Source organism: Pygocentrus nattereri, chromosome 2 (assembly GCF_015220715.1).
Source record: "Pygocentrus nattereri isolate fPygNat1 chromosome 2, fPygNat1.pri, whole genome shotgun sequence".
Lineage (NCBI taxonomy): Eukaryota > Metazoa > Chordata > Actinopteri > Characiformes > Serrasalmidae > Pygocentrus > Pygocentrus nattereri.
In genome coordinates, this window is record NC_051212.1 from 3,495,906 (window position 1) to 3,567,375 (window position 71,470).

Genomic DNA, 71,470 nt, shown 5'->3' on the forward strand with positions numbered 1-71,470 from the left:
GGGCTGGCCAAGTATGTCTCCAGATCTAAACCCAGTTGAGCACCTGTGGGGCATCCTCAAGCGGAAGGAGTGGAAGAGGACTCCAGTAGCAACCTCTACAGCTCTGGTGAATTCTAGGCCCAAGAGGGTTCAGGCAGTGCTAGATAATAATGGTGGTCACACAAAATACTGACACCTGAGTACAAATTGGACATGTTCACTGTGAGGTGGACTCAGTTGTGTTGCCAGCTATTTAGACATTAATGGCTGAGTTCTTTTCAGGGAACAGTAAATCTGCACTGCTCTACAAGCTGCACACTGACTACTTTAAATTATATCCAAGTTTCATGTTTGTATACAACTGTATAAATTCACACATACGTGTGTGTGTGTGTAGGACATTGTTTCTTTTTTTTTGCTAGGATAGGATGAGAATTGTCTGTCATGCAGTTTTTTTCGTTGCTGGCAACCAAATCCTCCTCTTTGGATAACTGTGGAAAAACCTGTGGTAAATGGTTGAACTTGGTTTGGATGATTTTTCTTTGCTTGACATTTACTTTCACAAAGATTAGGCTTCAGTGAATCACATGCTGTCACATTATTTGCTTTGTAGGTGGCCATCTGCTGATGTTTTTAAGAACATTGCAGATGATATGCCCAAAAGCATTAGCAGATGTAATTACAGAGATGATAATAGGGATAATTATATCAACACTGGTATCGTGAATTTTCCCTAACTCTGAAGCAGGAGTATTGAGGTTTAATCTTTGCCAAATAAAAGAGCATAATATCACAGTCTAGTACAAGTTGTAGTTTATTGTCATCTTTGTTTTGGCCACAATCATGTATAGGCATGATATCTGCCTGAAGCACTTCGCCATGCTCAGCTCATTAATGTTAGGTACAACACAAATGCTATTTAATGTGGGAAATCACATCTCCCAACAGTTGAAACAGTTCATCTATTTTCATATGTTGAAACATGTGCTCTATGATGCTGTGGTGGACAGGACCTAAATCCACAAATGGTGGTTCTGGGTGATGTTACCACAGTAACTGTCGCATAGTGCAGGACTACTTGCAAGACAATAAGACAATGATTACAATAATATATGCATAATTACAACAGCAAAGACACACAAACCACAGAATAAGTCAGGATATTTTCTGACAGTATTAGGGTCATTCTACAGAAACGTCCATTTTTGTGTCCCTAGCTCCCCATTTTGCGTCATTTTAACAATTACACCCTCTTGAGCCTTAATTTAGCAACATTGTTTTTTTAAATCAATTTTCTACAATTCCAAGCACCACAGAAGAGCTCGTCCCCACAGTCATGGGTAAAGGCTGAAGCCTTATTTTGAAGAAAAAAAAAATTCTGCAGTTTTAACTGCAATAATCTATACATGACTATGTGATATATGATTTAAATGACATAAAAAAAACAAATGGCAAATATTACAAAATATATAATGAAAGTTTTGGTCCGCAGGAGTTGTGTCACTGGTGTTACCGCATAACAAAAAATCTCTTATTTTGAAATAAAAATCACACTGATGATATCTTTTTACCTGTTTTCTGAGGATCTATGAAGAAGAAGCATAATGTAAGTCCACTGTGTCTTTCAGTTCTCAGAGATTTTCTCATTTAGGTCATGATTTTATATAATGCTTTCAGCTGAAGTCACTGGTGTGACTGACTTTATTCTGAGCTAATTGTGAAAAAATAGAATACAAATGGATTTAATTACATATTTTTGTGGATATTCCATTATTGACAGCATGTGGTTTCATGTTCTGTAGCAGCCGTTTAATAAAATGCATTTTTCATTAAAAATGTCTCTGGTGTTTCCTTTATTATGTGTAAAACCAATGAGGATCAGTAACACAAGTGACTCCTATGGAGAGCTAGAAAAGTGGACGTTTCTGTAGAATGACCCATTAATTGCTGATGTTATTAAAACAGAAATATAAAAAACACAAATAACAGCTCATTTTAACCTAAATAAACTGAACAAAAACCATACTTATTAAATTGACATGTGTCATAAGTTTCCGCCTCCTTTTTAATGCATTTGTGTCTCTGTAAAGTACTTGAATGCCTGAAGCTCTTCTCACACTCTGAGCAGTAGTATGGCTTCTCTCCTGTGTGAATTCGCTGATGTTTTTGGAGATTGCTCTGTTCAGTGAAGTTCCTCCCACACTCTGAGCAGTGATACGGTTTCTCGCCCGTGTGAATCCGTTGGTGTTTTTGGAGATGACCATGTCGATTAAACTTCTTTCCACACTCTGAGCAGCGGTATGGCTTCTCTCCCGTGTGAATGCGCTGGTGTGTCTGTAGATTACACTGTCTAGTAAAGTTCTTTCCACATTCTGAGCAGTGATATGGTTTCTCTCCTGTGTGAATGCGTTGGTGTTTTTTTAGAGTGCACTTTTCTCTAAAACTCGTCCCACACTCTGAGCAGCGGTGTGGCTTCTCTCCTGTGTGAATGCGCTGGTGTCGCTGGAGATGTCTCTGTAGTTTAAAACTCCTTCCACACTCAGAGCAGTGGTGAATTCTCTCACTGCTTTTATTTTTCTGTTTCGGTCTGTGAGACAGGTGAGTGCCAGAGGATGTTTGCTGAGAACCTGAGCGTCTTCGGGATGCCATAGTTTCATAACCAACTCACATCTCCTGATTTCAGCAGAGTTGTCATTTATTCTTGGTAGTGTCTCATATTTGTCAAGACAAACTTAAATCAGGCAAGAAGGTAGACACGTACAGCAGAGATCTTCTTGAACCAGGACACCTCTCATTTCTGGAAAAGAGAATTAAAAACTGCAAATGTTAAAGAAAGGAAATAAATGATAACATTTTATCCAATTCTCACGATTTTATATCCTTAAATCAGTCTTGGTGAACAGTTCCAAAATATAATCGATCTATGAACAGTACCAACTTTTAATTACTGTCTAACAGTTAGCAGAAACTTTGTCTTACACAACTGGTTTCTGTTGTAACGTAAGTCCTGGTAGGGCTGGGTGATATATTGTGTATTTATATTATGATACACTAGAATTTTTTTGCTTTTGAATAGACAAAATTAGATTACATCATGAACACTGTGGTAATCTTAATGTGGCTCATTATCTGCATTTTAGGTGTGCAATTTCTTGAAGATGCTGTCAGTAACGCACAGTAAATAACATTGTCGCTCTACAGGACAATAGCAAGGTTCGTTTCTCTGTTCAGGCAGGAACACAGAGACCCAATTTTCCATCATACCAGATTTCCATCATACCAGATGCATACCAGATGATAAGTATTTGTTAAAAATGTATGGAAATTGAGAAGGTACAGATTTTGTCAGCACTCCAAAAAAGCCTTGTTTACCTGTGTAGAGTCTTACCTGACTTACTGAAAAGAATCGTTCATTAATCAGAATTCGCTAGTCAGAGTCCTACTTCTCAAACCTGCTGCATAAAAAACTATCCATGACCGAAATACCACTGTCACCCTCAATTCCTCTCATAACTCTAAGTACTCTATTTAAACTTTGTCATGATAAGTGAGAAGTGACTGGTGATAGACTAATGACAAATTTCTATCAGTATGTGCACAAATCAGAAAATCTGAGGAACTGGTCTCCTGCAGAATTTCTAACAATAGCCTATAGTATTTTGTATAGGTGAAACCCAGTGTACACCTGCATTTTTCAAATCCCTGGCAACAGGATTATGTAACCAATGTATTCAAATGCACTGTGAGACCTGGATCTCCTTTCACTTGAACATACACACCAAGATCTGTAGGAAGATTAAACTTTTCACAAAGGACCCCACTCACCCCATCATCTTCTTACACTAATGCCATCTGGAGAGTGAATGAGTGATCAAGGACAATCTTCCAGGGTAGACTCAAACAACTGAGCCACCAGGCCATCCTGCACACCTCTCTCTACTCATTTGGGCAAACTCATTGAGTACATTTACATGCACTCAATAATCTAATCATTATAATATTTCTACAGTTACCTGATCATTCAAATGGTCATTTAAACACCATACTCCAATCTAGAATTCTGATAAAGAGGCTTGATTTTAGCCCAGTAATCAGATTTCTCAGTGCATGTACATTCTTACTCTGATTTCTTTCGGATTTCTCAGTCTGAGCATGTATGAAAAACAGACTGCGGGACCGTAAAGAAGCGAGCAGTGTTGCAGCGAGACACAGCAAAACACTTTTCGAGCAACCCTGAACATTCTTGATGAATTGAAAGAGTTAAATATTCATCTTCTAGATATTTTCAAGTGATGCAATGTTTGAAAAAAGCTGCAGCATGTAATTTGAGTTTTATATTATGTGTACATCACGTCTTCCTCTACGAGTTTTTTGGCTGGTTGTAAAGCAGAAATCTGATTACTGTCTGACTCGCGTAGACCTGGAGTTTCCCCATTATCTCATTACTCAAGTGTACATAAACACATTGATCAGATTACTGACAAAATCTGATTTTCTGCAGTTACCAGATTATTAAATGCATGTAAACACACTCAGTATTTATTTTCTCAGAAGCAATCCAGCACTTTAAATCTACATTTACATTTTACATTTAAATCTCCACTTGAATGTATTCAAAAATGTATTACTAGGTTCCCCAAAAATATTTCTACCAAACATATAAAGAAGACAGGCGCCAAAGCCAATATTATCCTTCTAAGCCAAGCTCAGACTACATAGAACAATGAACACTCAAAGAACCATTTGCATGATTAAATGGTTCTCTGCACGTTTTATTTGGTTTTATAAAGAGCTTTTTTTTCCTATATAGCACCAAAAAGGGTTCTTCTATTGTTATAAGCTAGACTTTGTAAAAAAACAGAAGAATCCTTTTTGGTTCTCTATAGAACAGTATACAACATATTCTCCACCAATCCTAAGAACCATTTTACCATACAAAGAACCATTTAGGCATGCAAACTGTTCTGTGGGAGTTCATGGTTCTATATAGAATCACTGTCTTTACTAAAGAACCCTTGTCATTTGGAGAATGAATGAGTGATCTAGGGGCACCATCTTCCTGGGTTTTTTTAAGAGTACACCTCTATGTAGACTCACTCGTTCTCCAACAATTAACATTTTCAACGTTCTGCTTTCCAACCACTTCTCTAAATATCAACGAAAAACACAATTTAAGTGGAGAACATCTTACTTTCAGCAGGTCAGCCCTCTGGTTATCTCTCTCCAACAACACTGTGTGACCAGATCTTCTTCTCTATTTCACTGGTGTTATAGGACCACAGTTACAGCATGAGTGCCACCTCTTGGTCTGCAGTGGCTTTGCACTGCAGGAAGCCTTGATGAGATGGGAATCAGGATTACAGGATTATTATTGAATATTCCTCTAACTTTTTGAGGTTTAGAAAAAGACACATGTATCCATTTGTTCTATCAGCGTATGCATAAGTCAATGTGGAGACATTTGTAAGAAGACTGGACTTTGCCATTGTATTGGCTGTTTCAAATGATTAAAGGGGAATTCCACAGATTTCCCAGATCAACAAATGGTTGATTGTAGAGACTGATTTCTTTACAATGGTGGTGATGGGAACCAGGGGTTGCCATGACTAAAACACAAATATCAACATTTTATTTACTATAGAAAAACCACCAGTGAACCATCACGAGTCTTCTGAGTTTTATATGGAATGTTGATCATCAGTGTTACTTTAGTGCTGAGCATGATCCACCACCCAAAGAGTACCTGCTCTGTGAGGGTCCATGGGGGTCCTGACCACTGAAGAACAGGGTAAAAGGGGGCTCACAAAGTATCAGAGAAACAAATGGACTACAGTCTGTAACTGTAGAACTACAAAGTGCACCTATATAGTAAGTGGAGCTGATAAAATATACAATGAGCGTAGAAACAAGGAGGTCAGAATGTTATGCCTGATCGGTGTATATGCCACCTTATTTTCAAATATGGGACATACATCTCAGCAATATATTAGCTTTTACAAACATACATGTGTAACATATCTTTACATGTGGATGAGACATTCATATATACCAGCTTTATGCAATAAAAATTCTATCTCATTGAGCTTCTGGTGCATTTCATTTAGATGTTTTGCTTTTACAAAGTCTTTTAATGTTTGTATCAGAGATATATGTATAATCAATGCATCAGACACAGTCTATGTATGATCCATAGATTATGTGCATGTTCACTCATATATCACACATGCATGTACAATCCATATATTGTGCATAAACAGCATCTCAAATATAACACTATAGAATGAAACTTGTATATAACTTAAAGCAGTCAGTGTGCAGCTTGTATAGCATTGCAGATTTACTGTCACCTGAAAAGAACAACACACAGCCATTAATGTCTAAACAGCTGGCAGCACAAGTGACTCCACCTCACAGTGAACATGTCCACATTGTGCTCAGTGTCAATATTTTGTGTGACCACCATTATTGTCTAGCACTGCCTGAACACTCTTGGGCATGGAATTCACCAGAGCTGTACAGGTTGCTCCTGGAATCCTCTTCCACTCCACCATGATGACATCACTGAGCTGGTGGATGTAAGACACCTTGCGCTCCTCCTCCTTCCGCTTGAGGATGCCCCACAGGTGACCAATTGGGTTTAGGTCTGGAGACATACTTGGCCAGCCCATCACCTTTACCTTTAGCAAGGCAGGTGTCATCTTGGAGGTGTGTTTGGGGTCATTATTGAGTTGGAAAACTGCCATGTGGCGCAGTTTCCGAAGGGAGGGGATCATGCTCTGCTTCAGAATATCACAGTACAGGAATACATGTTTTCCTCAATGAACCGCAGCTCCATAGTGCCGGCAGCACTCATGCTGCTCCAGACCAAGATGCTACCACCACCATGCTTGACTGTTAGGCAAGAGACAGTTGTCTTGGTACTCCTCACCAGGGTGTCACCACACATGCTGGACACCACCAAACAAGTTTATCTTGGTCTCAGTACAGTAAATCTATACTGCAATACAAGCTGTACACTGACTATGCAGGTTTCATTTGGATAGTGTCACCCCATGAAAAGATATATTTGAGAAATGTGAGGGGTGTACTCACTTTGGTGAGATGCTGTATGTCCAGTATTTGATACTTACATATATGTATATATTTTGAAATATATGCAAGTTTCAGGCATCCATGGCCATATATCAAAGTGCTTTCATGATACAGACACCTTTAACATTTCTTTTGTTTGCTTTCTCAGAATTTCCACTCTAGCATAAAATTTTTGCCATTTCTGCCAAGATTTTATGAAGTACAGTGTACGGTGTCGTTCAGTAATATTGCTGTCAGGATTTTGGCCGTGAAACCGCTAAGTAGATGCTAGTGCTGCAAATTGCTAATCTGAATTTATTCAATGTATTCTTTATCCTTTGAACTATTAATAAAGAAGATAATCACAGATCATGAAATATGCATGATTTTTTTATTTTTATTTTTTGAAAATGTCATAAATCCAATTCCAGTCCAGGCTGTAACAATGGGAAAAAAACAATAGCTTTCTTTTTCTCTAAGAAGCTTCTGCTGTAGCATGAGAATGAATCCACTGGTCAGAGCATGCAGTTTTCTCTCTGCTATTAAGCAGCATCTAGAAAATATGATTAATGGGTTAATACATTTAAACATCTGTTAAGTTTATAGATTGACTTCATGAAACTATACAAATATTTGAAAATGTCAGAACAGAACACATGAAAAAATATGCAAAAAAGAGACAGAAAAAAGTGTGCCAAATAAAACTGTAATAAATATTGGTACGTTTATATATCTGATTACAAAAACACAGCAATAACCAATGCAAGATATCAACCAAATGTACCAAGTACAAATTTGCTCATGTTAGCAAAACAGGTCGTTTTTCAAACCGAAGTTTAAGATGAAATTTACATGAAAACATGATTTACAGATACAATTTAATTTTCATTGTTTTCTTGAAGTCATACCATTACATCCATTTGTGTCAATTACTAAACAGTATATGAACTATACATGCAAAATCACTCCATATTTGAGAAACAGTGCACTATATAGTCTGTCAGCCTTTCGTAGCGTTGGTCAAAATCAGCTGTCGTTCTCCAGTCAGTCAGTCAGTCAGTCTGCTATGTAGTGAATAATGAATGAGTTAATGATCGAGTCATTCCAAACACAAGCCTGGATGTTTCCAGGAGTGCTTAGGCTGACATCATGCATGATCAATTTCAATCTAAAATCTCAAAATGAAGGAATACATTTTTTCTTAACGGTCACGAAAGGTACTTTTATTAGTATATTATTACAGAACAGTGTTACTCAGTAGTGGAGAAGTAAAATTGCAAAAGTCCACAGAGTTGGACAGTATTCATACATGATATACTGACTAATGACTCAAGCATAAAAATCTTCGAAAAGTTCACAATACACAACAGCTACTACATATCGCTGCTCTCTGAAAAATCCTATATCTCCATTTTGGTCATTTTTCAGGTTTTGACAATCTGAAAATGCCTGTTGCCCTTTATATTGTGTGTAAATTTCATGATGAATGGACTAACAGAAATGACCCAAAATGACTTGGAAAAAGGTCTAGTTCCACTGACTTACATTAAAAGTAGGTTTTTTCCTTCTCCTGTAAAGTTACCATTTTGGAGATACGAGGTTTTCTTCCAACAACAGCGACATATTTGATACATATTAATTTGTTAAAAGGCAAAATAAAAATAACTCTAAAATATCTGACCATAAAAATCATGCTTATAAAACTGACACACAAATGTCATAGATTTCAGGCTCCCTCTTAATGCATTTGTGTCTCTTTAAAGTACTTGAATGCCTGAAGCTTTTTCCGCACTCCGAGCAGTAGTACGGCTTCTCTCCGGTGTGAATGCGCTGGTGTAGCTGGAGGTTACCCTGTTGGTTAAAACTCATCCCACACTCTGAGCACTGAAACGGTTTCTCTCCAGTGTGAATGCGCTGGTGTGTTTGGAGACTAATCTTCTGATTAAAACTCTTTCCGCACTCTGAGCACTGATACGGCTTCTCTCCTGTGTGTATGCGCTGGTGGGTTTGAAGGTTACTCAGGAGAGTAAAACTCGTCCCGCATTCCGAACAATAGTATGGCTTCTCTCCTGTGTGAATGCGCTGGTGTGCTTTGAGGTTACTGTGCTGATTAAAACTCTTTCCACACTCTGAGCAGTGATACGGTTTCTCTCCCGTATGGATGCGCAGGTGCAGCTGGAGATTACTCATCTGATTAAAACTCTTCCCGCACTCTGAGCAGTGGTGAACTCTCTCGCCGCTTTCATTTTTCTGCGCTTGTCTGTGAGATGTGTTAGCGTGAGAAATATCAGAGGATGTTTCCAGGGTACATGAGCTTCTTATGGACTCTGTATTCTCGTATTTAATCTCTCCTGATGTCATCATTGTGCTGCCCGCCTCTTGCTGGTTCCTAATATGTTTGTGGGGATAAATAAAGGTACACACAGGAGGCAGAGGTCGCCCTGCACCAGGACGTCATTCAGTTCTGAAGGAGAAAAAGAAATACAATAAGCAAAACTCAATGAAATGCAACAAAATGAGCATGCTCAATTAGATTTAAATTACGTTAAAATAAAAAGACAAATATATTACGGTTCAAAAGAAAATAAGAAATTGAAAAAATGATCAAAACTATGAATTTTATTCAGTACCTACTGTCATGATCTCTGCACTACAGTTTATTAAGAGACCAAAGTACTTTAAAAGAAAAGGGGTGACGTTTCTGAGCTTTACAAAGTGGTTTTATAGGCAATGAATAAACCACAGCAAGTTTTATCCAATAGACTTTTAAAAACACAAACTTAACTCTCTGAATCTGTGACCATGTTTACACCTGGTCACTCTGTGTGTCTAGTATCTGGATTGTATCCCGATAAGATTTTAGCCACATGCATTACACTTGTTTGTTAGCATACTCTGGTTAGTTAGACTGCAATTTGATTGCCGTGTGGGAGGGACTGTGCAAATGTGGTAACCAACTGTTTATCTGTTTGGCCACTTTGTCTCCAGTTTGTTTTGCACAGTAGTGTCTTGTCCATATTGCTATTAAGAATTTTGTGTTGTCTGGCTCATAACCATGTAATCTCCATGATTATCAAGCAAACATGAATCACGAGCCCGGTGATGTACTGCATGGGGAGGCGTTTTGGTGTCTAGGAGAGACAGATGTGTTTACGCTGCTATAACATGTGGCTTAAATGCATCCTAGTCCACCTCCTGAAGTGGTTTGAGTGATCGGATTTGTGTCTGTTTTAAATGTGTCTTGAGTGTGCTTACACTCGCATTTTACAAAACATCCTAACTCTGAAATCTGATATGTTTAGTCCCCATGATGACTTCAATCTGGCCTGAATTTCAGACAGAATTTATTCCAGAATAAGAGCTCCTAACTTCATAAGCTCATCATTAACTCCAGATAAGAAAATAGTATCACACAACCATCCTAACTAGACTGAACCGCCTAAATCCTGTCCTAACTTTAGGATGAACCCCAACAGGGTTCTAACTTCTCTTTAAAGTCTGTTTCTATGGTTTTTAGGCGGCTGAGTCAGGCAGCGTAGTTCACTACCAACATAATGAGCTCAATATATTTCTACTGTAAAGAGCGGCTTTCACTGGGAGATGTTTTTCTTTTCTAACTCTGCGTTTTAAAAAATCTCAAATGCTGCAGATTCAAACTCCACTGCCCTTCTGATTACCTTCCTGTGTTAATGTTGATGATGAAATATTACACTGACAGTGATGAATAATGAGGAAACTGAGCTGAATTTGTGTCTGTTTATTATGAAGAATAACGTTAGTGTGCTTGGCTAAAGCGTTTGGGAAATGGAGACTGAAACTGGGGAGTAATGCTCTGATATACAGCAGAGGGTGCACTTACAAAATTCTTAATCTCCAGTTTATTAAACTTTAGTTTTGTTTCCAAGATTCAAGAGTTTTATTGTCATATGCACAGCAGAACAGGCAGTTACACTGTACAATGAAAATCTTACTTTGCTGTTCCTCCATTCACCAAATATAATCTTAATATAATCTTAGAAGAAAATAGAAAAAAGGACAATTTAAAAATAACACTAAAAACAATAGTAAAAAATATTTTTATGTGCAAAGTTGAGAGAAAAGTAGAGGTGGCAATGGATAGGGCAAGATGGATGCAGATGATCCGCTGACCCCTAAAGGGAGCAGCCGAAAGAAGAAGAAGTGCAAGTATGTAGAGAAGCTGTTCACAAAGTGCATGTTGCAAGTAACATGTAAACAAAAAAAATTTTTTGTTACAATTTTTGACAATATTTTGATGACATGTTTACATTTCATCTGTGTGTGTGTGTATGGTTGGTTGCTAGGAAACAGACATGACAGTTGATCGTCAACTTCGATCAAGTAGTTTAAGTAGTATCAAGATTTCTGAACTGGAGATAAGATGCTGTAAGATGAGATAACATTTCTAAGGAAAGATTTGTTTCTGTAACACAAACTTGTGAAAAATTGTACCTTAACCCATCAGATCTTAAGACAAAAGATAGGACGTTTCTGGAATACGGGTCCTGATACTTAAGAAACAAGGGTGAATTTAAGCGACCCGGTGTAAATGGGATCTCGATCTCCCAAACAAACCAAAATCTATTATTAATACTATCTTAACTAAATATTAATGCAATACAATCACAATGTCATCAATAAAACAGTATTTGGAACGCCCTTCTCAAATATTACATTATGTTCCATGGTAATTCATGGCTAGTGTTAAAATGACAGACTGATGTCATACATATAGTTTCTTTACATCGGAGTTATATATAATATATATTATAAATGCCAGTAAAATTGATAACAAATCAGAAAAAGACTAGAAAGTCTTGACAGGGTAGTCTAACTAGCCTACACACCTAGAAAATATGGTTCTTCAAGATTTCTTTCTTTAGTAAAGGCAATGGTTCTATTTAGAGTGTGCTGAAAATGGTTCTGTATAGCACCAAAAATGGTTCTGCTTTTGTTACAATGTCAAGCTTCCAACAATAAAAGAACCCTTTTTGTGCTATGCGGAGCCATTTTCAAAAAAAGGTTCTATGTAGATCGTATACAACACATTCTCCATCCACATTTCACCATGTGAAGAGGTTCTTAAGATTGATGGAGAATGCGTGGCACAAAAAGGGTTCTTTTACTGTTACAAGCTTGACATCGAAACAATAGCAGAACCCCTTTTTTGTTGGTGCTTTACATAAAAAAAAATCAACCTGCTCTCCATCAATGTCAAGAACGGTTTCACCATGAAAAGAACCATTCAAGCGTGCAAACGGTTCTTTGAGTGTTCATGATTCTAAATAGAACCTAAATAGCCCTTGAAGAACCTAAAGAACCCTTGAAGAACCATTTTTCTGAAGTGTCTATATGGAGCCAACTTGGCAAACAAACATAAACACTGGGAGAGCTAGGCTAAGCTAAGCTAGCATTAGCCTCAGCCAAGTTTGGACGACGGGGTCTTCTGTTTTTGGACCACAAGGTTTTTTTGACACTTCCAGAAATGCGGACCGCTTCCCAAACGCTTCTCCACGGGTCAACAACAACAACACGCTGTGAACAACATAAACAGATGAAAACCGTCTTACTGTAACCAGCGAAGCTGTGTCTCACCCCAACAAGGCGGAAGAGGCCCGACGGCTGAGCTTCCTCTCGGCCCGCAGGGGCATCACACCGCGACCACGTCATTCCAGAACGCCTCCTGTGCGACAATTGGCTGGTGGGTCACAAGTGCAGGCCTCTGATTGGCCAGTTGAGAAGCCGTTCACATCACCGTAGCAACCACAGGCTGCAGTGGAATCCGCAGCCTCGGAGACTCCGCGGCGGTTATAAACAGAGAAGAAAACACTAAAAAAAAGAAAATAATATATTTATATTCATATATGTATCCATTAGCCCGTTACCATAGCGACCACAGTTCACAGTGGAACTACGAAGGACGTTTTTTTATGTCTCCCTGCGATACGATTGGCTAGGAGGATCACCCAGCGGTCCGTGATTGGACGTTCGCGTCGCCACAGCAACCGCCGGAGCGAAACAGTCTAAGGCTAACGGTCTTCGACTGTAAATGAAGACGAATATACAGAAGACAACAGGTCGTATCTTGTGAACTGTTTAATGTAAGTTCAATAAGGTAGGTTTTAGGTCGGATTTAGGTTTAAAACATGAAAACAAAACCGGCTCCGTAACTCTCTAACCAGATAGCAGACAGTTTTGGGCCGATTTTGGCTCTCCTGTGATGGGTTGACTACCAGGTACATCTCAGACATGAGGGCCAGAATAGGGCCACATCCTGGAGAACTTCACACTGTTTTGCCTCATTTGTCTACATTTGTGGGACAATTCTGGCGTGGATTATGGTGGACCAACAATGTGGTTGGGCCAGACTGGCACCAGATTTGGGCCATGTGCTTTAGATCTTCTCACTTTACAGTGTGTGGGCCAGATCAAAGCAAGTGTGTAGCCTGCTAACTGGGTATCTTGCTGATATAGTAGTCTCCTCTTCCCTTTAGGTCAGAAAACTATCCGTAAGTTCTAGCTACGCCCTTGCTCTAACCGCTGTGGAGCATCTGCTCAGGTTCCACTGCGTTCTGAGGTTGCCACGCTGGTATGAACGACTTCTAGACTGCCCAATCAGAGGGCTTCTCATGTGAACTCCAAGCCAATCGTAACGCAGGAGGCGTTAGTGCCGCAATACAGGTGGAATTGAAAAATACCGCTCCCGGCTCCACCCGTCTTCGAGATCGTGTTGTTCCAGTGTTTAAGCCAGGAGGGGGCGCTAAACTTTAACAGTGGTCCTCAAACCACAGTAAGGAGGAGAAGCAGATCTGAACAGCCTTCCACGTATCCGTGTTTATCAGAGAGAGAGAGAAACGAGCTGAACTGCTGAAAGTAAGGAGATCTTAATCATTTCTCCTCCTGTTCATCATCTAGCTTTGGAGAATTAGTGAGGAGGTTCACTGAAAAATGTACATTGTTTTCAAAAAGGAAAACAGGGCAGCTACCAGAAGAGCAGCCGCTGAAGTTGGAATTTTCCTACCTTAAATGGTGCCTCAGTTACTATTATAACGCCTGAGGCGCCAGAATGTCAATGCTGCACCATTTAAGGTGGAACAGGAAAATTCTCATATAAAAGCTGGCGAACAGGTAGCCGATTTCATCCTCATCTGGTTAAGGCTAATTCTGGCTTTTTAACCTGTTTGGCCGTTTGGGAGATTTGTTTACCAGAAATCTATTGTTTTATGCTCCAGTCAGGTTTGGGATTAAACACCCTGTATCAGCAGATAACGTATTTGCAGCATGTACCAAGTTGGTACCACAGGCTAGTCCTTATATCTGTGTGCTGAAGGTAAGTCTCCGGAGTCTAGGGCTGTCATCTGTCACTGCTGTCACACTTCTGACGTGAGATTCTCGCTTTTTGCGTCTGTTCAAAGATATGTCACCATACACACTTCAAAGAGAGGATTCTTCAAAAATATATATGTGGGTTCCTCTATCGTTCCAAAATTTACACTGTAACAGTAGGAGAACCCTTTTGATGCTATATAGAACAGTTTTGAAAGTGTCTCTAATAAAGAGCCCTTGAAGAACCAACTTTTTTAATAGTGATGAGGACATCCATTCAGTCATTGAGTCATATCATCGTCTACCCTATTTGGAAAAAACACTAGCTTAAATTCCATGCTGGTCTGGTGCTGGTTTCACTTGTCACCCAGTATGGTCATGCTTGTTCACCAACATCCCAGCATCCAGAATGCACCATATACTGTTTAGTTGGTGATCAGCTGGTTTTTCTAGGAGATAATGAGATATTAGATCAATCTTACATGAATGAAGATTAATCTTTAGATAAAAGGATTCCTCCCTGAAAAAATCTAGTTTTTATAGCAAGTAAACGTGTGTTGTATGGGCAGCACTTTACATGCAATAAAGACAAAGTTTACCTCTTGCAATGGAAAAACACTTCCTTTAGCCAGCGATAGTGTTTCACTAGCTAGCTTGTTTTTGCTTGTGTTATTGATTGTATTCTGGACGTTAAAAGAGCACGGACTAAGGAGCAAGTTTTAATGGCGGTCTGCGCTTGTTGGCAGCACATTTTGCTTTAATCCAGCACCAAAACGTTAATAAGGTGTCCCCGGTTTTTGAGATTACATCTGGCCCATTGAGATGAACTGTGAGGTAGGTATATGTATACTTGAGCCTTTTATTATTGTTTTTCTTATAACAGCTGATAGTTCCACCTCTACCTACCAGCAGTTACTTCAGTATGGATTTTGAAGTTTTTGTTTTTTATTAAAGGTACTTTTTTATTTAGCTAGTAGCTTAATACTACAAATTATTTTTGGGTCAAAATTGGCAGAATATTGTCATTCTTTTGCATTTCACACTTTTTTGTATTTTGAATATTATTATTCTTTTTCTCCTCTAGAAATGAATGATGTCTTGGTGCAAGTCTCAACACATCAACCTTCCAACATGGTTTAAGTTCAATTCCACAAGTGCATCAGGACATCTTAAGAAGAGGAATACACCTCAGTGCTGAAATCCATAAATGGAATCCATCCAACCATTAAATGGCTCCAGTACTCAAGATAATCTATGCAACAGTGCTTCTCAAAGTGAAACACAAACAAATAAAGTCATTGAGAGAAACCACCACTGCTCAGAATGCGGAAAAAGTTTCAGTCAACAGAGTAATCTCAACAGACACCAGCGCATTCACACAGGAGTGAAACCACATCACTGCTCAGAGTGCGGAAAGCGTTTTTACCAACAGACACGTCTCCAGCGACACCAGCGCGTTCACACGGGAGAGAAGCCGTATCGCTGCTCAGAGTGTGGGAAGAGCTTTACTCAACAGAGTAATCTCAAAGCACACCAGCGCATTCACACTGGAGAGAAACCGTATCACTGCTCAGAGTGTGGAAAGAGTTTTAATCAGAAGGTTAGTCTCCAGCTGCATCAGCGCATTCACACGGTCGAAAAGTTGTATCACTGCTCAGAGTGCGGGAAGAGCTTCACACTACAGGGTCACCTCCAGAGACACCAGCGCATTCACACGGGAGAGAAACCGTATCACTGCTTAGAGTGCGGGAACAGTTTTAGAGATACAAGTACTCTCAAAAAACACCAGCGTATTCACACAGGAGAGAAACCATATTACTGCTCAGAGTGTGGGAAGAACTTCAGGCATTCGAATTCTTTACAGAGACACAAATGCATTAAAAAAGAAGCAGAAATGTATGAAATTTGTGTGTCAATTTAATAAATGTTTTCATTATCATTTTTTTAGGCTAGCCTCAATGATGCTTAGATAGCTTATAGTGATGGCGGTTGTTAGTGCTGTAAAAGAGAAGGTTCCTACTTTCTCCTGTGTGATTTGTATGGCTAAATGATATTGTGATTGTGTGATTATTATGCCTTACAATCTACAAGTTTAGGCTCTGTATCTTCAGGTCCATGTCATTTATACCTCCCAAAGTGGTGAATGTTATAAAACATGGTGCTGAGATCTGGTACTATGTCCCTCTAAGGCAGGGTTGCCCATTCCTTGTCCTGGTGATCTACCACCCTGTAGAGCTCAGATCCAGAATCTAATATTCAGTTGCTCTTTGGGTTGGTTGTACCAACATGTCTTAACTAAGATGGTCTCATCTGGTAAGTCAGTTGTAGCTGAGAGCATTTTTCAGAGAGAACTTTACGCCCATTGCACCATCCAACCAGTGCAAATGAGACTGGTTTTAGTGGTTCAAATTCATGTATAAACATGTGTAAACAACCTAGGCTACTAAGTAAAAACGTTTGCATGCCAATACCTGCTACTTGCAACAGCAGAAATAATTTCACCAACACTGACATTTGCTTACTGATCAAGTTCTAGTATCATACTCATGGATAAACATCAAGATTAACATTAGGTGGTTCAAGAAGACCGCATCTTTTTGAACCACAACCGTCCACTTACTTATTTTGGGGTTCACGACCCTCTCCACCATGACTTAACCCTGAAACACCACAGCTTTTCCCATTTCTCTGCATGAGACCTGGACTTAAGCTCTAGAAGATCATCTCTGCAGTCTGTTTCTTCTGTAAACACTTGCTACGTTAATAGTTCTGCTTTTACTCATAGTGTGTGCAAGGCAAGAACCTTAGCACAAGATGGTTACCAAAGGACACCAGAAAATGGGGTAAAAGGTACTTGCAGACATCTGAGAGCTCTTTACAAACTTGAAAATATGAAATAAGTGATGTTTTTTTTTTCATTTTGCAGCACAGCTAATCACATACTGTTGATCCACAAGTTAGCAGTTATTTAGGTTAGTAGTTTAATTGCTGCTGCATGCTGTGCCAATAACTCAAGCAGCAACTGGCACAATGTGCAGTAGCGCTTTACAAGCAAAGAACTAGGTTATGTAGGTGGCTATGAAGGCCTAGAAAGGGTTTGCAGTTTGAGATTATGGCTGCTTCCAAATAGATGTAAAAGTCACCAGTCTTAGTGAAAATTCAGTTTACAACCAGTTGGTGCAGCGGTTCTAAAGTTATGCCTGGAAAGTTACAACCGTGGTATTGGGCACCTCTGCTCTAAGGAATGTTTGCAAGTTGGTTAATGGTTATTGGGACATGTCATATGTTTCAAATATGGACTACAACTGTAAGACAAGCGTTTGTGAATTGTGCAAAACCAAGAAATTTTGAGGAATTTTGGAAGGCTGGCTGGCATATGGGTACTCTGTTAAAATCAGAGTGTATAAGCAGATAAATATAACGTATATAACGTCTGTCCAGTTTTCCAAGGTTTAAATATTTTTTCCATTCACCTTCTTGCTGTCAAAATCCCAGCTCACTGCTGGTGATCTAATCGTCATAGTATGTAATGTCATGAAAAGATCTCCTGAAGTCTTAGAAGTAATTTTGATACCCTACTCATTCACACTTGAAACAGAGGAAATAAGCCAAGGACACCTGTTGACTGTTATGTTATGTTAGTGTCCCTGTTGGGAACAGTAACATCATTTTTATCAATTTCACAGTTTTGAACCAGAGTTCTCTGTGTGCTACTGTGTTTCCTGTATTAAAGACGAATGAGGCTTCCTTTCTTGTTGGTCCCTATTGGTTTGTTTATTCAGAGTTATGATAAAGCGTGACTGATGTGTGGCTTATGTTCATGTTTTCTTGTTAAAAAAGGTAGTTTGTGACACAAACTGAATAAAGAACTTTTCTCAGAATTTTTTACTTTGTAAGATGGTGTCCTTTACATATCCAGTAAGTGCAACAAGTGTACTGAAAAATCATGTGATTAATGGAGAAGAGCAGATTAAACAGCAGAAGTAGCCTTTTTCTCACCTATTATACTGAAAGTTGCTCAAATAGGAATGTTTTCTGGTCTGCTGCTCCATTTAAGAGCAGCATAGTACCTAAAAGCTGCTTGTCCATGTTTATTCTTTCTCTTCAGCAGGACTGTCTAGTTCCTAATGAAGCAAAGCAAACTAAGCATTGTTCACCTTTCTGGTGACTTCTGTGGTGCAGTCAGCTGATCTGAAACTATGTACAGTGGTGCTTGAAAGTTTGTGAACCCTTTAGAGTTTTCTGCATAAATGTGACCTAAAACGTCATCAGAGTTTCACTTAAAAGTAAATAAAGACAACCAAATTAATAAATGAGACAAATATATTGGAATTGGTCATTTATTTATTAAGGAGATTCGTCCAAAATTACAGATCTGTGAGCATCAAAACACTGTGAATCTTTAGGATTAGCAGATAATTTGAAGATAAAATCAGCTTTCAGGTGTTTTCAATCAATGGGATGGCAAGGAGGTTTGAGTGACCACCCTGTTTTATTTAAAGAACAGGCATCTATCAGTCTGATCTTCACAATACTTGTTTGTGGAAGTGTATCATGGCACTAACAAAGGAGATTTTTTTGACGACCTCAGAGGAAGAGTTGTTGATGCTCATCAAGCTGGAAAAAGTTACAAAACCGTCTCTAAAGAGTTTGAACTTCACTGATAGAGTGGGTTAGACTGTGTACATATGGAGGAAATTCAAGACCATCGTTCCAAGCTCCCCAAGAGTGGTTCACCAACAAAGATCACACCAAGAACAAGGCATGTAGTAGTCCACGAGGTCACAAAGATATCCAATGTAATTTCTAAGCAACTAAAGGCCTGTCTCATAGTGGGTAATGTTAATGTCCATCAGTCCACCATCATACAGTGGCTGAGAAGAACCAACAAACTGCACATAAGAAACAAGCTGCAAAACGCAGAAAGCACTTTCAGCAAAATGATGGCACAGACACTACATTTCATAAATAGAAAATAAAGAAAACGCAGGCAACTTCAGAAATGCTGACAAGCCCAGTCACAACACAGCGAGGTGTTTCTGGAGAGCACTCAGAGAGTGGAGCCATTCAGACTTTTAAATACTGTGCAGCACAAACATTCACTGGTAAAAGTTTACTTTTATTTATTGAGATTATTGCTATCACTGTATCATAATGGAAATAAGCTGTAGAGTGTTGCTGTAAATGTTTATCTAGTAATACCAGATGACCCCAGTACAGCTATGACATGTCAGGTAGCAAACCAGCCAGCCAGTTTAACCACAAACTGCGGATGTGGGCGTGTCCGCAGTCTTAAATACTTCTGTCAGTTTGTAAAGTGCAGCGCCCATATTGTCATGTTGATGAAATTGTTTTCTGTGTCTGCAGCTTGTTTTTTGTTTTCAGTTTGGTTGGGTCTTCTTGGCCACCGTACCATCAGGAGAACACTAAATAATGGTGTGTGTGGCAGGGTTGCAAGGAGAAAGCTGCTGCTCTCCAAAAAGAACATTGCTGCCTGTCTGCAGTTTGCTAAAGATCACATGGACGAGCCAGAAGGCTGTTGGAACAATGTTTTGTGGACAGATGAGACCAAAATAAATCTTTTTCATTTAAAACACTGCATTCCAGCATAAAAACCTCATCTCATCTGTGAAACATGGTGGTGGTAGTATCATGGTTTGGGCCTGTATTGCTCCATCTGGGCCAGGACCAGTGATTGCTATCATTGATGGAAAAATGAACTCTGAATTCTACCAACAGATTCTAAAGGAAAATATCAGAACATCTGTATCTGAGCTGAAACTTAAGAGAATGTGGGTCAGGCATCAAGACAACGACCATAAGCACACAGACATTCTACCAAAGAACAGTTAAAGAGGAATAAAGCTAATGTTTTGAAACTGGCCAAGTCAAAGTCCTGACCTTAATCCTATAGAAATGTGGAAGGACCTGAAGCGGCAGTTCATGGGAGGAAACCCACTAACATAACAGAGCTGGTTTGTACAGAGGGGCTAAAACTCCACCCAGCCGATGTGCAGGACTAATAAACAGCTACTGGAAACGTTTAGCTGCAGTTATTGCTGCTAAACGCAGGGTCAAAGCAGATACTAAAAAAGCAAAGATTCACATATTTTGCCACTCACATATTGGATCATTTTTCTCAATATTTTTGTCTCATTTGTTTAATTTAATTCTTTTTACGTACTTTTGGGAAAATCTAATGAAGTGTTAGGTCACATTTATGCAGAAATATAGAAAATCTTACAGGGTTCACAAATCACAAATCGTTTCAAGCACCACTGTATATGAACAGCTGAGTATTATGCAGACAGTCCCTCACTTGCATGAACCTTATCCAGTTCAGTTTGTGCAGTAAAAAAATTCCAACACTCTTGGAGTTACACACTTACTCTTTTCGGCTTGTTTGTGAAAAGCTGATATCAAACTATATGAAATGTTGGTTGCAATGATACCTTTGCTGTTTTAATAATAAATGGGGCAAAGGGGGCTTGATAAACAATGTGGCAACAGATGAACTGCAGTCTATAAGCGACATATAAAGTAGGTGGAGCTTAAGAATACACAGTTGTATGTAAAAGTTATTATTTGGTTGCTGAGTTTAACAAATGTGGAAAAAAAAATCTTTTTGCAAAAATCACATTTTGTGTTTTTTCCTAATTCAGTAAACACATTAATTGTGCTGAAGTGTGTTCTCTAACTTATTTACACTTAGAAAATCAACAGCATGTCATTTGACTAGGGGTGCCCAAACCTCTGCATATGCCTGTATATGGCAGTTTGAAATTAACATACATTTTAATGTTTTGGCAGTTTTGCGAGATAAAAATATGTGGCTTTGCATGAAAAATTTGCAGATTTGTTTGCAAGTCTTCTATAAAGAACAGTCATTCTACATGTTTCTGTTTCTCTGAACACCTCTTAACATAGTCATCAGCCCAAAGTACAATCTGTGTTAGGGCCTCCAGCATCAGACAGTTTATGTTGTCATTCAGACCAGTCTCATCATGGTAGTTCTTCACAGGGAAGATGCAGTTCAGAGGAATGCCCAGTTTATTACTGCATTCATGCATCTGGAGAAACACAGTGCTGTTACTTCAGCAGTTTAAATGTTCCATGGCACGACATGGTATGTTGGGATGAGGGAAAAGGCAAATAAAACACAAAGTATCAGAGACACTCACTTTATCCTTAATCTTCCTGCTGCGGTAGATCCTGCTTAAATCGTTCTTTGTCAGAACGCATGCCTCGTCCACTCTCGTCATGAAGACCACTTGAGGGATTCCTGTAGCGAAGACAACAGAGATACAAAGATAAAATAAACTAATAAAAGATATGAACTACTTTCATTTTCTTCTTATTGCTCTCTTGTAAATGGCATGGTTTTATTTTGCGACCAATGATTTTGATGCAACACACTGATGTTTTCAAAGTGTCTGTTTTAGGTCCAAAAGGCACATAAGTGAAGTTCTCTGGGACGAGATTTCACACACTACCGTGTTCTATGGTGCAGCAGTTACATTCAGCGCCTCATACAGAATTGAAGGTGGAACCGGAAAATTCGAATGAGAAGCGACTTCAGCTTTGTAAATGAATCGAATGTTGAGAGACACTTTACAATAAGCTGCCCTTCTTCTGAGGAAACATGTCCTGTTGGAGACGGAAGGAAAGCGGCTGTAGCTAAAGCTTAAAGCAGAGCAAAGTCAGTCTGTGTTTTTGTTTATATTTTTAGCTATACTAGAACGTCAGCACACACTGGGACATACTGGACATTAAATGTTGTGGCTCCCAGGGTTGTGTGATTTGTTGAAAGAACAAAATGGCTCTTCTGAACATTTGTGTTGTGACTCCTGCCCTAACCTGGCTTTAACGCAGGGCTGGTCGGATTTCTTGCTCATCCAGTAGTGTTTTTGTTATGTACCGCCACAGACTGTCTGGGCGCTGCACTTCCAAGTTAGGCCCTTTACGTTCCGTCAACATTTCTGAATCAATTAGGAATCAATTCAGAATTGTTCACGTCCGCATCGCGATGCATATAAGAAACAAGTTTTTCTCACACCCCTACTATTTACCTTTAACAAATCTTTAAGTATCAATAAGGCCTATTATTTGTTTCACTTACTGAATCAATCACAGATAGAAAAGTGAACTCACCTAATTCACTAGCTTCCTTTCTAATGAGCTTCATTTTAGAGATGACGTCTTCCATTAAGACAATTCTGTCTGTTGCCACGACGCTCACGAGACAGTGAATCTTATCGCTGAGCCTGGGTTTGCTGATGTAATATTCAGAATCTTCAGATATTGGTTGGTCAGGTTTGAACTGAAATGAAGGGAAGAAACAAAAACATAATACCTGGACAGTATAATGGACACACCATCTGTAATGCCAGTGTTGTACAATTTAATTATAATGTTTTTTTAAATGTATTGTGTGTGTGTTTGTGTGTGTGTGTCTGTATGTATGTGTGTGTGTGTGTGTGTGTGTGTGTGTGTGTGTGTGTGTGTGTGTGTGTGTGTGTGTGTTGATCTTACTTTGTAGCCATTTTGTATGTGGCCCTTTAAAGCCTTGATGATGTCATCAGTGTGCACCCCTCCTGAATTATTTTCCAGACCCATCACATCGTAGAAGGCAAAAGGTAAACGTCCAGTGTTTTCGCTTCCAGCAGTGTATTTCTGATACTAGGAACACAACAAAAACTTTAAAACTACTTATTTAATAAGTATAACTGCTCAGTGAGCTCAGTTGAGGCAAAGATTTTTAGTGTGACTTGTGGCCAATCACGTTTAACATTTAACTGCTGTTTGGGGCTCTGACCGAACTACACGTGGCCCGCAGTGGCAGGACTGCACGTGGTGCGCAGTAGCAGGTCTGCATGTAAACATCAACTCACTTATTGCTTTTGTTATGTTGGTCCAGGGTGAGTCGCATAGGTAGCTAGCAGTAGTTAGCTACTGTAATGTTGACTAACTTTCCCACTAATTAAATATAAACTTTAAGTTATATTTAATTGCGTTATATTTATTCTGGTTCAGCTAGATAACAAAATTATTATTATTATAACAACAATATTCTTTGTTCATAGAGCATCTTTCATAAAGCTCCAAGTGCTTTACAGGCAGTTAATAAAGCTTTACAGGAATAAAATAAAATATGAACATTAATGTATCAATTTCAAATTAATTTATCAAGATAAAACAAAAAAGATAAATACCAAAGGAATGTATTATTTTGATTAAATGCTAATGGATTTTCAGAAGTTTATTAAATGTGAGTTCTGAGCTTGACTGTCTAATAAAAGCTGAACTGAGCTCCACAGTTTGGAAGCAGAATAACTGAAAGAGCCTCTCTATGTTTTCTGTGTTTCACTGAAGGTGTTTGAAGGTCAGAATCTGCAGATCTGAGATCATAAACACACATTCAGGAGCTTTGAGGTCATTTAGAGCTTTAAAGACCTGCAGCAGAGCTTTAAACTCTCCAGGCGGTCAGTGCAGTGTGTAACGGGGTGATATGAGCTCTCTGTTGCTTTTTACACACAATGTAAAAAGCAACAAGCATTTTCAAATAGTCAAAAACTGAAAAACAACAAAAAATAGAGATACAAGGTTTTCTTCAGACAGCAGCGATATACACAGCAAAACACATTGGGTAAAACTTAATATTTCAGTATGATGGATGGAATTACACCTTAAACAGTAGATCTGAAGAGTGTACTCACATCTAGGGTATAACTGGTGCCAGACGTTGTAGCTGCCAGACAACTGACAAACTGACGATTTTCAAAAATGCTTTTGATGGTGTTAATGATGCTGGATTTCCCAGCTCCAATTTGTCCATGCAGAAGGAAGCGAAGCTCTGAGACGTCATCATTGCAGGTTTTATAATGTTTTAGGGTTGTGACCATTTTACTTTGACTAAAACAAAAAAAGACCAGAATTACATATGAAGTAAGCCAGTAACAGAAACATATACCTTATTTCACCAGTCAAGTAAATTCAGATTCAAGAATGTGGGACTATGGGCATGAAATGATCAACGTGCCACATATCAGTGATCTGATTGTCACTGTTAATCTGAATAAAGTTCATCCAGACCACGAGAGCAGCAGGGTGTGAATCAGCGGTTTGATGTGTCAGGTACATGTTTACATGTCAACGCATGAGAAAAAGCCAATAATTTTGCATGACATCATCATTTGTGTGCTTACAATTTCATCAACCCCAGTTTATAAAATTTTTCTGTGTCCCTGCATTACAGTATCGGTATTGTCAAGTACCAAAAACGAGCTCAGTCAACAAAAACGAGGTCTAATACATCCCTATTTCTTGCCCTCACTAATAAATGATTAACTTTAATTCACTCAGATATGAGTAGTAAAATGTTGTGTCTGGCCATCAAAAGAAACAGGTCTAAACTTAATTTGGGGAGAATGATGAATAAAGAAAATCCGTACTGCGCTATAAACAGTACCAGTCACATGAAAATCAATTTCATCTATCAAAACCTAGTCATATTACTTTTTTGGCTACAGAGGCCCTGATAAGCTCCATCAGGCTTTCTACTTTGTATTGTATTATTAATGAAGTAAACATCAGTGGGGAATTTTTAGTTCATTTTTATTTAATGGAATCATGTTTGTTGTATTAAGTGCTGTAATAATATTCTTATTTCATTGATAAACAAGGGTTAAACAGCCAACAGAAAAGGATCCAATCAGGATTGTTTTCTCTGTGGTATCTAGGTCAATACAGCTGAGTAAGTTTTCCCATTGGTTAGGACTTCAGGAGCTGGATTGAAAGCCTTACATTTTAGATTAACTACCGACATAATTAGGAAGAGACAAAATCAACCATCCACACTCTGGAATTATAATGGGTGGGACAAATTTCATGAGGAAAAAATGTCCCTCTAGGGCTTCTGGAAGTTTGAGATACATCATTGACTGCGAGCCTGAGTGGATGTTATAAATGGGAAACGACAGCGGCATCTCTGTGAAACAGATACAACTTAAAATGTCTTTAACAAGCTTCAAATGTCAGTGTTTGTTCATGTGAAATGTTCATGTGAAATGTCATTCCTTTTAGAACCCCATATGGGTGCTAGCTAGCAGAAGTTAGCATTATTGTACAGGTGTTTTGTGTTCCTCGAGTTTTGACATTTATGGCCCAACTTGAAGGCCTAGCTCCAATAATCACAGTTTATATCTATATCTACATCGATCAGGCATAACATCATGACCACCTCCTTGTTTCTATGCTATCAGCTCCACTTACTGTATAGCTGCACTCTGTAGTTCTACAGTTACAGACTGTAGTCCATCTGTTTCTCTGATACTCTGTTACCCTGTTCTTCAGTGGTCAGGACTCCCATGGACCCTCACAGAGCAGGTACTGTTTGGGTGGTGGATCATTCTCAGCACTGCAGTAACACTGACATGGTGGTGGTGTGTTAGTGTGTGTTGCACTGTTCTGAGTGGATCAGCCACAGCAGTGCTGCTGGAGTTGTAAATACCTCAGTGTCACTACTGGACTGAGAATCGTCCACCAGACAAAAATATCCAGACAACAGCGTCCTGTGGGCAGCGTCCTGTGACCACTGATGATATATATATATATATATATATATATATATATATATATATATGTGCGTGTGTGTGTGTGTGTGTGTGTGTGTTCCTGATTTCACCATTCTCTATATTGTGCTCTCAGGGTACTAAAGCATACACAAATGTCTTTAATGTATACACAGTAATAAGAATGAGTGGACTTACTTTTTTGGCATGTTCCTCCATTCCTTGATTGCTGTAAGAAATACATCAGTGAGGGTTCAGTTAAAATAGTGCACATTTGACCATTTAAAATGTGAACATTTCTTCTATTACACAAATACGTATTAACAACTAATTAGCAAAACTCTATTATAACAGCGCTGGTCCTGGTGGTACCTTTCCAGTGGTGGATGGGGTAGAAGGAGATGGGCAACAGGCAATGGCTGTACACCTACAGTCAGCTGCATAATTACTGACACAATTGGTAAAGATCAGTAGAAAAAAGAGGCCAGACAATAAGGAGCAAGGAATCGAAGACTTCTCTGTATAGAATCTCTCCAGTCCCCTTTTTAGGACTCTCATCTTCAGCTCTACTACACATTTTCGAAGAGGCTGAGGTCAGGGATTTGGGATGGGCATATCAAAAGCTGATCCTCTGGTCACTGAACCATCTTTGTGTGAATGTGGATGTATATTTGATTTGATATTGATAATTGTTTTGCTCGAAGATCCAAACATGACCCAGTTTGAACTTTTTTTGGCAGAGGTAGCCAGATTTCCACTGAAAGTCACCTGCTATGTCAGTCCAAAGTGCATCCTAACAAGGTTCCCAGGGCCTTTGGAAGAAAGTATTGTAGTATTGTGCTACTGGCTGGTGTTGGCACCTGAGAAAGCCTGGGTTTTGTGGGGGTCCACCGTCAGGGTGAAGCCGGTGGCTAGAGGTGACGCCTCCCTCGATTTCGATGTTTTGCATGTGCCGTGTTCTGATGATGTGTTTAATAAATAGCACTTCTTGCAGCAGATCACAGCTACCCTGTGTTTCTTCTTCTTCTGTTACATTATGTTGTTAAAGGTGCAGTACCATCTAGTGAACTGTAGGTGCTTATATTTAAAACTCTTTCTTCTAGCATAGCTTTCAAATAGTTTGAAGACTTGAACACATCAAAATTCTTCTGCAAATCTCCAACCATAATATTTAAAGAAACATCTGCCTCCTAACCATCCTCCTCACTGAGGGTGGGGGCAAAATACACTTGTATCCTCTTCCAGGCAGGTTCACTACAGCTGCGGTTATTTTACATTCTTAATTATTGCCCTAATTTTTAGGTGCACAGCTATTTTTATTATTATTTTTCTTATCTTTAATAGCCAATGTCTGATGCAAGAAGGTCAAAACACTTTCGTTTGTGTTTTTTCTAGTCTTCCCTATGCTGATGAATGTCAACTCATTGTTACACCACAATCAAACAGAGACTTCCTGAGCATTAGATTTTGCCACGTTTGTTAAAATAACATTTTAAGAGTTTTTGTTTTCTTAGACTAAATTTACTTATTTAAAGGTTAGAGGAAGTGAATTATCTACAAAGCCATTTTTTCATCATCTTCTTTTACCCATCTTTTACCCAAGAATGGCAATAATTATGGAGCGGACTGTATACATGTGCACCTCAAAAAATTTGAATTTCATGAAAAAGTTCAGTTTTGTTCATAATTTAATTCAAACAGGTAAATTGTCGTATGATTTGTCTTCATTATGCATAAAGTGACATATTTCAAGCAATCTTTGTTTTAATGTGATCAGTATGGATGAAAATGTAGTCTCTCAAATTTCTTTGAATATTTGAATTTAAGCAAATTACTATTTAAACAGTATAAATGTCATGTATCTCTCGCTCTAGTTCAGCACATGCAACCACAATCATGTTGACAGTTGTGCAGACGACAATCATCGACACCCTCCACAGGGAAATGCAGTAGAAAAAGGTGCAAAAGCAATAGGGCTGAATGCAACCTTGAGATGACTGTCAAGAAAGGTAGGTTTAAGAAATTGGGAGAGTTCTTGAACCAGAGACAACAACAGAAGACAACAATAGAATCCAATGCACTTGTGGATGGTGAAACTATAAGGTCAGCGCTTGTAATAAAATGGCCTGTGCTTGTAGTTATAAAGTAGGACTTTTTAATAAACTTGTATATTAATCAACATTATTCTAGTAAATTTCCAATCTTGAACTGTAAGCAGCTGAAAAGAGTAAATCAACTGGTCAGTAAGAATTGTTACGTACCAAAAGTGACTGTGGCAGAGCATGATTTGCTGCCCCATTTATTCTTCAAAGTTAAGGTGTATTTCCCTTCATCTCCCTCTTGAGCCTTATTAATCTCCAAGACGAACAGACAAACTTTTTGGTCCAGTTTGTGCTTGCCTTGCACACAAGACAATCTCTCTCCATCCTTCTCCCAAACTGCTGTTAATTCTTTCAAGTTTGCCTCACAGTAGAGTATGACATTTTCTCCCTTTTCCACTTCTTTATCCGCCAAGACTGTGATGAACTCTGTCCGAAATTTGTGTAAGTAAAATGTTTCCAAAACAAATATTTAAACCATTCATAGATGCAGGTTCTATCTAACATGGCTGATATAATGTAGTTCACTATAATAAAACAGTCAAATAAATCAAGTCAAGTCAAGCTGAAGAATCCAAAGGAACAGCATAGCTGAAGCTGTATTTAAAGGCAACCTTTTTTTTAAATCGACATATAACTGCAGCCGAAAAAGGCAAACTAACAACTGAAAAGATTTAGCTTTCTAATCTCTAAAGGCATCAATCTAATCTTTAGACTCACCAGGTTTGGGTGCACACAATCCTACAGTGTATCCTATTTTCCATAGGAGTTCCATTCTGTATCTGATGAACTGAAGGTATTAGAGTGTTTGGTGAAAATTGACAAATTAATAGAACTCTATACAGTTGTAGTAACTGTAAAAAATGTCATTTTCTGTTTTCCTCCTGTCTGTTCACGTTTAATTCTAAGTCAGTACATGCACATCAAACTAACAGTAACATTAATGTTTACAATTTTAAGTAAGCTTTTTAAGCATTGCAGGATTTTCACCAAGTCAGAGCCATGTTACTTACCTCAGAAAGGTTCAAGAGCAGTGGAAATTATTATCTCCGCTGTGTTAGCAAACAGGTGCTTGTAAACTAACTGTTTCTGAGAAACTGAAAGTGAAAACTCGTAGCTCATAGACAGAGCTGGGGCGTCAACTAGACTGGGCTTCCAGTGCTTTAGCACCAAATGTTTATTTAACCAGCTCCAATTCAACTGCACTCTCATCATTCATGATTTTACATGATCTTACCTTCATATTTATAGACAGAGAGAGGCACGGAAAGAGAACAAGAAAGAGAGAGCACGGTGAAAGAGAGGCATGATAGACAGGTAGAGAGACCACACATGGTGCCTGAAGTCTCTGTAAAAAGGCAAATGCACTCCACCTTCAAACAACAACAATTTTAACTTATGTGTACAACCTCATTTCCAAAAACATTGGGACACTGTGCAAAATGTAAATAAAAACAAAATGCAATGATGTGCAAATCATTTAAACCCTATATTTCATTGAAAATAATACAAAGACACCAAATCAAATGGCGAAACTGAGAAATTTTGTTGTTTTAAAAAAAAAATTGCCCATTTTGAATTTGATGCCAGCAACACGTTCCAAAACATTTAGGGGGAACAAAAGGCTAGTAAAGTTGTGTAATGCTAAATAAACACCTTTTATTACTTCAAGGCTAGACTACTGTAATGCCCTGATGTCTGGATGTCCCAGCAAAAGCCTCAACAAGCTTCAGCTAATTCAGAACACTGAGTTTCACAAGAACCAGAAAATTTGACCATATCAGCCAAGTTTTATCAACCCTACACTGGTTAAAGGTTAAATTTCGCACTGATTATAGGTCAATAATAGGATTTTATAAAGCCCTAAATGGACTCGCCCCTCAGTACCTGAGTGAACTTCTCTCCTACTATGAACCATCATGCCTACTTAGATCACAAGGCGCTGGCTCACTACTGGTAACTAGAATTAATAAAGCTCCATCAGGGGGAGAGCTTTCTCATACGAAGCCCCCCAGCTCTGGAATAATCTTCCTGTTAATGTTCAGGACTCAGACTCAGCCTCAGTCTTTAAGTCTAGGCTAAAAACTTACTTGTATAGTGGAGCCTTTGGTGATTAGTCTTCCCTGACAGATCTAGACCTGCCAGAGTCTCTGCTGCTCTGTTATACTGTAATCTGTGGTCAGCCACTCTTTACAGAACTGACTGCGTTTTTCTTCACTTTCTCTGCCGAGTTGATCACCTGCCCATCCTGTGCGTCTGATGCTGTTGGCCCTTCTGCCCTGATCGGGTGCCACTGATCACCAGCTGTAATACTGATCGCTCTGTAAAGCTGCTTTGTGACAACACCTGTTGTAAAATGTGCTATAAAAATAAACTTTGCTTGCTTGCTACAAAGTTAGTTCTGTAGTGAGTGACTGATCACAGATTACAGTATTACAGTACAGTATTGAACCTGAAACAACATACATTAAAAAGACTGATTTATTATCTAGTGTGACATGTATTGTACTTCATTTCTAGTTTGTAACCTCCAGTGCCCTTTTTATCAGCCTGCCCTCCAAAACTACTATGATTCAAACAACTAAAATTCAAAACTTTGCAGCTGTGTGAGTGTATCAGCCAAGAGTGGCTCTGTGGTCAGGAACGGACCATTATGGAAGAGTTAGAGGATGACTAACATGAACTGTGCATCAACAGATGAGTGACAGTCTCAACCTATTATTATTATTTATTAAGAGGCATGGCATCAGTTCTCATAGTTATGCAGATTACACAGCTGTGTATATCTGCAGCACCAGATAACATCATTACAGTACATAAACTCTTAATATGTCTGTTCAACATTGTTACCTGGTTGAACAGGACTTTTTAAAAAACTTTATAAAAATATGACAGAAATATAATTGGTAGAGAAGCAAAGAGGAAAAGGTGCATGAAAGACTTGGAAATTTGGCTCTACAAATAAAAATTTAAGAGAGGAATCTTGGTGTAATTACACTGTTAAAAAGATGGTTCTTCAAGGGTTTTTTAGTACAGAAAGTGGTTCTATCTAGAGCCATGAACACTCAAAGAACCTTTTGCATGAATAAATAGTTCTTTGTATGGTGAAATGGTTCTTCAGATTTATGGAGAATTTTATCAGATTAATCAGTATGGATTGTGCAGGATATTTTACCCTGGAAAAATAAGTGTACTTTTTTTGTCCTTATGGAGTGTTTATGTAAAACAGCTGAATAAAGGAAGCATAAACCTTGAGTTTGAGAGCCAGTATTTCAGCTGTGACGCTACAGTGAGAAGGCTCCAGAAATACTTGCAACTCGCAATTCTGCTTCTTCAATGGGCCATTGGTTCGTGTTATTCAGCTGCCAGCTTTCTAGACTTCATAATATCAGGTATTTATTAGGCAACTTGTGTTCAGGTGGCAGCAACTACCAGGATAATGGCATTGAGGATTAAACAGCTCAGTGACATTCATCTATAGACTGACAGTTCTGAGCACAATGAAGAAGAGTTTACTTTGACCAACAAACCAGTGAAATACATTATCTAATGTCCATACGAAAAAACTGTCTGTGTCAATGTCTGAATGGTCTATACGGTCCCTTTCATGTTTGGCATGGAGAACTTGACATCTATTATTTCCAATAACAAGCTGAAACGTGGACTCATCTGACCACAGAACACATCTTTTTGACCATCTGAGGTGATCTCGGGCCCAGAGAACTCAGTGGTGTTTCTGCATAGAATTGATATATGGCTTTTCCTTGTGTAGTAGAGTTTTAAGTTGCATTTCTTGATGCAGGAGCAGACCATGTTATATGACAAAAAAATTTCTAAATTACTTCTGTGCATATGTGGCTATATGTAACACAGTAGCATGACAGTTTCTCATGCAGTGCTATCTGAGGGCTCAAAGGTTATGTGCATTCAACAGTGATTTCCAGTCTTGCTCCACATGTACTGAGATTTTTCCAGATACCTTAAATCTTTTCAGAGTATTATGTACGGTACAGGAGATTGGCATGCTGATCACCGAATGAATAGGACTCACTTGATGTGTTGGTGAGCCATGACCTATCTTTCCTCGCAAAGACTGAGCCTTTGGTGGATGCTCCTTTTATACCCAAAACGGTGTAACTTGAATAGTCTATAAACATTTCACTCTTATTTAATTTTTTAACAAAATACAATCAAATCAAATTGGTCAGCCAAACATTAAAAATCATAAAATTAAGGGGGGGCATTAATCATCATTGAAGGAAACACTGAATACAGTGATTAGTTAATTAACTCTGCTGACTGCATCATGCAAAGCATTGCAAGTGCAGTTGTAGAAGCACATTAGTAAGGTGGTGTGCTTGGGATTTCAGAGTTTTACTATAGCTTGGATTGTGGCTTATCTGACATTTAGTTATCTTTTGTATCACTGAGCTTTGGTCATTATGTATTTCATTAACTTGTCCTGTTTTGATTGACTACTGCCTAGATTACACTAAAGATACAACAGGAGATTGGCATGCTGATCACCGAATGAATAGGACTCACTTGATGTGTTGCACATTTTGTGTGGTGTAGCACAGTTGCCACCGAGTTTTTTGACTCTGAACCTTTGTCTCTAAATATATTTAACCAAAGCAGCAGATTACAGTTTGCTAGATGCCCACAGACAACTTCTTTTGGTCAATGTACAGAGGAGTGAAGTACAGAAATTTCTGACTTAAGAAGGACAGTACACTACATGCTTAGATCATAAATCGCATGGAACTGAAGATATGCAATGTAGCACAATATGCAATACCCCAGTAAAGGATTGGCAGTTGCAGCATACATTTCTACTTTATTCTACACACAAAACAAGAACAAAAACCACAGCAAAACGGAATCAAAATTGTTTTCAGTGGCTTTAAATCAGAGTATTCAGTCCTTTTCTTCAACACAAGCTGTTCAGCTCTTCAGTCCTTCTCTGCTTATGTTGCTCATTCTTCTTCCTGTCATCATATACGGCTGTCATCCAGGTGCGGGGTTTGGGCACCACCTTCCCATCGTCTATCAAGGCTGTCATGGGTGCCTGGGGTCTGGGTGCCTGACGCACACCCTCTTGCCTCAACTCAGGCTGGAGATCTGGCTTGAAAGAACATCATCTCCCGGGAAGAGACACAGCAACAGACGCCTGCCCTCACAGGAGAAAAGATCTGGGAAAAGGGTAAGGGCATGGAAAGAGGAGCCATTGGCAGCTGAGCAACTGGCATAGGCAGGTTGAAGTCTCCTGACTTCTGAGGGGCTGGAACAGGACAGAAGGGGAGAACAAGAAGGGACAGAGCAAGTGTTCCAAGCCTTCTTAGAGCAGGGACAGGATTGCAGAGACAGAGCTCCAGGAGCTCTTGGAGTAGGGACAGAAGGGCAGATATATATATATATATATATATATATATATAGATATATATATATATATATATATATATATATATATATATATAGAGAGAGAGAGAGAGAGAGAGAGAGAGATCCTGTCTTCTTGGAGCAGGGATGGGAGGTCAGAAAGGGAGAGTGCTGGGCCTTCTTGGAGCATCATAGGATGGGTGGAGTGATTGGGGAAGAGAGGACTCCTGCTGCTGAGCACACGGTGGGATGCCGCTTCGCTATTAGGCTCTTGACCACCTGATGGCTTGCCACCTGCTTCCAGTACTTTTTAGCCTCCTGAATAACACTTGCAACAACTGTTGACTGGCCAGGTGCAGGTGTATACGTGCCTGGATGGCTCTGCCCTCTGATGTGAAGACTCCCTCAGCATATCTGCATTCTTCTCTTGTGTGTTGGCACCAATGTAAAACACCATGTGTCACCACAGAAGAGAAGAGGATGCTTGAGGCAGGGTTGACTGCAGCAGGTCCCACTTCAGCTTTATTTTAAACAAAAAAAAACATGAACAAAAATTACAGCCAAATGAAACAAAAAACTTTTTGTTTTCAGTGGCTTTAAACTAGAGTTTTCAGTCCTTTTCTCCAACACAAGCTTTTCTGCTTCTGCTGCTCATCTTTCTTTCTGTCATCACTTATGGCTATTGTCTGGGTGTGGGATTCAGGCACCACCTTTCACGACAGCCTTGAGATGTGCCCGGGGATCGAGTGGCTGAAGGACACCCTACCAGAAGGACACACAGCGAGAAGGAACATCCTCTACTAGCAAGAGGCACAGCATGGGGGGTAGGAGAACAGAGCCAGGAAAGGGGTAGGGGCATGGGAAGGGGAGTTGTTTGCAGCTGAAGAGCTGGGATAGGCAACAAAAAGGCTCCTCATTTCCAAGGGGCGTGGAAGGGAAAGCAGAGGGGAAGAAAGGCAAGGGAAATAGTGCGTCCACATTCTTCTTTTGGGTTTTGGCACCAATGAAGAACACCATGTGTTACCCCAGGAGAAAGAAGGATGCTTGAGGCAGGGTTCACAGTTGTAGGTCACATTTTAGTTTTACACACAAAACAGTAACAAAAATCAATCATAGTAACAATCAAAATTAAAACTTGCCACTTTTCAGTGGCTTCAAGCTTGACTTTTCAATCATTTTTCTAACACAAACTTTTCAGCTCTTCAGTCCATTTCTGCTTCTTCTGCTCATCGCTCTTCCTGTCATCACTCACGAATGTCATCTGGGATCGGGCACTGCTTTCCTACTGCCTCTCATGGCTGTCATAGGTTCCTGGGGATTGGAATCACAGAAGACAACCTTCCTGGCATACAAATTAAAACAAAGTTTCTGTAGAGTCTTCACCAGAATCTATCTAAAATAGCATTAAAAAAATGAATAATTAATATCATGTATCATTAATTTTTCACCTCCCTATTAATGCATTTGTGGGTCTTTGAAGTATTCAAATATCTGAAGTTCCTGCCACACTCTGAGCAGTGATATGGCTTCTCTCGAGTATGAATGCGCCAGTGTTTCTGGAGATGACTTGTGTCTCTAAAACTTTTCCCGCACTCTAAGCAGTCATATGCCTTATCTCCTGTATGGATGCGCTTGTGTCTTCTGAGATGACTTCTGTCTCTAAAATTCTTCCCACACTCTGTGCAGTGATACGGCTTCTCTCCAGTATGGATGCGCTGGTGTAGTATGAAACAGCTCTTCTCGTTGAAACCCTTCCCACACTCCAAGCAGGAATACAGTTTCACTCCTGTGTGATTGTACTGGTGTTCCCTGAGAGTACACAGTCGATTAAAGCTCTTTCCACACTCTGAGCAGTAATAGGGTTTCATCCCAGTGTGAACATGCTGGTGCGTCTGAAGAATAGTCTGCTGAGTAAAACTCTTCCCGCACTCTGAGCAGTGATAGGGTTTCTCTCCTGTGTGAATGCGCTCATGTTTTTTGAGAGTATCTTTGTTTCTGAAACTCTTTGCACAGCACGAACAGTGATACGGTCTCTCTCCTGTGTGAATGCGCTGGTGGGTTTGGAGGTGACTCCTTTGAGTAAAACTCTTTCCACACTCTGAGCACTGGTACGATTTCTTTCCTGTGTGAATGAGCTGGTGTAGAAGGAGATTACGCTGTTGATTAAAACTTTTCCCACATTCTGTGCAGTGATACGGTTTTTCGCCAGTGTGAATGCGCTGGTGGGCTTTGAGATTACTCTGCTGAGTAAAACTCCTCCCACACTCAGAGCAGTGATAGGGTTTCTCTCCAGTGTGAATGCGCTCATGTTTTTTGAGAGTATCTTTGTTTCTGCAATTCTTTGCACAGTACGAACAGTGATATCGTCTCTCTCCAGTGTGAATGCGCTGGTGGGTTTGGAGATGACTCTGTTGATTAAAACTTTTCCCACATTCTGTGCCAGTGTGAATGCGCTGGTGGGCTTTGAAATTACTCTGCTGAGTAAAACTCCTCCCACACTTAGAGCATTGATAGGGTTTCTCTCCTGTGTGAATGCGCTCATGTTTTTTGAGAGTATCTTTGTTTCTGAAAGTCTTTGCACAGCACAAACAGTGATATAGTCTCTCTACAGTTTGAATGCGCTGGTGGGTTTGGAGATGACTCTGTTGATTAAAACTTTTCCCACATTCTGTGCCAGTGTGAATGCGCTGGTGGGCTTTAAAATTACTCTGCTGAGTAAAACTCCTCCCACACTCAGAGCAGTGATAGGGTTTCTCTCCTGTGTGAATGCGCTCGTGTTTTCTAAGATTACTTTGTTCTGAAAAACAGTGGTTTTTCTCCTTGCCCATATTTGGCTGCATGTGCAAACTATCAGAGGATGTTTGCTGGGAAGTGGAGCTTCTTCTGGATTCCATTATCTTAGCTTTAATCTCTGAATTACACTGAATTCAGCACTGTGATGTCTTTCCCTCAGTGTCTGAGAATTGAATTTAAACTACTTTGTTGGACACTAGGAGCCAGAGAAGACTTCCAAAAGGACGTCAATCATTTCTAGAGAAGGAAAAGGGAAGAAGGCAATATTCAAAATAAAGCACAGTACAACATAATACAACGACCTCATAAGATCCAACTACATTTTTAGAGTACTTTTTATTTCTCTTTGCTATTTATGACTAATGGTTGTAACTAACAAAATCATGAACAACATCCTCAAGCAGGTAAAAGTTTTTGAGAAATATATATCCTCCTATAAGTACAACCCCATTTCCAAAAAATACATAATACAATGATGTGCAAATCATTTAAATCCTATATTTCATTGAAAATAGTACAAAGACAACATCAAATGTTGAAAAACTTTTGAAAAATATAGGCCCATATTAAATTTGATGCCAACAACATGTTCCAAAATAGCTGGGATGTACAACAAAATGCTGGTAAAATTGTGTTATGCTTAAAAAACCACCTGGTAGATAATTAGCAACAGGTCAGTAACATGACTGGGTATAAAAAGCATCTCAGAGAGGCGGAGTCTTTCAGAAGTAAAGATGAGGAGGGGTTCACCACTCTGAAAGATTGCACCATCAAATATTGCAACAAGAATAACGTTTCTCAACATAAAATAGCAAAGAACTTTTGCTTTTTATCATCATTTTCATCAAGATACATATCATCAAAAGATTCAGAGAATATGGAGAAATCTCTGTGTAGCAAGGTGCTATTGAACTGTAGTACAGAATGAATTAAGTAAATCAAAGGGGTACACCAAGCTTCTAACCAGGCTCGGGAAAAGGAGGGTTTTGAGCAGCGACACAACAAACACAGAGGTGAAATTTATAATGGTGTATTCAAGAATTGACTTTTATCAGCAACCATAGTAGACATTTGAAGAAAATAAGAAAAGGGAAGCATTGAACTTTAGTCCACACTTATAATGAGAAAACAAATAAAACAAAAAAAATTCTAATAATTTTCTTTTTTTCCTACGTTCACGTTAAGTTCTATTTATCAAAAAAATTGGTCCGTATATACACAAGTGTGTGTGTGAGGGTGTGTGAATGTCCAGCTGAAAAAAAACTTGGATATCTCAGCTGCAAAAAAGACCTAGTCAAACAAGCTGAGTAGTATGATGTCCACAAATGAGCCATCAACCATCTAGAAGTGCCTGCAGAACATCACCAGCTGCATAATAAGACCCTCCCAGACTGGGTGACTGAGCCCATCTCCACACACCCAATCAGCACAGATTCACACCTTCCTGTCACTCAGCCATCCGTTCAGTCTGCCCTGCAGATCTGCGAGAAGGACGTGCATCGACTCTTCAGGAGACAACACGTGAGGAAAGCACCAGGACCAGATGGTGTATCACCCTCTTGGCTGAGGGGCTGTGCTGACCAGCTCGCACTAGTCTTTATAAAGATTAAAGATTAATATTAAGTGATTCTTATTAGTCCCACAATGGGGAAATTTCATCTCTGCATTTAACCCATCTATGGCATGAAACACCACATAGTGAGCACACACACACTAGGGGGCAGTGAGCACATTTTGCCCGGAGCGGTGGTCAGCCCTATCCGCATATCTGCTTCAAACGCTCCACCATAATACCAGTTCCCAAGAAAGCAACCATCACAGGATCGAATGACTATAGACCCATTGCACTGACCTCTGTAGTCATGAAATCACTGAGAGACTGGTGCTCCCCCATCTGAAGAACATCACAGATCATCTGCTAGACCCTTTTTTCAGTTTGCATACCTGGCAAATAGGTCGGTGGACGACGCAGTAAACATGGGACTCCAGTTTATTCTTCAACAGCTTGAACACCCAGGAACGCATGCAAGAATTCTGTTCTTGGACTTCAGCTCAGTGTTTACTATAATCATCTCAGGACAGCTACACAACAAACTACTCCAACTCAGTGTGCCAAGCCCAGATAATCAGTACAGGTGCTCCACAGGGTTGTGTACTCTCACCATTGCTCTTCTCACTGTACACAAACGACTGTACCTCCATGGACCCCTCAGTCAAAATCCTTAAGTACACAGATGACACTACATTGGTTTCATCCGAGATGGTGATGAGTCTGCTTACAGATGGGTGGTTGATCAGGTGGTCCTTTGGAGCAGCCACAATAAACTGCTGCTGAACACAGCGAAACAATGGAGATGACAGTGGACTTCAGGAGGAGCCCTCCAGCCCTGCCAGCACTCACCATCCTGGACAGAATTGTGATGGCAGTGGAGTCCTGCAAGTTCCTGGGCACAACAATCACCAGGGACCTGAAGTGGGACAGCAACATCAGCTCCTTCATCAAGAAAGCCCTGCAGAGGATGTACTTCCTGCATCAGGTGAGGAAGTTCAACCTGCCCCAGGAGCTGATGGTGCGGTGTGGGTCAGCTCAGCCATGAAGCATGACCTCCACAGGCCGCATCATCAGATCTGCAGAGAGGACAACTGGGGTCAAGTTGCCTACGCTGCTGGAAGTGCATGCGTCCAGAACCAGGAAGATATTCACAGACCCCTCTCACCCCAGACACCACCTGTTCCAGCTCCTTCCCACAAGCCATCACTCTCTTAAACAGTTAAAATATTACATACAGACAATATTCCAGCTTCATACTGCACTTCTACATATACTGATATATACTATCAAGTTCAACTCCATCCTCTGGATGTGCCATCTCAAACCAGTGTTTATTCTAGCATCTTACTTACCTGCTTACTTACTTTAAGCTCATACTTCGCACATTGTAAGGTTTACAGGTATGACTGTGTGTGTGTCTGAGTGAGTGATGGTAGGAATGCATGTTTTATTTTTATTTTATTTTGTTATATTTTATATTTATTTTATTCACAACATATAAATGCCTGTCTGGTACTGAGCTCCTGTAACCAAAACCAAATTCCTTGTATGCGTAAGCAAATCTGGCCAATAAGGCTTGATTCTGATGTACACACCAGTGTACACATACGACAATGTGGATCAAGGAATGTTAAATGCTCACACAGCTTTGGAAATGGAACTCCCCATCCGTCTGTCACCAACTATCAGGCTTCGTTCGAACTCCGATAGTTCGAACGATAATAGGCAAGCACCCTGCACTATACCAATAAGAGTCCTTGGGCAAGACTCCTAACACTACCTTGGCCTACCTGTGTAAAAATGATCAAATTGTAAAGTCGCTCTGGATAAGAGCGTCAGCCAAATGCCATAAATGTAAACTTATACAGGTGTGGGCGTCCCAAGCCGCCCCCCGAGGTAACACCACTTTGTAATTAATTTACATGCTTCTATCCCATGACTTTTGGCATATCAGCATTTATATATATATACGCATGAAATACCTTTTACGAAATTTAAAAAAGCCCATGGACCTTTACAAAATTTCTTGATCAACTGACAAATAGAAAAACTCCAAAATTACTTGAAACATATAGCATGTGTGTGTGTGTATGAAGTTCTTTTGCAAATCCCAAAATAAGATTTGTGAAATGGTTATTTATCTATTTAAACATTATTTCTTATTCAGTCAAGGCAATATATGTATTGAAATATAAAACTACCTTGATCTTAACACTGAACATTTACACTAACTGCATATTGTTTCATGCATGCTTCGCACTGCTTATCTATGCACATTCAATACGGTATTCGTTGTCATGGTGAATGTTTACAAAGACTGATACTGGAACAGAGGAGGACCTGCGCACACACACATGCAAGCACTTCTTCACGTTAGCACACAAAAGATCATATGACAGCATGTCTGGATCTGGCTAACGTCTGCAGTGAATCTCCAGTATAAGAATGAACTCCCCGCATGAGCCGCCCTCCAACCTCTCCTCCGAGTCTGTGTCTGAAACACATGGATGTGTAGAAAGTGCAGAAGTGCTACACACCTACATTCAGCTCTACAGGTCCCGTTCCTCTCTCCAACAACTCTGCATGGACTGCTGGTCAGATCTTCTGCGTCACCTCTTTACTGGGGTTGGAGAAGCGCAGTTACAGAATTAGCGCCACCTGCTGGACTCCAGGGGCTTCACATCACTACCACGTGACCTTGGAGCATTTTTAATTCCACCTCGATTCAGACAAGCCCAGCCCCCTCTGACGGGATGGTTGGTAGTTCGCGGACAGTGAGCGGACAGGACTGTAGAGAAGTGGCATCACCGTGCAGAGCTCAGCAGAACTTCATCAGTACTCAGACATACCAAGTCTCCCGGAAGTCGCGGGAGTCTCCCGCATATCAATAGTGTCTCCCTGATGCCCGGAAGTCAGATAAAATATCCCGGAATCCAGAAGTAGTGGCCCAAGAGTGAACACAAACGCGCGCGCCGGCGACACAGACCTTTCCCCCCAATCGCGTGTGGGAAAGAGGGGGAGAGGGAGGGAGCGGCGCTCCCCTCGTGTGCATATTCATGAAGCGCATGCAAAACAGAGGGCTCTGAATGGCCTGTTCTCTCCAAAGAGTCTGTGAGTCAGCCAATCAGTTTTTAGTGTTCAGTTCAGTGTTTTTTTTCCCCTCCTGAAGTGTCTCCCTGAAATTAATTTTTGCAAGTTGGGATGTCTGAGTACTGGAGACCCACAGCGCCTGGAAACAGAAAGAAAGTTTATGTACAGTTTTACAAAATACTGCATTCAAAAAATCCATCCCTACATCAGAATCAGAGTCAAGCTTTATCGGCCAGGTTTGCTTAGACATACAAGGAATTTTCTTTTGGTTACAGGAGCTCACAGTGTATCAGACCAACATTTTACAGTAGTAGATAAAATAAAAATAAAGATAAATAAAAATAAGAATACAATAGAATAGAATGTGAATTCCTACCACACACTCAGACCACCTTGTAAAGTATGTGTCTTCAGTTAAAGTGCTGAGTGCAGCAGCAGTTAAAAGTTGTACAGTGATGATAAGTGAACTGCCAGGTAAGTGGGGTAATAAGGCAGGTAAGAGGGGTAACCTCACTTACCTGCCTCATTAGACCAGAAATGTTGGTCTGTGATTGTGTTACAGAGGATGGATTGTTGAGTGTTACTATATAGCAGTGAGTTCCGGCCACGCGAGCTCCTTGGCTGAGAATTGTTCTAACTGTGCTGTTATTTCACCATAACATCACGGGTTCATCCACAAGCACCGTATCACTCCACTGAGATACCGTTGCTAAGCTTTGACAGCTGTAGGAGACGCTCGAGCCATTTGAACGTTTTTTTTTTTGAACTTCTTACTTTGCCACAAACAGAAAATGGACACTTTTAAGATCACATCTGACTGACAGCCGATTTGGTCAGACTCTGAAGACGAGACGACACTAAATTCCCAAACTGTCGTCACCGCTGAGCAGCTTTTCAGAAGAACAGCTGAACAACCTGGAATCAGCCAGAAATGAACCCAATAACAATCACCAAACTAAACGGGCTGTAAGAACAAAACTAGCCGAACTTGATATTGCAACAGTTGTACAGCTCAGTCCATACTTCAAAAGGTGAGGCTTACAGCAGACTCTGCAGCAAGTAAGCAGAGTTCATTACTCTGGCATAGAAACAAATTGCTTGTTAGGAAACTACAATTTGGTTGAAGGAACTGCGAACATTAAAACATTAAATGCTGCGTTCACGGCCCAGTTAATTAATTTCTTACTTTATTCAACTGTTGTATAAAAGCAATAGAACACTCTAGATTATATTTCGTGATAATACACTCCCTCTTGTGTTTTATTGCTTAAATAAGCTATAGACCAATATATTTAAGAAGTGCAGCTGCACTGGTTGTTTATGTGTAATATTTGAGCTGTTCCCACGACCCTGATGGAGAAGCGGCTTAGAAAATGGATGGATGGATGGATTTGAGCTGTTCAAGAGAGTGATGGCTTGTGGGAAGAAGCTCCTCTGTAGTCTGGATGTCCTGATCCTCATCTGGCCGAAGTGCCGGCCAGAGGGATGGAGCTGGAACAGGTGGTGTCTGGGGTGGGAAGAGTCAGTGCAAATCTTCTCTGCATGCTTCTTAGTTCTGGAGACATGCCGTTCCAGCAATGTGGACAATTAACCCCAGTTGTCTTCTCTGCAGACCTGATGATGCGCTGCAGTCTGTGGAGGTCATGCTTGGTAGATGAGCTGACCCACACTGTGATGGACGTGGTGATGACAGACTCTATGATGGCCGTGTAGAAACGCACCATCAGTTGCTGGGACAGGTTGAACTTCCTCAGCTGAAGCAGGAAGTACATCCTATGCTGGGCTTTTTTGATGGTGAAGCTGATGTTGCTATCCCACTTTAGGTCTCTGGTGATTGTTGTGTTTATAAACCTTCTCTGGTGATTTTCATTCGATCAAGTGCACTATGAGTGTGTTTCAGAGACAGGGGTTCCATTTAAACATTTGATCATGATCTGTAGATGTCTAGATCCCCACAAACAGTTAAACTGACCTAGTAAGGCAGCAGTCCTGGAAATCTACCAGCCTGAAGAGTTCATATTCAACAATCCTGTCTCTAATATTCAGAAGGTCTTCATTATCTGGATTAGCTGTGTTGATTAGGTGTGGAGCTAAACTTTGCAGAGTGGAAGATCTCCAGGACCAGGACTAGGCAGCCCTGTGGTAAGGTTTACAAAGACAGTCTGAATATTGGACATACATTATTCTGGTAAGAAAATGAATTTATATATATATATTTTTTTGTTCTTGCTTGTGACACGTTTTCCTTTTTTATGTTGTTGTCTGCCCTCATGATTCTCATATGAAGCTGACTGTGCCAGTTGTGCCAACCAGGCACAGATTCATACCACAGACACAGAATTTAAACAAGTTAATCTACTTTAAAAAGATCACACTGAGAGTAACCTTTATACAGTTATCAGGCCTAGCCTATACATAAAAAAATGACATTTATATGTGACATCTATCATGATATCAAGCTCAAATTATGCAGAATAAAAGTGGGATATAATGTCACTGGGGAAAAAGACAGAAATTAACCAAATATAAAAAAAATTAGAAGCATTTTTTAAAATAAAAAAGGCCATGTGCTTTACGCAATGCAGGAGAGTTATGCTCCAAGAAATGCTGCCATGTTTTGGAGCCGTTCCAGGCATGTTTCATACAGGGATGTAGTCGTTAAGAAAAGGTAGGTAACCTTTAAATGTGAGTGCCCAAACATTGGACAATTAAATACAGAAACTAGGTATGTGTTCTTTAATCAGAATATTGTTATTATTATTAAATGAAAATCATATTAACTGACAGGTTGCGGGTGAGTAAAGTAACAAGTCTGTTTTACCAGCCAGACTGCACCTAGGTATGGATCTGGGGGTTGAGCCATAGGGGCAGTAGTAAATAAATAAGTGAATAAATAAACAAATAAACTGTGCCCAAGTGCCCCTCTCCTATTATTCCCCACCTCAGAGCACAACACTGTTGAATGTACAAGCAAACTCTATCTCTTTTTAGCAAAATCTGCTGTTTTAAATAAAGAAAAAGCCACTCCTGTGACTAGAACATTTTTTTTATTTTCATCTTTGTGGTTATTATAGATATAGTATTTCATGTTTAGGAGTTTTATTTTTTATTATTTTATATTATTTATTTATTTTTTTAACTAAAAGGTTTCAGGACCCATTATGACCACACCTAAAGAATAATTCCAGAAGGAAAACAGGTGAAAAAAACACAGGTTACTTCACACGTTACAGCAATATGGAATCGTAAAATATTACTGGCATTATTAAAAGGTTATTTCAGATATGTACTCTACAAAAGCACAGAAAATTAGAATCTGTACTGCTAAACAGATATGAAATTTACTGCAGAAATTTTTAATAACTCGTAGCCAAATTTCAGGCAAGTCAGCAGATCGCCAAAGTAAAGATATTCCTCAATGCTTAAGTCAATACCTCAAGATACAGTAGTGTACAAAATAATAGCAGTGTGTTCAAAAACACGAGTTAAGCACAAAATCTTTATAATAGTTTTTATTTCCATGCACTGGGAACATTGCACAGTTTTCTAAATCAAAACATGAAGAGAAAAGTAAATAATTTTTAACTATTTTACAGAAAATAAGAAAAATTAACATTGGGCTGTTAAAAAAGCAGTGTCTTCATTTGTCTTTACAAACTCAAAATATGTACTTTTTTTTTTTAGGATTTAGCATTCCTGTGAATCACTAACCTAATATTTAGTTGTACAACCAGTTTTTTAGAACTGCTTCACATCTATGTTGCATAGAGTCAACAAACCTCTTGCACCTGTCAACTGGTATTCCAGCCCAGGATGCTTTGACTACATCCCACAATTCATTTGCATTTCTTGGTTTTGCCTCAAAAACTGCATTTTTGATGTCACCCCACAAGTGTTCTAACGGATTAAGGTCCGGGGATTGGGCTGGCCACTCCATAAACTCAATTGTGTTGGACTGGAACCAAGATTTTGCTCGTTTACTGGTGTGTTTAGGGTCGTTGTCTTGTTGAAACACCCATTTCAAGGGTATTTCCTCTTCAGCGTAAGGCAACATGAACTCTTCAAGTATTCTGACATATGCAAACTGGTCCATGATCCCTGGTATGCCGTAAATAGGCCCAGCACCATAGTAAGAGAAACATGTCCATATAATGATGCTTGCACCACTATGCTTCACTGGCTTCAGAGTGTACTGTGACTTGAATTCAGAGTTTGGGGTTTGTCTGGTGAACTGGTGAACCCTTGGACCCAAAAAGAACAATTTTACTTTCATCAGTCCACAAAATGTTTCTCCATTTCTCTTTAGGCCAGTTGATGTGTTCTTTGGCAAATTGTATCTGCTTCAGTGCACGTCTTTTTTTCAACAGTGGGACTTTGCGGGGACTTCATCATTTTCATCACTTCTATCGTTTTAGCTGAATAGCCTATCCAGCTCCAGCTGCTGTGTTAGTATCTCGGCTAACAGCTTGACAGAGTAAAAAGGAGTGGCGAAATTTGTTAGTGTTTGTGAGTTGATGTCACCAAAAATTAAAATCTGAGCAGGGTGAAGATTACAAGACTGCCAAAACTTGTTCTGAATTAGTAGTTACAAACTGTTAGAACCCCTTTACACCCAGTCACTTCATGCATTTTGAATATCAGGATTATATCCGGATGAGGCCACATAAAAATGCAAGCGTGAATGCAGCAAAGACGCATTTAAAACATCACTCAAACCACTTCAGGATGTGGTCTGAGACACATTTGAGTCACATTATGGCAGTTTAAAGGCATTCAAACACTTATCAGAGACACGTTCGATCCCCAAGGCTGTGTTCGGACTGCAGGCAAATCGGATTTGTTTCTCAAATCAGATCTTTTGACACAACTGTCTACACTGTTATTTACAGTGTGATCAGATTGGATTTGTGTGTCCAGACATCACTAGTCTATCTGCATGGGTTGCTGTGGTAATGACGTATGCGTCAGTAACTACATAGCTATGCTACTGACGCAGATTTCAGAGATGCAGGAGAGATGTAGGTGCATCATTTTGCCCTCCAAACTCTTCAGAATTCTCTTCATAATCAAGATTTTTTGGTTCTCTTCTTGAATCCCAGCACTTCATCACTTTTTTCATGTGAGAGATGCAAAAAACAATCCAATTTTCAGCGGCCGGAGTGGCCACAACAAGACGCATCTGTAACAATGATCGGAATTGCATTTCAAACCACCTTCAAATGTGGTCTGGATTCCATTTTATAAAAATCTGATTTCATGTAGTTTTTTTGCTGTCCAGACTACCAAAAATTTATCTGGATACAAATATAGATATGCCAAAAACTGGATTTGGGCTGGCACTCTGGAACAAGGCCCAAGTGTGGCCTTGCATGTGGCTACAATCTTATCAGGATATCATCCAGATACTAATCACATGATGTGACCAGGTGTAAACTGGGTCGTAGTAGCTGTAGCATGGCCATTTTGGCACCAAAACAAGTGCTTGTATTAAATATGCATTGGCTCATCACCACCGTGGAAAAAGAGAGATTGGTGTGCTGATCACTGTTAAGGTGACGGTATGAACAGGGCTCTGCACATTTTGCGTGGTGTAACACAGTTATCATTGAGTACCACAAATCATTCTCTTCATCTCTAAACATTTTAGACCAAAGAAGTAAATTAGAGATTGACATGTCCACTGACAATTTCTTTTGGTCACTGTAAAGAGGAATGAGGTACAGAAATTCCTGCTCAGACTCTAAGAGGACAGTACATTACATGCATGGATCATAAATGACAAAGAAGTAAACATACAGAAATGAAAGGTGTCAGGTGTCAAGAATTTTTCACCTCCTTCTTAATGCACTTGTGTTTCTTTAAAGTGTTCAAATGTCTGAAACTCCTTCCACATTCTGAGCAGTGATACGGCTTCTCTCCGGTATGAATACGCCGGTGTTTCTGGAGATGACTTGTGTCTCTAAAACTCTTTCCACACTCTGAGCAGTGATACGGCTTCTCTCCAGTATGAATGCGCCAGTGTTTCTGGAGATGACTGCTGTCTCTAAAACTTTTCCCGCACTCTGAGCAGCCATACGGTTTCTCTCCGGTATGAATGCGCTGGTGTCTTGTGAGATGACTTCTGTCTGCAAAACTCTTCCCACACTCTGGGCAGTGATACGGCTTCTCTCCAGTATGGATGCGCTGGTGTACTATCAAACCACTCTTTTCGCTGAAACCCTTCCCACACTCTAAGCAGGAATACAGTTTCTCTCCTGTGTGAATGTACTGGTGATCCCTGAGAGTACACAGTCGATTAAAGCTCTTTCCACACTCTGAGCAGTAATAGGGTTTCTCTCCAGTGTGAACGCGCTGGTGCGTCTGGAGAATAGTCTGTTGAGTAAAACTCTTCCCGCACTCTGAGCAGTGATAGGGTTTCTCTCCTGTGTGAATGCGCTCGTGTTTTTTGAGAGTATCTTTGTCTCTAAAACTCTTTGCACAGCATGAACATTGATACGGTCTCTCTCCTGTGTGAATGCGCTTATGGGTTTGGAGGTGACTCCGTTGAGTAAAACTCTTCCCACACTCTGAGCACTGATACGGCTTCTTTCCTGTGTGAATGCACAGGTGTAGAAAGAGATTATGCTGTTGATTGAAACTTTTCCCGCATTCTGTGCAGTGATATAGTTTCTCTCCTGTATGAATGTTCTGGTGTAGCTGGAGACTAACCCTTTGATTGAAGCTCTTCCCACACTCTGAGCAGCAATACGGTTTCTCTCCTGTGTGAATACGCTGGTGTACTTTGAGATTACTCTGATGAGTAAAACTCTTCCCACATTCTGAGCACTGATAAGGCTTCTTTCCTGTGTGAATCCGCTGGTGTAGAAGGAGATTACGCTGTTGATTGAAACTTTTCCCACATTCTGTGCAGTGATATGGTTTTTCTCCAGTGTGAATGCGCTGATGGGCTTTGAGATTACTCGGATGTGTAAATCTCCTCCCGCACTCAGAGCAGTGATAGGGTTTCTCTCCTGTGTGAATGCGCTCATGTTTTCTAAGATTACTTTGTCCTGCAAAACTCTTGCCACACTCTGAGCAGAAGTGTTTTTTCTCCTTGCCCATATTTGTCTGCATGTGGAGAGTACCAGAGGATGTGTGCTGGGAACTGGAGTTTCCTTTGGATTCTATTAACTCAGCTTTAATCTCTGAATTATACTGTGTGTGACATCTTCACGTTGTTGTCTGAAAATAAAATTTAAACTATATGGGTGGATGTAGGAACCGGAGAAGACTTCCAGCAGTCTTTCTAGAAGAGGAAAAAAAGAAATAAAGCAATATTCAGAACTCAAAGCAAAATACAACATAACTCTACAAATCTGTGGTTTTGGGGCTGATACCGATCGCCTTTCTTCATGACCGGTTGATAGCCAATATAGTTTGAGGACAGGGATGGACTGTTAAGATGTACTCACAACTATTTTTCAGATGAAAAAAAAGGTGTGCAAATTTAATGTAAAGGGACCTTTGCACAAAGTCTGAAGTGTTTTTCTGTCCTCTGAAAACCTTTTATCTTAAAAAATTTAACCAACACTGGGAGTCCCACCACCTCTTATAAGAGCTGTATAATGAACAATTCTGCAGGTATTTCCTCAGTATTTCCTCAATTTGCTACTGCCTGCTGCTTTACTCATGAATACAGTGGCTGTAACACTCTCACTGTCATTCAAAGCCCTTCAGCTTTTGTCCACCATATAGTGTCTATAACCTCTGCATTTCTTAGTGTGCTGTTTGTCATATAAGCTTTGTTCTCTGCTACAAGCAAGATCTCTGCTGCCATCCTGATGCATGCTTGATGGGCTGCAACCATGACAGTGTAGTTTCGAATGGCTAGCTTGATTTTAGCCATACAACTAGAACAGACTGAAAACTAAAATACAGCAGGCTTACGCAGTGCCACTGTCAGTTTCTGAATTGGTACGAAAGATGGCATTAATATACATGTTAGTTTTCAAAATTTGTGATGTGATTTTCATCCATGAAAATCAAACTCAAAAGTAGTCAAAAGTCCAAACATATGAAAATCAATTGATACCAATTCATAGCCAATGGTATTTCAATCTTGCATTTGATGGTTCATTTGTTTTACATCACTGATCAGCTCTTAGGATATTATAGGATGAAAATTGAAAGATCTGAATCATCAAGTTAAAAGGTCCCAGGTCCCTGCTTGGTGAGCACCGAATGGGTAACTTTTTCTGATGGCCAGGAAATTTTTGAATGAAACTCAATGAAACCTACCAATTGTGGATCATTTCTTGTTTGTTTTAAATAGGGCAGAAAAGATCACCATGACAAGTATTGGGCATGCCACTGCCATAACTAAATACTTAGTGTTCCATTATTTATTTATCCACAAAGTCTATCATGCTGATCTTTGCTACAAGTCTCTGTTGGCTAATGATATTTATTTCAATGGAGATATTTACTGCGATGGGCTGGCGACCTGTCCAGGGTGTATCCTGCCTTCTGCCCGAAGACTGCTGGGATAGGCTCCAGCACCCCCCTGCGACCCTGACGGAGAAGCGGCTTTGAAAATGGATGGATGGAGATATTTTTAAGAATTTAGAACCATTTGCCAACTGTGTTTTGCACACTGTGGAATTAGACTTCCACATTTAACCCATCCGTGCAGTGAAACACCCACATACATGCACACTAGTGAACACACACACTACGGGACATTGAGCACACTTGCCCGCAGCTGTGGGCAGCCCTAGCCAAGGCGCCTGGGGAGCAATTGGGGTTTAGGTGCCTTGTTCAAGGGCACTTCAGTCATGGACTGTCAGCCGAGGGGATTGAACCGGAGACCTTCCGGTCACAGGGCTGGTTCCCTAACCTCCAGCCAATGACTGCCCCTCTCCAGCCCACGGCTGCCCCTTTAAGACTTAAGGTATTACTGAATAATTGTGCTTTCATCACCTTTCAAACCCAGTCTATTACACAAGCAAATTTTTCAGTTCCATTATACAAGAGATGTGTATAAGCAAACATTTCCTGAAATATTTCAGTTTTTGGAAAGCCCAAAATATTACACACTATTTAATCAAGACAACATATTGTAGCATACTGAAGTAATGTTTTTGCATGTTTATTTTAAGTTACTCCAGGATTTATTCACTGAGGACTGAGGACTCAATGTAGAGGGCAGAGCTAGAAACCAGGAGAATGTCTGGATTCTACTAAAAGTCCTCTACACTTGCAGTCATGTATGTTGTGCAGTCAAGTATGCTGACATATTAAACATCTGTTTAAACCCATTTCATCAAGTTCTGAAAATTCTTTGAAAATAATGCCAAGAATGGCCTTGTCGGCTGCTGTAGCGGCAAAACGTGCTTAACAGTGTTCACCACACCACTGTTTCTGTTTGAATGGACATTTACTGGGTAGCGAACCAGCTGATAGAAAATAGAAATCTCTGCTTATGCACAGAATAGTTGTGGTCAAAAACAGCTGGAGAATAAAATATCACAACAAGTGTCTCTTTTAATAGCAGTGAAGGCTACAATATGTATTAAAACACCTGAAAACCAAATTAGGTGAACTTACTCTGCTCGAAAATCCACCATTGCTTGTCACCAGTAAAACCAGCAAATGTTGTGTTTTAATGCTGGTATGCAGGACAACCAGCATGACCATGCTGGGTTGACCAGCTCAATCAGCCCCATACTGGTACAGAGCAGCATAAAATGCATACTGGTACAGTACTGGTTTTTTTCAGCAGAGTAAAATGACATTTTCACTGACTGCATTTTAAATGCACGTTTCACATTCAGTGCGTTTACATGCACTTAATAACCAGATAACTGCAGAAAATCACAGATGTGTTTACATGCGCTTGAGTAATCAGATAATTGGGAAACTCCAGGTCTACATGAGTCAGACGGTAATCAGATTTCTGCTTTGCGACCAGCCAATAAACTCACAGAAGACGTAACATAAACGTAACGTAAAACTCAAAAGTTCATGTTGCACCTTTTTTTATTTAAAAAAAAAAAACAAAAAAACGAAAACATCGGACCACTTTAGCTAAAAACATCTAAAAGATGAAGAATATTTAACTCCTTCATTATGCCAAGCATGTATTTGGTTTCAACGTTGCTCCAAAAGTGTTTTACTGCATGTTGTGGTGACGCTGCTGCTTATTTCCAGTACCGCCGTCTGTTTTCACTCATGCGCAGACTGAGAAACCCGAAAGAAATCAGAGTAAGAGTTTACAGGACTGAGAAATCTGATTACTGAGCTAAAATCCACCTCTCATTATCGGATTTCTTAGCCTGAGACCTCACGCTGATCGAAGACATCTGAGTACACAGTATACATGACCGTTTGAATAATCAGATAACTGTAGAAATACGATTATGATTGGATTATTCAGTGCATGTAAACACGCTCAAAGCTTATTCCGCTCCACATTCAATCATGGAACAGCTCAGAACACGCGCACACACATGCAAGCACTTCTTCACGTTAGCACACAAAAGATCATATGACAGCATGTCTGGATCTGGCTAACGTCTGCAGTGAATCTCCAGTATAAGAGTGAACTCCCCGCATGAGCCGCCCTCCAACCTCTCCTCCGAGTCTGTGTCTGAAACACATGGATGTGTAGAAAGTGCAGAAGTGCTACACACCTACATTCAGCTCTGCAGGTCCCGTTCCTCTCTCCAACAACTCTGCGTGGACTGCTGGTCAGATCTTCTGCGTCACCTCTTTACTGGGGTTGGAGAAGCGCAGTTACAGAATTAGCGCCACCTGCTGGACTCCAGGGGCTTTCACATCGTAACCACGTGACCTTGGAGCCTGGAGGAGCTGGGGAAGTTGTTTTTAATTCCACCTCGATTCCGACAAGCCCCGCCCCCTCTGCCGGGATTGGCTGGCAGTTCAGCGGAGCCGTCAGTTGACAGGCCCGTAGAGAAGTAGAGAAATAAAACAGGTCTTCAAGTCTGGACTTTTCACCAGTTTCCAATCCTAGGTTTTGTAGTCACTGGTGGTTAATGGAACTGTTGTTGTAACTATTTGGCCACCTAGTATCACACGTCCTAGTGATTACAAAATCCAGGACTGGGAACTGGATTCAAGGTCCAGATTTGAAGACCTCGGAGAGATTTAAACACAAATGCTTTTTTTTTGTTCTTGCCAATGCCACTTTTTTCCCTTTTTGTTGATGTTGTCTGTCCTCATGATTCTCACATGAAAGTTACTTTGTTCAGTAAAGAATTTTGCCAGTTGTGCCAAAGAGGCACGGATTCAAATCTCAGGCTCAGAATTGAAACAGATTAATCCACTCTAAAAACACCACACTGAGCCCATGAATGAATGCCCTACTCGTAACTCTGAGGATTAACCATAGCAGCATTGCCTGAAACTATTAAAATGTTTCTGTACTTAAAGCATATCAAATTATTCAAATGGATTGAAACTGATAGAGTACCTTTTATGCTGTTGGCAGACCTTAAAGTTAAAGAAAAAAAAAATTAATTATGTATGAATGTATGTTGTTTGTCTAATGTCTAATGTCATTGGGGAAACAAAAGTCATAAATTAAGCAAATGTCAAACTAAGAAACTAAATTCTAAAAACAAATTACTTTAAGCAATGTAAGAAAAAGGAATGCGGATGTTGGCAAGTGTCAGAAAATTTAATTGGCTGAGCTCTAAGAAATGATGCCATAGGTTGGAGAGGTTCCAGGAATGTTTTAAATAGTGGTTAAAAAAGGTGGGTACCCCTTAAACATAAGTGAGCACATAAACAACGGACAATAACATACATAGACATGTGTTCATTCCTTTAATAAAAATAGTGTTATTTCATTTACAGCATTTGGCTGATGCTCTTATCCAGAGCGACTTACAATTTGATCAGTTGATAAATTGAAGGTAGGGTTAGGAGTCTTTCCCAAGGACTCTTATTGGTATAGTGTAGGGTACTTGTACAGGTGGGGGATTGAACCCAGGTTTACAGCGTAGAAGGCAGCGGTATTACCCACTGCACTATACCAACCACCATGTAAGCTACACTGCAGGATTTAATATGTAAATGGAAGTCATTCTGTCCACCCTCTCTTGCAACTTTATAGATTTATGTATAGATTTAAAGCCTATACAGAATATTTGGTCTCTTAACATTAACATTAAGCACTCTTAACATTAAACACAAACAAGCTCGTCAGTGTTTTTCAGCTATTTGAAGCCATCATAAGACTCAACACTTACAGGAATCAAAAGGAAAAAAAAAATCCCATACTAACTTCCTGCATGAATTTGTTTAATGAATTCTTGTTAAGACTATTAGGCCTAATATTATGCCATTCAAGGCTTGGCTTATTTATTTATTTATTTGACACAGTGGCGTGTATACAGATCATTCCAGAAAGAAAAGACAAGGAAAAAGCAGATTACTGCATGCACATTATAGCAATACGGCAGTATAGAATATTATTGATGATATTAAAGTATGTGGTATTTTAGATAGGTACTGCACAAAAGCTCAAAAAGTTAGCATGTGTACTACTAAGCAAATATAAAAAACTAAATTAATTCACTGCAAATTTTTTTGTAACTGCTAGACATAATTTCAAGCAGGTCAGTTGAACAGGATTTTACAAAGGAAAGGCAGTTTTCTGTAGAGAATCCAGAAGGTGATATTTGAAGAGATCAGTGCTAACAAGGTTGCACACTTCTGTTTCTGAGATAATATGAAGTGGCGAACTGAATTACAGAGGGGAAGATGGTTGAGAAGCCACGAAGGAGGAAAATATAAACTATGGCAGCTGCGTGATCAGATATTAAAACACAGCTACAGCAGGAAGAGCACCAAGGCTGAGAGGTATGTTGTCAAAAAGAATGAAATCAACCTGTGGATTAGTCACATTATCTTGCACTTCAGAAGCTTAAACTAACTGAGCCAAGTTACAGTAAGCACAAAGGGTCTTGAAGAAACCTTCAATATCCCAGTTTGGACCGGGCACTTCATTACATACTCCTCCTTGTACCAGGAATTACCAGTCCTGAATTTTGTAAGAACTACTAAGTATTACACAAGGTGGCCAACCACACAATCACAAGTTCATTAACTACCAGTAGCTACAAAATCTAGGAACAGAAACCAGAGGTCCAGATTTGCAGACTTCTGGAGTAGAGGATGACCAACACAAACTGTGCAGCAGATGAGCTATCGTCTCTGACTTTACATCTACAAGGTGGACTGACAAGGTAGGAGTGTCTAATAGAGTGGACAATGATTGGACACAGTGTTTAAAAACTCTAGCAGCATTGCTGTGTCTGATTCACTTGTACCAGCACAACACACACTAACACACCACTATCACGTCAGTGTTACTGCACTGCTGAGAATGATCCACCACCCAAACAATACCTGCTCCGTGGGTGTCCAGACCATTGAAGAACAGGGTAGCCAAGTATGCAGAGAAACAGATGGACTACAGTCTGTAACTGTGGAACTACAAAGTGAAACTTTATGGTCAGTGGAGCTGTTTGAAGGGTGAGAAAATGAGCGTAGATACAAGAAGGTTTACCAGAAATGCTGTAAATGATACTGGTCGAGGGTTAAAATATGAATAGGAAAGCTTGTAAGCTCAACACAGCATTTGTTTATGGTGAAAATCCCACCCTTCAAGAAAAAGAGCCCATCGGCTTACCGGTTATACTGTGAGTGGGGAAGGGTCAAGGATGTTGTGGCAGTAGCGGGGAACTTCCCCAACTTAAAAAGTCACGTTTTTGCATTATTGAGCCAAATGCTACAAACTACTGATGAGGTTTTTGTTAGATTTTACAGGTTTTTAAATGGTCATTTGTCCTTCAATTTAGCATATTTTGGTCTCTCCTCGTAAAAAGCGATAAGAGTCTGGGGCCGTATTACAAAAAAATTCTTATCTTTTTGTCATAAGTTAAGATCTGACAGGTCAAAATAAGATTTTTTACAAATTCATATTACAGAAGCAAAACTGATCATGATTTAAGAATCCTAACTTACAGCATCTTTTCTTATCACTTATCTGGAAATAAGATTATAGACTTAAGTATTGTTGTTCTGTAATGGCTTCTGTCCTAAATTCAGTCTTAACTGATGTTGCCCTGACAACAAAGCAGATCTCAGACTTAAGAATTTTCTGTAATACGGCCCCTGGTCTTGTATTTTGTATGGCTGGAAATAACTGCCTGGGGGCGTTGCAAAGATTTATGCCAAGTGAACAGACTTTCCTATAAGGACTTTGGGTGTACCTAATGAAGTGGCTTTTAAGGGTATGTTGCTAGTTTATTAGGTGCGCTTATCAAGCAGTTGAACTAAACACAGAAATAGCGAGCAGATAAAGCAAAATAACCACTAATCTTTTAGGCATACAGGATTAAATCAAGCCTTTTTCAGTATTAATAGACTTGCTTAGAATCTATATAAAACAAAGAAAGGGTGACATCATTTGTGTTAAAATTTAAGAAAATAAACATGTTCAACAAACTCTTGAATGTTTCAAATGTCACAAGTCTCTGGCTCCCTCTTGATGCACTTGTGCACTTTTAAAGTGTTCAAATGCCTGAAGTTTTTCCCACACTCTGAGCAGTAATATGGCATCTCTCCTGTGTGAAGGCGGCGGTGTGTAAGGAGGTTGCTCTGCATAGTAAAACTCTTCCCACAGTCTGTGCAGAGATACGGCTTCTCTCCGGTGTGAAGGCGCTGGTGTAGCGTCAGTGTACTCCGCCGGTTAAAGCTCTTCCCGCACTGTGAGCAGTGGTACGGCTTCTCTCCTGTGTGGATGCGCTGGTGTGTCAGTAAATGAATCTTTTGTTTAAAGCTTGTCCCGCACTCAGAGCAGGGATACGGTTTCTCTCCTGTGTGGATGCGTTGGTGTAGCTGGAGGAGTCTCTGTTGAGCAAAACTTTTCCCACACTCTGAGCAGCAAAACGGCTTCTCTCCGGTGTGAATGTGCTGGTGTGTGAGCAGCTGCCGTCTGTCTCTGAAACTCTTTCCACAGTATGGACAGTGATGTGGCCTCTCTCTTGTGTGAGCATGCTGGTGTAGTTGGAGATGAATCTGTTGAGTGAAAGTCTTCCCACAGTCTGAGCAGTTATATGGCTTCTCTCCAGTGTGAATGCGTTGGTGCAGTTGGAGATTACTCTTCTGATTGAAGCCTTTCCCGCACTCTGAGCAGTGATACGGCTTCTCTCCTGTGTGGATTCGCTGGTGTGTATGAAGATGAATTTGTTGATTGAAACTCTGTCCACACTCAGAGCAGTGATACGGTTTCACCCCCGTGTGAATGCGCTGGTGTACTTTGAGATTACTCTGTTGATTAAAACTCTTCCCGCACTCGGAGCAGCGGTACGGCCTCTCTCCCGTGTGAACGCGCTGGTGTTCGTACAGGTTACTCTGCGTAATAAACCTCTTCCCACACTCAGGGCAGCAATACGGTTTCTCTCCCGTGTGAATGCGCTGGTGTACTTTGAGATGACTCTGTGTAGTAAAAGTCTTGCCGCACTCTAAGCAACTGTGAGTTTTCTCCTTCCCTGCGTTTTTCTGCATTGGCATGCAAGATGCACTCATGTGCTGAGAGTCAGGGTGTTGTGGATGGGAGATTCTACTAGATTCCATATTCTCATATTTAATCATTCCTGATCTAATGATCTCCTCAGTGGTTGTGGAAGTAAACTTAAACTGGATAAAAAGTGGAGACAGAAGAAGACTTGCAAGACAGTATTAATTTCTGAAAGAGAAAAAGGAAATGCGTATCTATTCCAAATATAGTATAAAACGCAGAAAGAATCATGCAAACTGTTGGGAACTGTATCCGACACAGGTCATATTATGACTACATAAGCAAAATTAACAAATTTACATCTGTGAATATAAATTGTAATTTTTATTACAACTACACCACACAGCTTAGGCAAATTTCGTTGCCTAATGAATGCCTAATGTTGAGATTAAGCACATCTACCCTGAATAACATGTTGCCTAAATGTAGCCTTTGGGTTTTGTTAATCCAGCCAAATTAGTAAAATAGTGATAAAAGTAAGCAGAATTGCTAGATCGGAGACACTATATATGGCTGTGTTCAGACTGCAGACAAATCGGATTTATAGATAGACAGATAGATAGATTTTATTGATCCTGAAGGAAATTTAGGGTGATAAAACATTAGAAGAATATATACATAAAATCTATCTACAGGCATATTATATATCTTCTTTTTCTTCTTCTTTCGGCTGCTCCCTTTAGGGGTCGCCACAGCGGATCATCTGCCTCCATCTTGCCCTATCCACTGCCTCCTCTACTTTTACACCAACCATGTCCACCTTCACTACATCCGTAAACCTTCTCTGAGGTCTACCTCTTCTCCTTCTACCCGGCAGCTCCATCTCCAACATTCTTTGACCAATATATCCACTATTCCTCCTCAACACATGTCCAAACCATCTCAACCTGGCCTCTCTGGCTTTATCTCCAAACTGCTCCACCTTCACTGTCCCTCTGATCTGCTCATTTCTAATCTTGTCCAGCCTTGTCACTCCCAACGAAAATCTCAGCAATTTCATCTCCGCCACCTCCAGCTCAGCCTCCTGTCTTTTAGACAGAGCCAGTCTCCAAACCATACATCATAGCAGGACGCACTACTGTCTTGTAAACCTTCCCTTTCACACTTGCTGCTATCCTTCTGTCACACATCAGCCCTGACACCCATCTCCACCCACTCCATCCTGCCTGCACCCTCTTCCTCACCTCTTTTCTACACTGTCCATTGCTCTGGATGGTTGTAGGTTGTAGGTTGATCATCCCTCCCTCCAAACTCTACAGAATTATCTTCACAATCATGAATCTTTTTATATAAATAATCAATCTGGATACATTTGGATATGCCAAAAATCAGATTTGGGCTGGCAGTCTGAAAATGGCCTAAGTACTGGCAAGACAAGCCAATCTATCTCATTTGCTGTTAAGTCAAGAACTTTCATAGTGTAGCATGGGAAGCCTCGATTTTGCTTCTGCGTACAATGCTGTTTACTGCCAATACATAAACTGCACTCACACAGTGTTGTTATGAACATACTTGACAAAGCATCTCTGATCTATTCCAGCAAACCTGCAAAGTTTTGCTGAAGAGCAAAACTGCTTTAAATTACTCATAAAGCTTCAATACATTTGGGAACATTTTAACAAACAGTTTTTAACAAGACTGTGCAGGATTACTAATCCATCACCAAATTCAGTTTTCGCCAACCCAACCACACTCTTACAAAAGGTGTCTCTTTAAAGGTTCTTTAATACAAGAAATGTTCTATTTAGAACCATGACGTCTATATATAAGCATTTCATGTTTAGTTTCTCTGTATGGTGAAATGGTTCTTCAAACTGATTGAGAATGTGCTGAATATGGTTCTGTATATTATCAAAAATGGTTCTCCTATTGTTACCAGCTTGGCATTGTAATAATAGTTACCTTTTTCTCTCAAAAGGTTCTATGCACAACCATATACAACACATTCTCCATCAACGTGCAGACACATTTCACCAAGCAGAGAACCATGTAATATACTTTTATACAGGATTTTAAACATATATGGTTTCTTCTACTAAAGACCTCTTGAAGAACCTTCTATTTCAGGAAGACAGAAAAAAGAAGGCACTGTATAAAGACATTTCTGTCAAATAACAGCACAAACACATGCTAGCATTAGCCTCTTCAGGCAGGTCTGAAGGAAGGCTGTTCCTGTGTTGACACATCCAGCTTTTCTCAGCTCAAACCCTCCAATCACTCCTCCTCTGGTCAATGGAAAAACAGAGTAGGGACCCCTACGTTCAGCAGGGCAGCTCCTGATCTTCTCCCTCTAACAAGCCTGGACTCGGGACTGCTGACCAGATCTTCTGCTTCTCTGCTTTAACTGGGCTGTAGAGCCACGGTCACAGACTCAGCGCCGCCTCCTGGACCTTCGAGGCCGTATTGTTTCTCCACCCGTATTCCGACAAACCCCATCACTTTGCTATTTGGCTGACACGTCATGTAAGCAGAGCTCCGATTGGCCAGGTCTACGTCACCATAGCAACGACAGAACTCCGTGTGAGCTGGAGAGAAGCGGGACAGCAGTTAGAAACAGGACGTTTTACACCAATTCAAAACAAATTAACTAAAAAAGGCGTTTTATTCTTTGCTCGTTTCAGAGATACGCAGCTCCGCAGATCAAATCATGACGATGATGAAATTATGACGTCGTTCGCAGCCAGTTCATTGTTTAAAATGAATTTAAACAGTCGTGTACGGATTATAGGGCACGGATTATATTACATCTGCAAAGAATTAAGCAAACATTTATTTTAGACTTTTTCAAATTAAAAGGCAGTGCATAAATAAAATAAAATAAAATAAAAATAAAATAATAATTAATAAAATAAAAAAAAAATACAATTTAAAAATAAAAAAAATTACACAAATAATTAATACCAAAATTATATACATATGTATTGCACAGTCAGCACACTGCTGGTTGCTACGGTGACGCGAACGTCCAATCGGCGGGCCGCTTGTGATAATACTGTCCAATCGCAGAGCAGGACACAGAAAATATTTTTGTTGCCAAAGTTATACCGAGTTCCGAGAACGTCCAATAGGCGAAGGGGTTCCTAGTGTATTTGAAATGCTACAGTCATCACTACCCAACTTCAGGCCACAGCAAGACTTCAGTTTTCAAGAGAGAAGAGTCATCTTGGGCCTAAACTGAGGCTCATGAATTTGGGAAGTTTTCGAGATAATATAATTCTTTCAACTTAGGAATATAGCAAAAATGAAAAGATAATGTAGCTCTTTCTACTTAGGAATAAAGCAAAAATGAAAAGATAATGTAGCTCTTTCTACTTAGAAATATAGCAAAAATTAAAAGATAATGTAGCTCTTTCAACTTAGGAATAAAGCAGAAATAAAAAAGATAATGTAGCTCTTTCTACTTAGAAATATAGCAAAAAATGAAAAGATAATGTAGCTCTTTCTACTTAAAAATATAGCAAAAATTAAAAGATAATGTAGTTCTTTCTACTTATTCCTATGAAAAGATGATGTAGCTCTTTCAACTTAGGAATATAGCAAAAATCAAAAGATGTGGAATATAGCAAAAACTAAAATAAAATATAGCTCTTTCTACTTTGGAAAAAGATAATGTAGCCCTTTCTACTTAGGAATATAGTAAAAATGTAAAGCATTCTGTCTTCTAAGGAAGACTGGAAACTGTTGTTCATGCTTTTATTTCCTCTCGTATTGACTATTGCAATTCACTGTGCTTGGGAATGTGTCAGTCAGGGTTCTCATGTCTGCAGTTGGTCCAAAATGCGGCCGCAAGACTCCAGACAGGTACTAATAAAAAGGAGAGCATCACCCTGGCACTTGGATCATTGCACTGGCTACCAGTAAAATATAGAATTGAATTTAGAGTTTTATTATTCGTATTTAAAGCAGTGCATGGCTGGGCTCCCAGCTATTTCCTCTGCTTCCATTCCACCTCACGAGTTCTACGATTGTCTAACCAGTTGCTCTTAGCCATTCCATGGTCTTAGATGAGATTTAAAGGCGACTGGGCCTTTTCTGTAGCTGCCCCAAGACTCTGGAACAGTGTTCCGCCTTTCATAAAGGAGTCCCCCACAATAGAAGTTTTTAAGTCAAATCTTAAAACCCATCTATTTTCTCAGGGATTCGTGTCTTTTTAATGACTATGCACTCACACAGTTTCTGTTCTGTCTTTGTTGGTTTTGTCTTGCCAGTGTAGCTCTTGTTTTATTTTGCCCTTTTCCTTGATCAATGTATTGTAAAGTTTTGATTAGTTAGTACTGGTATTTTAATTGATATTATTGTGCAGCACTTTGGCCGACATTTGTCGTCTTTTAAATGCACTACAGAAATAAAGTTGTCGACTTGTAATAGATAACATTAAAAGGTATTTTTAAAATCTATTATGTAGTGCTGATAAGTTTTGATGAGAATTTGTCAAGCTGAAAATCTTTTTGGGGATGTTTTATGTAATATTAAACTGCAGTAAACCTCTGGATTTTATTTTTTCAACTTCCTTTTGTTTGAGGATACTTCCTATCCAATTTCTTTCCTCTGTGCCTCATTTCAGCAGTGTTTTCAGCATCTTGATACTTCCTCATGTGTTCTGGAGATAAATGTAAGCTGCTTTGGAAGACAGACATTTGGACACTTTCATAAAGAGAAGTCTCGCACCAGGTCATCACATCGTCCGTTTCTGAAAGAAAAGAATTCAAGACTCTGAATGAATAGCGAGAATGTGTTATATAAAATATAAACACATATTGGCAGTATATTTTTCAGTTCAAGTAAATACTTAAATCAATTTAAACCAACTAAATTTGAGACAATGCAAAGGACTTAAATATTAAAATCATACTAACTATAAGACTGGGAATTATTAGAGAACAAAAATACCCCAAAACCAATTAGTCCATATTAAATTTATTCAAAAAATGTTTTAGGATCATTCCTATAACTGACGATTCACACAAAAAAGAAAGCCAAATGGAAAAGTATCACAGGTAAAATAGCAAAAAAGAGCTTGAACAGTTTGAGCTGCTTTACTGTCGTCTGTCCTAAAGAAATGGAAAACTCTCAAGCTGTGTTCAAATAACCTAAACATTCCTAGGTTTCTCTCCACTAGCAGAGATGAGAGATGCTGCTTCCAAACATCACTGTGTGCTCACATGGAGGACAATGTGGAGGTGTTCCTATGATCTTCATTCTGTGTTTGTATTATGTGTCTGTGTTCTGAGTATTTTGTACTTGATGTAAAAATAAAATGAAAACATGTTAAAAGGCTATGCACAAATGCAACTGGGCTAGTGCTGTGCGGCAATGGTAATTGAAATCAGAGGCAAATTATGACTATGAACCATGACCTCCTGTTTGCTTCATTCCTAGCAAAAGTTTCAACAAATTCTCAGGCCTCGTTCAGACTGTTAGCCCAAATGTGATTTTTGTTATACCCAGATTGTTTCCAGATTGATTTTTGCTAGTCTGGACACACACACACACTTTCTAAGCCACTTCTCTCTTAGGGTCGCAAGTCGTCTGGACACATGAAATCCAATTTTTGCAAGCCAGCTCCAAACCACATTTATATGTGGTTTAAAATGTGATTCCAATCAGTTTTTTCACAGATGCGTCTCAGACTGGCTGCTCAAATCAGATTTTAAAGTGTCTTTTTGCGTCATTTGCAACACGAAAACCAATGACAATGTCAATTTCAGAGTGATGGACTGAAGAGTTTGGAAGACAAGATGATGCTCCTCCATCTCTCCTGCATCCACGTTTGAAATCCATGTCACCAGCACTGCTATGTAGTTAGTGATGCCCATGTCATTACCATGGCAACCCATGCAGATAGACTGGTGATATCTGGACACACACTTCCGATCTGGTCATTTGCAGATAACAGTGTGAACAGTCGCCTCAAAAGATCTGTTTTGAGAAATAAATCTGATTTGCCTGCAGTCCGAACACAGCCTCAGAATAGTTTCAGCCTTGCTGTACTGCAAAGCATATATCTGACCCTGCCCACCCACACAAACTGTACACCTGCCAAGAAAAGGGCTTATTTTTTGCACCTTTATATGAAGAGGCCTCAGGGTCACCAGCTTTTGTGAAGTATTCCTATACATTGCGTTGATTAACAGTTAACAGGTGTCTACAGCCTGATTGTTTTGGCAAATGCATATCAAATAGAACTTAAGATCAGAACTAAAACTTAAAGGAAGACACTAAAGCATGTCAATTACACAATTATGAATTATAATCACATGATTAAAGAGAAGCAAGCTTCAAACAAGAAAGATCTCTCTGCAGTATTAACAGCTGCCTTCATTAAGAGCTCTTTCATAGGCGTTATTTACACTAGGGATCCTGGGAGGCATGTCCCCACCACTTTTTGAAAGCATAGCCTGTTTAAAATGTTTTTTTGTTTGTAGAAATACACTTTTGGTTCTCATTTGATACTTGGAAACATGACTGTCTTAAATATTTTTACAAGATGTTAATTAGCAAGCAAATTTAAAACTTTGTTTCATGCTACCACACTGCATATAGTAACCAACCCTGGACCTAGAGATCTACTTTCCTGTTCAATCTAGCTCTATACACAATCTGTCACACCAGCCCCAACTAATTAACTTGTTCAGAAGTGTTTGATTGGCTGGATTAGATGCATTAGTGTTTGGCAAGAAGGAAGCAGCATTTTAAAAGAAGGGACAGAATTTTAGGTGAAAAATGGAACAAACCTCTGCAGGAAAGTAGATCTCATGAAGGAGGACTGGAGACCACTGTTGTATGTTCTGCAAACTATACCTCAGCTAACATGCCAGACATGGTTAATCATATTCTTATAGTGCTAAAAAAGCTCCTTTTTAGCACTACTGCACTTTCAAGAGACTTCAAAGTTCTGCACATACCCTTCAAATACATACTGGGATATGTTTGTGTTCCTTTTTGAATTGTTCCTTATGAATTGTTGAGTGCGTTACTCCAACAGTCGCTAAGAATTTTAACAAGGTATTTCAGCTACCCTTACAACTGAATACTCCAGAGTTAGCATGCCAGTAGACTATATAGCCTAAATCCAAAGAAATAATGTCAACACCTGAAATGTAAGAAGGTAGCTATTTGTGTATTTTTGGGCATGCATGCACATATAGCAGTGTTTCTCAACCCTAGTCCTGAAAGCCCACAGCCCTGTACATTTTTGTATATTCCTTGCTGTAACACCTACTTCAACTCAGTAAGTGGCTGATAATAATCTCAGTAGTTGGATTAGGGAAAGAATAAAGGCCTTGTTTAGACTGCCAGCCCAAATCCAATTGTTGACATATCCAGATTGAAACCAGATCAGATTTTTATTAGTCCAGACAGCCACATGAAAAACCATGTGGAATACAATTTTTGCAAACCATCTCTTTGGCCACTCAAATTTGATTCCAAAGTGTCTTATGTCACTTCCGAGTGACGTAAGTCCTGGGATTCAAGAACAGCGCCAAAGATTCACGCTCATGCCAGAGAGGTTTGGAGGGTGAGATGATGCACCTTCATCTTTTCTGCATCTGTGTTTGAAATCTGCATAATCAGCATGCCTGTGTACTTACTGATGCCAACGTCATTGCCAATGCTCTCCATGAAGACAGACGGGTTATATCTGGACATGCACATGTGGTTTGACCACTTGCAAATAACAGAGCAGGCAATCGTCTTAAAAGACCTGATTTGGGAAACAAACCCAATTTGCCTGCAGTCTGAACAGGTGCAGGCCAGTGGGCCTCCAGGACCAGGGCTGAGAAACACTGACATATACTACCACCACTACATGATTCTTACAGACTTGCCTTTATCCTCATTCCCAGTGCAAAATCAATCTATGCCCATGATCTGTCTAAATACAAAGATACAGGCTACAGAATACAAACAAAAACAAAATAAAAACAGTTTTAATTTGACAAAATTGGATCATGTGTTTCTTCCTCAATCTTAGTACACTTGTGGGTCTTCAAAGTTCTCAAATGTCTGAAGCAAGTCCGACACTCTGAGCAGTAATATGGCTTATCTCCTGTGTGAATGCGCTGATGTGATTGGAGACTACTCTGTAGAGTAAAATGTTTCCCACAATCTGAGCACTGATACGGTTTCTCTCCTGTGTGAAGGCGCTGGTGTTTTTTGAGAGTTCCTTTGTCTCTAAAACTTCTGTTACAGTGTGAGCAGCAATGTGGCTTTGCTCCTGTGTGAATGTGCTGGTGTAGCTGGAGATGACTCTGTTGAGTAAAACTCTTCCCACACTCTGAGCAGTGATACGGTTTCTCTCCTGTGTGAATGCGCTGGTGGAATTGAAGATTATTCTGTTGATTAAAACTCTTCCCACATTCTGAGCAACAAAATGGTTTCTCTCCTGTGTGAATACGTTGGTGTGTTTGGAGATTAATCAGTTGATAAAAGCTCTTCCCACACTCTGAGCAGTGATACGGCTTCTCTCCTGTGTGAATGCGTTGGTGGGCTTTGAGGTTACTCTGTCGATTAAAACTCTTTCCGCACTCTGAACAGACGTGAATTTTGTCCTTGGTCTCTTTTTTATGCCCTCGTCTCTGAGATGTGTTAGAGTCAGGAGGATCAGAAGATGGTCGCTGAGTACCTCTGGATGCCATCTTCCACTTGGGGTATTTGGATGTAAATTTAAAATATGCCAGCAAGAGGGTACTTGGAGCAGGAGAAGACTTGCACAAATAAATCATTCGTTTCTAGAAGATGAAAGAAAAAGAAAAACAATATTCAAAAGTCAATTTTAAATGTGATACATGTCTGACAAAATTCTTAGGTATTTTACATACTCAATGTTTGCTTCAGGCCAAAACTTTGATACAAAAGAATCTAACATTTCTGCTGACACACTGCTCTTCATCAATGAGTCAGAGCATTTCAACCATCAACTCATGTACTTCACAGACAAGAGTCTTCTACAATGCTTAGTTATCCAGACTAAAAAGAGGGGAGCATAGAAATGTCATTACATTATATGGTTAAATCATAAATCCCTGGCTCTGTAAAATGGGAAATAAACAAAGTGTCAAAGGACACAACACTGTTCCAGGCAATCAGCAACAGGGGCAGTTCCTACTCACAAACAGGACAGGGAAGGGCTACTTACTGAACTCCATATATTGTCAAAAAGGAGAGATGGCTGAGAAACAGCCAGAGAGGAGAAGATCTGAAGAACAAAGACTGAGAAAGAAGTTCTTAGATCAGGCAATGGCAAAGAGCCATGTTGACATCGGTGAGGTGTTTCAGTGGTGGAGAGACCTCCGAGAGCTAATGAGGCTCAAGTTGGCTTCCTATTCCCATTTTCCCATTACAACTTAAATGGTGCAGCAGTGGAATAGGAAAATCCAAGCAAGAATAATAAGAAACTGAAAGGCATAAAAAGGGATGAGGAGGTTGCTGTTTCTGCATCAGAGATGGGCATATCTGATTTCTGCAGTAATCTGATTATTAAGTGGCAGTGCAAACAGCACACTGATTTCTTAGATCAAATTAAGGTCTATAAATCTGATTGAGACATCTGATAAGGAGGCTGGATTTAAGCTCAGAAATGGGGTTTTTCAGAGCATGTAAACCCTTACTCATTTACATCATTTCTCTCAGTCTGCACAAGAAAGCAGAGCGCTGTCCAGTAACCAGCAAGCTGTAACACATCACCCATGAGACGCAGCGCAACACTTTTGGAGCGACGCAGAAACTGACTATATGCTTGACAAAATGAAGGATTTAAATGTTCTTCATCTTCTAGATGATGCATGTTCATATTTTCATGTAAAGTGTTTTACATTACATTTACATCATGTTTTACTCTATACGTTTACTGGCCAGGTGTAAAGCAGAAATCCAAATGCTGCCTGACTCATTTAGACCTGGAGTTTGCCTATTATCTAAGAGCATGAAAACACACTGAACCAGTAACTGCCACGATCTGGTTTTCTGCAGTTATCAGATTATTAAGTGAAAAATTATAGAAACCATTCAAATGTTCCTGGTGGAGGTAACAGTCACTAACGGTATTGTGCGTTTTCCTGATGGGCTGATATCAGTGTGCAGGTCTCTAATGGTTTAACAGGTGTTCTGATTTCAGATGTATTTCATGGTTTCTTAATGGAATCTAAAGGTGTCCTACAGGAAATTAGTGGTGTCTAATGGTAAGCACTAAGCCAATTCTCATTAGAAAGCAAAACCATCAGGCTTTAAACCTAATGGTTCTGATGGTCTTTTTTTTCAGCAGGGATTTCTATCAAACAAAAACACAGGCTAGCATTAGCATTAACATACCGAGCCAGGTCTGGACAGAAGGTGTGCACCATGAACACTCCGAGGCTGAAGTCAGCTTTCTCCAATTTTCCCGTTCCACCTTAAATGCTGCAGCAGTTGTAATTACGACGCCTGGGGAGTCAGCATGTAACTACAGCACCATTTAAGGTGGAACGGAGAACTCGAACATGAAACTGGCGAACAGTCAGCTGACTTCAATCTACTTTTCTAAAAAGGAAATGTCTCCAACTGTGTCTCTCATAAATCAGTGAAAACCAGTTCCAGAAGTGCGAAAATCTCCTTACTGTCCACAGAACAGCCTCTGTGATGGTCCAGAGCTTCTGCTTCTCCGCTTTGTTGGTGTTGGAGAACCGCAGTTATGGAACTAGCCCCACCTGCTGGTCTGCTGGAGGTAAAACGGTTCTTCAGACAGATGGAGAATGTGTTGTATATGGTTCAAAATAGCACCAAAAAGGGTTCTTCTGTTGTTACAACACCGGCACAATATGTATTATATAGAACCATTTTCAAAAAGGTTCTTTTGTCCCCTTTTTACACTCTTAAAAAAAGATGGTTCTTCAAAGGGTGGTTCTTTAGCGAAGACAATGGATCTAAATAGAACCATGAACAAACAACCATTTGCAAGCCCTTTGCCTGGAGAAATCGTTCTTCAGATTGATTGTTAGCTATTGTTATGTCAAGCTTGTAACAGAAGAACCTTTTTGGTGCTACACAGAACCCTTTTCAAATAGGTTCTATAATAGAACCATATACAAACACTTTCTTCAACAAGCTAAAGATCCATTTCACCATGCAAAGAACCATTTAAACATGAAAATTGTACTATACAGACCCTAAAGTTCTGTATAGGACTAGAGCTTGAAGAGCCAGCTACCATCAGCACTGAAGGCTAAGTACTATGCTAAAAATGACCATTAGAACTATTATGATTGAAACCTGCTGACCCTTAGAATTAAAACCTGATGGTTTTGCTTTCTAATAGGAATTTGCTTAATGGTTACTGTTAGAGACCACTAGATCCCTGTAGGACACCGTTACATCAAGGGAATCAGAACAGCTGTTAAACCATTAAGAGTCCTTCACACTGTGATATCAACCCATCAGGAAACACTAAACATCATTAGAGACTATTTAACACTCCTAATGGTGTCTATGGTGTTTCTCAGCAGAGTAATTGCTTCTAACTGGAAAAGTAGTCTAAATTTGGGAGGAGGAGCCTGTCGAAAACCCTATAAATGTCCATCCCTTCATTTTCCTGTGATGTAGTTCTCACAATCCCCACCACCACCACCTCACCTCCCACCATTCCTCAGTCCTATACTAGTCCTACCACTGGTATAAGAAGGGGGTCTGGTCTTCAAGCTCCAGGCAGAAGCCGCCCAGATCTCCAGCCCAAGATCTCCACCTCCCCTCACACCACCACCGCAGGCTGAAGATTCACATCACAAAATAAACATCAGCCTGGAACACACCTTCAAGTTCTCTCACCATAACAAAAACAGGTAGGTTTCAAACATCCTGCAAACCAGACTAAGTGAACATCTGTAAAAACCACTAACACTTTTAGACACATTTTTTATTTTTGAATGGAAATAAAATTTCTAAACACCTGCCATGTCACAGTACTATTTGCTGAAAAAGGAAACAATGCACCTAAAACCAAACCTTTTTAATACAGTAATGTTTTAAATCACACTAACACACTGTATATAGTTTTACAGCTTAAGTTCATTAAGCGCCATATTTTTCCAACCATGAGGCATCTAGGAACCAATCAAAATCCAATTGTAAGAGGGGGTCATAGAGTTTCTGACTGTCAGTGGAAGATGGCTCCCTTCAGTCTGAGAGGAGATGAAACCACTGAGCAGAAAGCGCTCTGCGTTCTCCACTTCAGTAAAAGTGAATCTGTCATAACTGACGTGATTTTTGGGGCAGTGAACCTCCAACAGCTCAGGTTGTTTGTCGTTGGTTCCACAGCCCTGGATGATCTCTGCAATCGCACTGAAAGAGCTGTGAGTGCAGTGACGCCTGACATGCTCAATCCAGTCTGGGATGAATTTGAAAATGGTGTTGATGTCCGTACAGCTGGAGGAGGTTCAGACTGAGACCTTGTACAATCACATAATAAACTTTATGCTCATTTAAACCATTTAGTTTATTGCATTGATATGTAATGATTTACAAGTGAAATGAATAATTTTGAAATCAGATTAATCTTTTTAAATCACTCTCTCGATTTAGTTTATACAATGATTTGACCGACTTTGTTCCGTTAAAAGCACAAAAGCATTACAACGTTCCCAAACAAGCAGGACGGGCTCAGTGAAATTCAACAGGAATTTTGCAATATGAGAAGTTTTTTTTTTTTTTTTTTTTTTTTAAATGTGTTGACACTCCCACCAGCTGAAACAAGTTTCAGAACAGAAAGTGAGTACTTGCATTCTTGGATTTCTGATACATGTCAAAAAATGCATGATGTGTTTTACTAAGTCAAAATCTCAAAGAAGTACTTCTTTCTATCCCAGGGAGCCAACAATTCAAGGAAAAAAAAACAACAAAACAAAAAACCTTCCATCCCCATTCTACACTCTTAAGAAAATATAGTTCCTCAAGAGTTCTTTAGCAAAGACAACTGCTCAATATAGAACCATGAACAGCCAAACAATCATTGTGTATGATATCAAGCTTGTAACAGTAGAATCCATTTCAAAGAGGTTCTATATAGAACCATATACAACACATTCTCTGAAAAAAACCTTTCACCCTGCAAAGAACCATTTAATCAAGCAAATATTTATTTGAGTGTTTATGATTTTAAATAGAGCCATTGTCTTTACTAAAGAACCCTCTTTTTAAAGAATTACTACTAGCCATATTAAGAATTAATACTAGCCAAAAAGGCAGCCGTACTGCAATGGTCTTAATTAGCTAAACTCAAATAAGAACTTCTTGTATTAACTGAAGTCAGTTATTCCACACATTTCCATTCAGTCAAACAGAGTGGAGTCAGTACTCACAGACTCTGTTACCTCAACATGAAGTTCAACTGGTGATGAAGCAAAATCTCAGTTTTTCAGGGTTTATTATAGTTTATTGGAATAGGATTGTAAACCTGTAAATAAAAAATAAACCATTTTCATTCACTTTCATTATTTTTCATTAAAAAAAGTTACTTAAGTACCATGACTACTGTATCTAATGCCATCACATTTTCAGTTTGTAAGTCCAACAGCCCTATTTTTCTGAGTGAATTTGTGCCTGTTTGTTTAAGTAGAGCAGATGACCCACTAAACTGGCCACCACCACCAGCGCAGTGTCAACAGACTGTACGTAAATAGCACCTTATTTATTAAATAAAAAAAGCCTAAAACCTAGTTTATCCTGGCTTTATAACCAAGTTAGCCTTATGACAATTTAGTATGAAGTTATTTTTAAAAACACGTTTGATTTCAGAAATATTCACCACAGCAACAAGAGTCAGCATTAACCCATTAACAATATGTACATAACTAGATTTTAACTAAAATGTCACATTGTAATCCTAAACCCACCAGGTGTCTACAGGTAATTTCCTCTAGAAAACGTATTAAATAAGAACTGAAATCTGCAGTTAGTGGAAAATAAAAACAAAAATGGGTATACAGTACCCCTCAAAAATTTGGGGTCACTAGTTTCATTCAGATAAAACCTTCTTTGAAAATGTTTGTACAGGGGGGCAGTTGTGGGCTGTTTATAAATACTTAACTATAAAATGATTCTACGATAAAACTAAGTTATTTCAAGTCTGTAGGAAGCTGTGAAAATGTAATGTTGGACAATAAATAGCTGTGAAATTTGTGCAGCATTGAGAACGAACTTATAAAGAAAACGACATCCACAACGCCTCATATTTGAAAAACTAAACTGTGAATAAATTATTGGTTTCAGGTTTGCTGTCTAGTTTATTGCATTTCTATCTACACTGTACGAGTTGTTTTTGAATAACAATTATTATTATGATCCAAGCGAACCCAAACTTTTGAGTGGTCGTGTACAAATCATACGAGAAAGAGAAAGTCAGGATCTCTTCTTACAAATGTCAACAACTGCCTTGATTGGAAATATTTAAATAGCAAACTTAATGAGTTTTTGCCTCTTCAGCACATCAGTGCATTCAAAGCACTGCGACTGCTCAAGCTTTTCCCCCCACCGAGTTAATTCATCTTCTCAAGTGTGAACTCGCTGGTGGAGCTGGAGATTCTGCAAGCTGGTAAAACTCTTTGCACACTCTGAGCAGTGATATGGTTTCTCTCCAGTGTGAACATGCTGGTGCCTCTGAAGGTTGTACTGTCTGGTGAAACTCTCGCCGCATTCTGGGCAGCAGTACGGTTTATCTCCGGTGTGAATGCGCTGGTGAATGTGGAGGCTGTGCTGCAGAGTAAAGCTCTTCCCGCAGTCTGAGCACTGATACGGTTTCTCTCCTGTGTGAACACGCTGATGCCTTTGAAGACTTCCCAGTATACTGAAGTTCTTCCCACACTCCGAGCAGTGATACGGCTTCTCCCCGGTATGAATGCGCTGGTGTGTTTGGAGATGACCTCGCTCTCTAAAGCTCCTCCCACAGTCTGAGCATTGATACGGCTTCTCTCCTGTGTGAACGGGCAGGTGTCTTTGGAGGTTGGACCGTCTACTGAAACTCTCTCCGCACACTGAG

General features: G+C 39.7%; 5 protein-coding genes across 9 annotated transcripts in view; 1 reads left to right on the forward strand and 4 right to left on the reverse strand.

Moving 5' to 3' along the window:
• Positions 1-1,513: 1,513 nt before the first annotated feature.
• LOC108442765 (zinc finger protein 423-like) lies at positions 1,514-49,376 on the reverse strand. Its single transcript, XM_037531961.1, has 13 exons — positions 46,701-49,376; positions 42,492-42,733; positions 38,637-38,703; positions 38,398-38,566; positions 34,884-36,371; positions 33,244-33,344; positions 33,066-33,188; positions 22,927-23,073; positions 22,546-22,714; positions 21,576-21,676; positions 21,339-21,464; positions 8,748-9,504; positions 1,514-2,642 (listed from the first exon to the last, which is right to left on the reverse strand). The coding sequence occupies exons 1-13, from the start codon at positions 47,988-47,990 to the stop codon at positions 1,975-1,977; spliced, it is 5,448 nt and encodes a 1,815-aa protein (XP_037387858.1). The 5' UTR covers positions 47,991-49,376; the 3' UTR covers positions 1,514-1,974.
• Positions 12,970-18,275, forward strand: LOC119265023 (gastrula zinc finger protein XlCGF7.1-like). Of its 4 annotated transcripts, none has more exons than XM_037544359.1 (2): positions 12,970-13,169; positions 15,479-18,275. In XM_037544359.1, exon 2 carries the CDS (start codon positions 15,602-15,604, stop codon positions 16,313-16,315), a length of 714 nt encoding a protein of 237 aa, XP_037400256.1. In that variant the 5' UTR covers positions 12,970-13,169; positions 15,479-15,601; the 3' UTR covers positions 16,316-18,275. The 4 variants fall into 4 exon arrangements, with proteins under 4 accessions (XP_037400256.1, XP_037400254.1, XP_037400257.1 ...); XM_037544357.1 differs by lacking the exon at positions 12,970-13,169 and adding an exon at positions 13,208-13,941; XM_037544360.1 differs by lacking the exon at positions 12,970-13,169 and adding an exon at positions 14,013-14,398.
• Positions 18,719-29,101, reverse strand: LOC108442763 (interferon-induced protein 44-like). Its single transcript, XM_017722953.2, has 9 exons — positions 29,077-29,101; positions 28,784-28,853; positions 28,226-28,492; positions 26,163-26,193; positions 24,111-24,306; positions 22,927-23,073; positions 22,546-22,714; positions 21,576-21,676; positions 18,719-21,464 (listed from the first exon to the last, which is right to left on the reverse strand). The coding sequence occupies exons 2-9, from the start codon at positions 28,836-28,838 to the stop codon at positions 21,279-21,281; spliced, it is 1,152 nt and encodes a 383-aa protein (XP_017578442.1). The 5' UTR covers positions 28,839-28,853; positions 29,077-29,101; the 3' UTR covers positions 18,719-21,278.
• Positions 49,377-55,169: 5,793 nt separating the features above from the next.
• On the reverse strand, positions 55,170-67,051 carry LOC108442762 (gastrula zinc finger protein XlCGF8.2DB-like). Of its 2 annotated transcripts, XM_037544347.1 has the most exons (3): positions 66,778-67,051; positions 64,507-65,198; positions 55,170-56,424 (listed from the first exon to the last, which is right to left on the reverse strand). In XM_037544347.1, the coding sequence occupies exons 2-3, from the start codon at positions 65,190-65,192 to the stop codon at positions 55,404-55,406; spliced, it is 1,707 nt and encodes a 568-aa protein (XP_037400244.1). In that variant the 5' UTR covers positions 65,193-65,198; positions 66,778-67,051; the 3' UTR covers positions 55,170-55,403. The 2 variants fall into 2 exon arrangements, with proteins under 2 accessions (XP_037400244.1, XP_037400240.1); XM_037544343.1 differs by lacking the exons at positions 64,507-65,198; positions 66,778-67,051 and adding an exon at positions 58,726-58,978 and having other exon boundaries at positions 55,170-56,634.
• A 2,464-nt stretch (positions 67,052-69,515) lies between these two features.
• The window catches only part of LOC108442764 (gastrula zinc finger protein XlCGF8.2DB-like), a 4,225-nt gene continuing 2,270 nt past the window's right edge, over positions 69,516-71,470 (reverse strand). The window contains exon 2 of the mRNA XM_017722954.2: positions 69,516-71,470. This exon is cut by the window's right edge and continues 556 nt beyond it. Within this exon, the coding sequence (XP_017578443.1) occupies positions 70,984-71,470 (487 nt within the window). The 3' untranslated portion in view covers positions 69,516-70,983.

Coding starts and splice junctions, on each gene's coding strand:
- LOC119265023 (XM_037544359.1), top strand. CDS start 15,602: ATGGAATCCATCCAACCATTAAATGGCTCCAGTACTCAAGATAATCTA.
- LOC108442765 (XM_037531961.1), bottom strand. CDS start 47,990: ATGCAGACAAATATGGGCAAGGAGAAAAAACACTTCTGCTCAGAGTGT. Junction 36,372..38,397: donor GTACAGTGAGAAGAGCAATG/GTGAGAGTACAC, acceptor CATCACAGTGCT/GAATTCAGTGTAATTCAGAG. Junction 22,715..22,926: donor ACATACAAAATGGCTACAAA/GTAAGATCAACA, acceptor CCTTCATTTCAG/TTCAAACCTGACCAACCAAT.
- LOC108442763 (XM_017722953.2), bottom strand. CDS start 28,838: ATGGAACTCCTATGGAAAATAGGATACACTGTAGGATTGTGTGCACCC. Junction 28,493..28,783: donor ATTGTGTGCACCCAAACCTG/GTGAGTCTAAAG, acceptor AATTTCGGACAG/AGTTCATCACAGTCTTGGCG. Junction 21,465..21,575: donor GCAGGAAGATTAAGGATAAA/GTGAGTGTCTCT, acceptor GTGTTTCTCCAG/ATGCATGAATGCAGTAATAA.
- LOC108442762 (XM_037544347.1), bottom strand. CDS start 65,192: ATGATTTATTTGTGCAAGTCTTCTCCTGCTCCAAGTACCCTCTTGCTG. Junction 56,425..64,506: donor ATTCACACAGGAGATAAGCC/ATATTACTGCTC, acceptor GAAGGAGAAAAC/TCACAGTTGCTTAGAGTGCG.